Here is a 72,089-nt window from a genome sequence, read left to right on the forward strand (position 1 = left end):
GGTGATGGGTTGGATGAGATTTATCATGTAATCGAGTTAGTTTTGTTAGGGTTTGATCCCTAGTATCCACTATTTTCTAAGATTGATGTTGCTATGACTTTGCTATGCTTAATGCTTGTCACTAGGGCCCGAGTGCCATGATTTCAGACATGAACCTATTATGTTTTCATCAATATATGAGAGTTCTTGATCTTATCTTGCAAGTCCATAGTCACCTATTATGTGTTATGATTCGTTAACCCCGAAGTGACAATAATCGGGATAATTACCAATGATGACCGCAGTTTGAGGAGTTCATGTATTCACTATGTGTTAATGCTTTGGTCCGATACTCTATTAAAAGGAGGCCTTAATATCCCTTAGTTTCCATTAGGACCCCACTACCACGGGAGGGTAGGACAAAAGATGCCATGCAAGTTCTTTTCCATAAACACGTATGACTATATTCGGAATACATGCCTACATTACATTGATGAATTGGAGCTAGTTCTATGTCACCCTAGGTTATGATTGTTACATGATCGATCGCATCCGGCATAATTCTCCATCACCGATCCAATGCCTACGATCTTTTCATATATTGTTCTTCGCTTATTTACTTTTACGTTGCTACTGTTACAATCACTATAAAACCCAAAAACATTACTTTTGCTACCGTTACCACTACTATCATATTATTTTGTTACTAAATACCTTACTGCAGATATTAAGTTTCCAGGTGTGGTTGAATTGACAACTTAGCTGCTAATACTTGAGAATATTCTTTGGCTCCCCTTGTGTTGAATCAATAAATTTGGTTTGAATACTCTACCCTCGAAAACTGTTGTGATCCCCTATACTTGTTGGTTATCAAGAACATTTTCTGGCGCCATTGCCGGGGAGCACAGCTCTATTCTTTGAGTCATTTGGGATTTATATCTGCTTATCATTATGAAGAACTTGGAAGGTCAAAGAACCAAAAAAATTCCCTCAACTGTGAGGGGAGGTAAGGAACTGCCATCTAGCTCTGCACTTGATTCACCTTCTGTTTTGAGTAAGCTTGCGACACCTAAACCTGCTTCTGTTATTAATTCTGATATGTCTCATGTTATTGATGATGCCACTTCTGCTTTGCATTATACTTATGATGAAACTACTTCTATGCTTGATACTACTGTGCCACTAGGTGAATTTCTTGATGAACAACTTGCTAGGGCTAGAGAGAATGAAATTATTGAAACTGATAATATTGATGAAAGTGATGATGAAGATTCTCCCCCTAGATATGAATTGCATGTTGTTCCTGAGGGTTATGTTATGGATGAAGAAACTGCTAGAGACTTTCTTGCCTGCAATGATAGAAGTGATCTTAAGAAACTATTAGCTAAGCTTAAAGACAAATCTCTGAATGCTAGAATGAAATATGATCCTGCTTATGCTACTTCACCTATCTTTGTTACTGATAAGGATTATGATTTCTCTATCGATCCTGAGTTAATTACTTTGGTTGAATCTGATCCTTTCTATGGCTATGAATCTGAAACTGTTGTGGCACATCTTACTAAATTAAATGATATAGCTACCCTGTTCACTAATGATGAGAAAACTCGCTACTATTATATCCTTCCGTTCTCATTAAAGTGTGATGCTAAGATATGGTTCAATTCTCTTGATCCTGGTTGTGTGCGTAGTCCCCAGGATATGATTTATTACTTCTATGCTAAATATTTCCCCGCTCATACGAAACAAGCTGCTTTAAGGGAAATATAGAATTTTGTGCAAATTGAAGAAGAGAGTCTCCCACAAGCTTGGGGGAGGCTTCTCTAATTACTTAATGCTTTGCCTGATCATCCTCTCAAGAAAAATGAAATACTTGATATCTTTTATAATGGACTAACCGATGCTTCCAGAGAGTACCTGGATAGTTGTGCTGGTTGTGTTTTCAGGGAAAGAACTGTTGATCAAGCTGAAATTCTATTGAAAATATGTTGACTAATGAAAATAATTGGACACTTCCTAAACCAACTCCTAAGCCAACTCTGAAGAAAAGGGGCATTCTATTTCTCAGTCCCAAAGATATGCAAGAGGCAAAGAAATCTATGAAAGAAAAAGGTATTAAAGCTGAAGGTGTTAAGAATTTACCTCCTGTTGAAGAAATACATGGTCTTAATACATCACCTATTGAAGAAACACACGGTCTCGATAACCCGACACAGGTAGTAAAGGTAAATTCTCTCTATAGATATTATAAAGCTGAAATACCTCTTGCTAAGTTTGCTAGCCAATGTTTGGATGAATTTGATAACTTTATGGTTAAGCAAGAAGACTTCAATGCTTATGTTGGTAGAAAATTGAAACATAATGCTTATATGATTGAACACTTGAGTGATTATATGGCTAGTGTTAAAGGTGAACTTAAACTTATTAGTAAACATGCTTCTATGGTTACCACTCAAGTAGAACAAGTACTTAAAGCTCAGAATGATTTGCTCAATGAATTGAATAATAAAAACAATGACTTTGCTGTTAGAGTTGCAACTAGAGGAGGTAAAGTGACTCAGGAACCTTTGTATCCTGATGGCCATCATAAGAGAATTGAGCAGGATTCTCAAAGAAATAAAGTTGATGCACCTAGTCCTTCTAAAAAGAAGAAAAAGAAAAATGATAGAACTTTGCATGCTTCTAGTGAACCTGTTGTAGACACACCTGAGAATCCCAATGATATTTCTATTTTTGATGCTGAAACACAACCTGGTAATGAACATGAACCTAGTGATAATGTTAATGATGATGTTCATGTTGATGCTCAACCTAGTAATGATAATGATGTAGAAATTGAACCTGTTGTTGATTTTGATAACCCACAATCAAAGAATCAACGTTATGATAAGAGAGACTTGGTTGCTAGGAAGCACGGTAAAGAAAGAGAACCATGGGTTCAGAAAGCCATGCCTTTTCCTCCTAAACCATCCAAGAAAAAGGATGACGAGGATTTTGAGCGCTTTGCTGAAATGATTAGACCTATCTTTTTGCGTATGCGTTTGACTGATATGCTTAAAATGAATCCTTATGCTAAGTATATGAAGGATATTGTTACAAATAAGAGAAAGATATGGGAAGCTGAAATTTCCACCATGCTTGCTAATTATACTTTTAAGGGTGGAATACCAAAGAAACTTGGAGATCCAGGAGTACCAACTATACCATGCTCCATTAAAAGAAATTATGTTCAAACTGCTTTTTGTGATCTTGGAGCCGGTGTTAGTGTTATGCCCCTCTCTTTATATCATAGACTTGATTTGAATAAGTTGACACCTACTGAAATATCTTTGCAAATGGCTGGCAAATCAACTTCTATACCTGTCGGTATTTGTGAGGATGTGCTTGTTGTGGTTGCAAACGTTACTATTTTAACGGACTTTGTTATTCTTGATATTTCCGAGGACGATAGTATGTCTATTATTCTTGGAAGACCCTTTTTGAATACTGCAGGGGCTATTATTGATTTCACCAAGGGCAATGTAACTTTTCATGTTAATGGTAATGAGCATACGGTACACTTTCCGAGGAAACAACCTGAAGTCCACAACATCAATTCTATTGGAAAATTTTCAACAATTACTATTGGAGGTTTTGAATTTCATCTTCCTACTGTCAAGAAGAAATATGATATTCTTATTGTTGGGGATGTGCATATCCTGGTTGAGGTAACCTAGTGTTATTCGAAAATTCTCCAGTTTCATGTTATTCAAAACGAGTTTGTTAACAAGACCTGATCAACCTTGTTAGTGGATTCCTTTTGATGAGCATGAGATGGATGAATTTATAAAACACAACTTTCTATACCCTCTTTTTACTTTCTGTTATTTATATTAAATAAAGCAAAAATAGTATTTTCCTACCTGTTTTCTGAATTATCCATGCAATAAAAAATACCCCGAAAATAAAAGTTCTCCAAATGCCCTAGAAATTAAATACGATTTTTTCTAGAATATTTGAGAATATGTGACACTGAAAACATAGCAGGGGGAGCAGCCACGTGCCCATGAGGGTGGAGGGCGCGCCCCCTGCCTCATGGACCCCACGTGGGTCCCCTCCACTTATTCCAACTACCACACACTCCTTCTTCCTCCTAAAAAAAATCACCAACCAGCTCAAACCCGAGTTCAAGCTCATCTTGGTGCCATTTTCGATCTCCTAGTTCAAAGCTCCATTCACAAAACTGCTTTGGGGGATTGTTCTTTGGTATGTGATTCCTCCAATGGTCCAATTAGTTTTTATTCTAGTGCTTTATTCATTGCAGATTTTTGCTGCTTAGGTGACCCTGTTCTTGAACTTGCATGTCAAATTTATATGGTCAAAAATAGTTTTAATGCATGATATAGTATCTAGGCACTTGTAGGAGTAGTTGCTATCAATTTTGTTGAGTTTGGTTCACTTTTATTTGAAGTTACTAAAAACTTCAGCAATTTTTGAGAGGAAGAAATATGTTTAGGAAAATGAACCAAGGTGGTTCTTCAAGGAAGCAAGGAACCAGGCCCGCAATACGCGATGCGGACGAGGAACCACCAAGAGACGCTCAAGTGCGGCCTTGTGAATGGCCGTCAGAGGATTTCATGATCCGAGCAGGAATTAAAGAGGAATTTGATGCATATGTGTGTAATGCTGATCTGGAGAGCTTCGAGGCAGATAAGTGCCGTCAATACCTCTATTTAACTGATTCATTAGTGAGAAGGTTTAAATTTTCATCATCACGCAATTCTCAAACTGTCATGTTTGATCTTTATGATAAATCTTATACCATGGACTTAGAAGGTTTTAACACTGCTTGTAAACTTCCACAATGGGGTAATGTTAGTGAACCTCGCAAATCTGAATATAGAGACTTTCTTGCTAGTATAACTGTGGGGGAATCTAGGGAAATCACGCAAGCTACCATAGGGAGCATTCATTTTCCTGCTATACATTATTTTGCTCTCTTCATAGGTAGATGCATAAATGGTAAGGATGAGGCATGTCACATGTGTGTGCCAGATCTTAGTGTTCTCAAGAGTGTTGTATTAGGAGATAGACAATATAACTTGGGGGCCATTGTTGCATGTAGGTTGCATAATAATCGTATTCATGGAGATTTCTTTGGTAGAATTTATGCAACTCGTAAAGCTAACTTTCTTGAGATACCCATACGTGGATATGATATTGAGTTGCCTCCTGTTTATTTAGATTATGACGCTTTGGTTCGTCATCAGTTTGTTGAGAGGAACGATCAGTTCCTCTAGTACCAACTAATCTTTGACAGAAGACACACCTATCACGTCGCTCTCCCTACTCCTACTTTCTTTGACTTTCAGGCAAAGGGGAGATATTTTATAACCAGGGAGGAGGCGACCGAGTACGAAAGAAGGGCGGAGACAGCTTGCCTCCAAGCTACAACTCATCAGGCAATTGCCGCTGCATCTCAGTACGAACCCAGCTACAACTTTGAATATCCGCTAGGCCAACCGTGGACATAGACCAACTTAGGCTAAAAGCCTAAGCTTGGGGGAGTACGTATCTCTCACCGACATTGCATTCATGTTCACACACTCATGCTAGTTGTCGGTACTCATACTTTTTCACTGTATCATCCATGCTAGTTTATTTTCCTTGTTATGCATTCTTCTTGTGTGTTTGATTAACCTTAAGAAAAACAAAAAAAATAGTTGTAGCTTTTTAGCTAGTTTACTTTTCATGCCTGTAGTAGTAATTATTAAAAAGGGAACCCAAAAAGATTTCTTGTTCTTCTTTTGCTTGTTGGGAGCTTTCCCGTGTAAATAGTTTTATTTCTTTTCTTGTTCTTTGGGGGTCGAGAGGAGAAGACCATAATGAAAATGCTAAGTGGATCTCATATGCATTATTGTTGATCTAACAAAGAGCCCATATTACCTTGTCTTCTCTCTTGAATTGAATGCTTGCAGATTCCAGCTTAGTCCAATGCACGTGCACTATTATTATTATCCACACTATTCGGTCGTGCAAGTGAAAGACAATAATAATGATTATATGATGAACTTATTGAGATGAGAAAAACTGGTATGAACTCGACTCTCTTGTTTTTGTAAATATGATTAGTTCATCGTTCCTGATTCAGCCTATTATGAATAAACATGTTTGCAATGACAATTAGAGATTGTAGTTACTTATGCCATGCTTAATTAGCTAGGAGCTTGTAATGGTTTACCTTGCGTGCCAAGATGCTATTAAAATGGTTGTGATGTGGTATGATAGGGTGGTATCCTCTTTTGAACAATTCGAGTGGCTTGACTTGGCACATGTTCACGCATGTAGTTGAAACAAAATCAACATAGCCTATACGATATTTATGTTCATGGTGCATTATATCCTACTCATGCTTGCATTCGGTGTTGATTAATTTTAATGCATGTTCATGAATGTTGTCGCTCTCTAGCTGGTCGCTTCCCAGTCTTTTTCTAGCCTTCACTTGTACTAAGCGGGAATACTGTTTGTGCATCCAATTCCATAAACCCCAAAGTTATTCCATATGAGTCCACCATACCTACCTATACACGGTATCTACGTGCCGTTCCAAGTAAATTTATATGTGCCAAACTCTAAAACTTCAAATAAACATTTTGTTTTATATGCTGGAATAGCTTATGTATCAACTAGGGCTGTCTATGTCTTCCATTCTAGGCGGGTTATTCTCAAGAGGAGTGGACTCCGCTCCTCACTCACGAGAAAATGGCTGGTCACCGTGATGCCCAGTCCCATCCTTTATGCAAATCAAATCAAAATAATTGCAAACAAAACTCCCTGGGGACTCTTGTTAGTTGGAGGCACTCATTGTTTCGAGCAAGCCATGGATTGATGCTTGTTGGTGGAGGGGGGGGGTATAAACTTTACCATTCTGTTTGGGAACCGCCTATAATGTGTCTAGCATGGAAGATATCTATTTCAAAATATTATTGATGTTATGTTGACAATGAAAGTATACCGCTCAAAATATTATTCATATCTATTTCAAAACCGAGCTCTGGCACCTCTACAAATCCCTGCTTCCCTCTGCGAAGGGACTATCTATTTGCTTTTATGTTGAGTCATCATCCTCTTATTAAAAAGCACCAGTTGGAGAGCACCGCTTTCATTTGCATTCATTACTATTAGTTTACATTGAGTATGACTTGACTGGATCTCTTTTACCATGAGTTACAATGTCTAGTCAGTCCTTGATCTTTAAAGGTGCTCTGCATTTATGTTTTGCGGTCTCAGAAAGGGCTAGCGAGATACCATCTTGTTATATCATATCATGATTATTTTGAGAAAGTGTTGTCATCCGAGATTTACTATTATTGCTCGCTAGTTTATTATGCCATTGATATGAGTAAACATGAGACCTAAGTGTTATTGTGAATATGGTTAGTTCATAATCTTTGCTGAAAACCTGAATGCTGGCTTTACATATTTAAAAAAACAAGAGCAAATAGAGTTTGTAAAAGTTTTTCTTTATCACTTTCAGTTTATCAACTGAATTGCTTGAGGACAGGCAAAAGTTTAAGCTTGGGGGAGTTGATACGTCTCCGTCGTATCTACTTTTACAAACACTTTTGCCCTTGTTTTGGACTCTAACTTGCATGATTTGAATGGAACTAACCCGGACTGACGCTGTTTTCAACAGAATTGTCATGGTGTTATTTTTGTGCAGAAATAAAAGTTCTTGGAATGATCTGAAAATCAACGGAGAATTATTTTGGAATATATAAAAAATACTGGAAGAAAGATCCATGTCAGGGGGCCCACCACCTGTCCACGAGGGTGGGGGTGCGCCCCCTGCCTCGTGGCCCCCCTGACGCTCCACCGACCTCAACCTTGACTCCATATATTCACTTTTGGGGAGAAAAAAATCAGAGAGAAGGATTCATCGCGTTTTACGATACGGAGCCGCTGCCAAGCCCTAAACTCTCTCGGGAGGGCTGATCTGGAGTCCGTTCGGGGCTCCGGAGAGGGGAATCTGTCGCCATCGTCATCATCAACCTTCCTTCATTACCAACTTCATGATGCTCACCGCCGCGCGTGAGTAATTCCATCGTAGGCTTGCTAGACGGTGATGGGTTGGATGAGATTTATCATGTAATCGAGTTAGTTTTGTTAGGGTTTGATCCCTAGTATCCACTATGTTCTGAGATTGATGTTGCTATGACTTTGCTATGCTTAATGCTTGTCACTAGGGCCCGAGTGCCATGATTTCAGATCTGAACCTATTATGTTTTCATCAATATATGAGAGTACTTGATCCTATCTTGCAAGTCTATAGTCACCTATTATGTGTTATGATCCGTTAACCCTGAAGTGACAATAATCGGGATACTTACCGGTGATGACCGTAGTTTGAGGAGTTCATGTATTCACTATGTGTTAATGTTTTGGTCCGGTACTGTATTAAAAGGAGGCCTTAATATCCCTTAGTTTCCATTAGGACCCCGCTGCCACGGGAGGGTAGGACAAAAGATGCCATGCAAGTTCTTTTCCATAAGCACGTATGACTATATTCGGAATACATGCCTACATTACATTGATGAACTAGAGCTAGTTCTGTGTCACCCTAGGTTATGACTGTTACATGATTGATCGCATCCGGCATAATTCTCCATCACCGATCAAATGCCTACGATCTTTTCATATATTGTTCTTCACTTATTTACTTTTCCGTTGCTACTGTTACAATCACTATAAAACCCAAAAACATTACTTTTGCTACCATTACCTTTTGCTAGCATTACCACTACTATCATATTACTTTGCTACTAAATACCTTGCTGCAGATATTAAGTTTCCAAGTGTGGTTGAATTGACAACTTAGCTGCTAATACTTGAGAATATTCTTTGGCGCCCCTTGTGTCGAATCAATAAATTTGGGTTGAATACTCTACCCTCGAAAACTGTTGTGATCCCCTATACTTGTGGGTAATTCGTAGCGTAAGTATTTCCCTCAGTTTTGAAAACGAAGGTATCAATCCAGTAGGAGACCTCACGCAAGTCCCTCGTATCTGAACAAACAAACAAGAACCTCGCAACCAACGCGATAAAGGGGTTGTCAATCCCTTCACGGTCACTTACGAGAGTGAGATCTGATAGAGATAATAAGATAAATATTTTTGGTATTTTTTGTATATATTGGAAAATAAAGATTGCATAATAAACGGTAATAGAAATAGCAAGTTGATATGAAAATAATATGATGGAGAATAGACCCGGGGGGCATAGGTTTCACTAGTGGCTTCTCTCAAGATAGCAAATTCTATGGTAGGTGAACAAATTACTGTCGAGCAATTGATAGAAAAGCGCATAGTTATGAGAATATCTAGGCATGATCATGTATATAGGCATCACGTCCGTGACAAGTAGACCGAAACGATTCTGCATCTACTACTATTACTCCACACATTGACCGCTAACCAGCATGCATCTAGAGTATTAAGTTCATAAGAACAGAGTAACACATTAGGCAAGATGACATGATGTAGAGGGATAAACTCAAGTAATATGATATAAACCCCATCTTTTTATCCTCGATGGAAACAATACAATACGTGCCTTGCTTCCCCTGCTGTCACTGGGAAAGGACACCGCAAGATTGGACCCAAAGCTAAGCACTTCTCCCATTGCAAGAAAGATCAATCTAGTAGGCCAAACCAAACTGATAATTCGAAGAGACTTACGAAGATATTTAAATCATGCATAAAAGATTTCAGAGAAGAATCAAATATTTTTCATAGATAACTTGATCATAAACCCACAATTCATCGGATCTCGACAAACACACCGTAAAAAGAATTACATCGAATAGATCTCCAAGAGAATCAAGGATAACTTTGTATTGAGATACAAAGAGAGAGAAGAAGCCATCTAGCTAATAAATATGGACCCGAAGGTCTGTGGTAAACTACTCACACATCATCAGAGAGGCTATGGTGTTGATGTAGAAGCCCTCCGTGATTGATTCCCCCTTCGGCAGAGCCTCGGAAAAGGCCCCAAGATTGGATCTCACGGGTACAGAAGGTTGCAGCGGTGCAAATAGGGTTTCGTGGTGCTCCTGGATGTTTTCGGGGTATATGGGTATATATAGGAGGAAGAAGTACGTTGGTGGAGCTGCTTGGGGCCCACGAGGGTGGGGGGCGTGCCTACCCCCTGGGCGCGCCTCCCTGCCTCGTGGCCTCCTTACTTCTTTCTTGACGTAAACTTCAAGTCTCCTGGATCACGTTTGTTCCAAAATTAACTCTCCCGAAGGTTTCATTCCGTTTGATATTCCTTTTCTGCGAAACACTGAAATAGGCAAAAAAACAACAATTTGCATCGGGCCTTTGGTTAGTAGGTTAGTCCCAAAAATAATATAAAAGGTATATTAAAGCCCATTAAACATCCAAAACAGGTAATATAATAGCATGGAACAATAAAAAATTATAGATATGTTGGAGACGTATCAAGCATCCCCAAGCTTAATTCCTGCTCGTCCTCGAGTAGGTAAATGATAAAAATAGAATTTTTGATGTGGAATGCTACCTAGCATAATTCTCAATGTAATTTTCTTTATTATGGCATGAATGTTCAGATCTGAAAGATTCAAGACAAAAGTTTAATATTTACATAAAAATAATAATACTTCAAGCATACTACCAAAGCAATCATGTATTCTCAAAATAATATGGCCAATGAGAGTTATCCCTACAAAATCATATAGTCTGGCTATGCTCCATCTTCACCACATAAAATATTTAAATCATGCACAACCCCGATGACAAGCCAAGCAATTGTTTCATACTTTTGATGTTCTCAAACCTTTTCAATCTTCACGCAATACATGAGCGTGAGCCATGGACATAGCACTATAGGAGGAATAGAATGGTGGTTGTGGAGAAGACAAAAAGGAGAAGATAGTCTCACATCAACTAGGCGTATCAACGGGCTATGGAGATGCCCATCAATAGGTATCAATGTGAGTGAGTAGGGATTACCATGCAACGGATGCACTAGAGCTATAAGTGTATGAAAGCTCAACAAAAGAACTAAGTGGGTGTGCATCCAACTCGCTTGCTCATGAAGACCTAGGGCAATTTGAGGAAGCCCATCATTGGAATATACAAGCCAAGTTCTATAATGTAAAATTCCCATTAGTATATGAAAGTGACAACATAGGAGACTCTCTATCATGAAGATCATGGTGCTACTTTGAAGCACAAGTGTGGTAAAAGGATAGTAACATGCATTGTCCCTTCTCTCTTTTTCTCTCTCTTTTTTTGGGGGGGGGGGTTCTCTTTTTAATGGCCTTTCTCCCTTTTTTATTTTCGTCCGGAGTCTCATCCTGACTTGTGGGGGAATCATAGTCTCCATCATCCTTTCCTCACATGGGACAATGCTCTACACACTTTTATTTACTTACAACTCGAAAAATTACAACTCGATACTTAGAACAAAAATATGACTCTATGTGAATGCCTCCGGCGGTGTAACGGGATGTGCAATGACTCATGAGTGACATGCATGAAAGAATTATAAAGGCGGCTTTGCCAAAAATACGATGTCAACTACATGATCATGCAAAGCAAAATGACAATGATGAAGCGTGTCATAACAAACGGAACGGTGGTAAGTTGCATGGCAATATATCTCGGAATGGCTATGGAAATGCCATAATAGGTAGGTATGGTGGCTGTTTTGAGGAAGGTATATGGTGGGTTTGTGGTACCGGTGAAAGTTGCGCGGTACTAGAGAGGCTAGCAATGGTGGAAGGGTGAGAGTGCGTATACTCCATGGACTCAACATTAGTCATAAAGAACTCCAATACTTATTGCAAAAATCTATTAGTTATCGAAACAAAGTACTACGCGCATGCTCCTAGGGGGATAGATTGGTAGGAAAAGACCATCGCTCGTCCCCGACCGCCACTCATAAGGAAGACAATCAATAAATAAATCATGCTCCGACTTCTTCACATAACGGTTCACCATACGTGCATGCTACGGGAATCACAAACTTTAGAACAAGCATTTCTCAAGTTCACAACTACTCAACTAGCATGACTCTAATATCACCATCTTCATATCTCAAAACAATCATCAAGTATCAAACTTCTCATAGTATTCAATGCACATTTTATGATAGTTTCTATTATACCCATCTTGGAAGCCTATTATATTAGGACTAATTTTATAGCCAAAGCAAATTACCATGCTGTTCTAGAGGACTCTCAAAATGATATAAGTGAAGCATGAGAGATCAATAATTTCTATAAAATAAAACCACCACCGTGCTCTTAAAGATATAAGTGAAGCACTAGAGCAAAATTATCTAGCTCAAAAGATATAAGTGAAGCACATAGAGTATTTTAATAAATTCCGATTCATGTGTGTCTCTCCGAAAGGTGTGTACAGCAAGGATGATTGTGGTAAACTAAAAAGCAAAGACTCAAATCATACAAGACGCTCCAAGCAAAACACATATCATGTGGTGAATAAAAATATAGTCTCAAGTAAAGTTACCGATAGACGAAGACGAAAGAGGGGATGCCTTCCGGGGCATCCCCAAGCTTAGGCTTTTGGTTGTCCTTGAATTTTACCTTGGGGTGCCTTGGGCATCCCCAATATTAGGCTCTTGCCACTCCTAATTCCAAAATCCATCAAATCTTTACCCAAAACTGGAAAACTTCACACCACAAAACTCAACAGAAAATCTCATGAGCTCCGTTAGTATAAGAAAACAAACCACCACTTCAAGGTACTGTAATGAACTCATTCTTTATTTATATTGGTGTTAAACCTACTGTATTCCAACTTCTCTATGGTTCATACCCCCTGATAGGCTGATACTAGCCATAGATTCATTAAAATAAGCAAACAACACACGAAAAACAGAATCAGTCAAAAAATAGAGCAGTCTGTAGTAATCTGTAGGTTTCGAATACTTCTGTAACCCCAAAAATTCTGAAATAAATTGGTGGACGTGAGAAATTTGTGTATTAATCATCTGCAAAAAGAATCAACCTAATCGCACTCTCTAGTAAAAAAATGGCAGCAAATCTCTTGAGCGCTAAAGTTTTTGTTTTTTTTACAGCAAGATCACGTAAACTTCCCCCAAGTCTTCCCAAAGGTTCTACTTGGCACAAACACTAACTAAAAGCATAAAACCACATGTAAACAGAAGCTAGATGAATTATTTATTACTAAACAGAACCAAAAAGCAAGAAACAAAAATAAAATTGGGTTGCCTCCCAACAAGCGCTATCGTTTAACGCCCCTAGCTAGGCATAAAAACAAGAATAGATCTAGGTATTGTCATGATAATGATAAGGCAAATTGCGAAAACTCATCTCATACTCCATACGTTCAGCGGCAAGTTTTCTTTGTGGCAAGCAAAAGTAATCAAAAGAGCTAAATTTAATGGGACAAAAGTCCTCAAGATCAAGCTTGGGAGGTATTGATTCCTCCTTTGGCCCCTCATATTGCACAACCAATTCATCATTATAAGCATTCTTTTGGCAAAAAGTCATGAGCTTTTGTTCAAGATAAAAACCTAACCCATTATTCTCGATAGCAAAATTATTGTTAAGTTCAGAAATCCTGTCAACTAGAACGTCGGTAGGGACTTTTTTCTAAGGTTTTCATTAAAAGCAACATGATCTAGAGATCGTAAATTCATTATGTCTTCTTGATAAAAAAGGATTGCTTCTATGGGGGTACGGCCGGCATCCACCCTATAATGCGCAAAAATTTCATTGGATTCTCTTATTATAGATCTGAACTCATGAGCTAAAAAGAGGGTAGCTGCTCGCTTAATAGAAGAATGCTCAATATTGGAAAATTCTAGAAAAATCCTTTGGATGCAAGGGTGCATATGAATAAATTGTCTTTCAGGTTCAACTATGAGGAAAGATATAGCATTCCCAAAACTACTAGTTCTATGAAGAATAGACCCTCCCATAGTGGGTAAAGCACCGACACAAGTAAAGAAATCTTGAATAACTCCTTTTCCAATAATATTACCACTACCGATCCGAAACTTTTTAGTATGCAAAATAGTTGGTTCTTCATGAGGATAATCAAAAGCATCAACGTTTTCCATGTTATTACCACTATCATTATCAACGATAACCTCCCCAATTTCAGACATGATGGCAACAAATTGCACAAAGAACAGGCAAAAAGCAAGAAGAAGAGCGAACAAAAAGAGGGCGAATAAAATGGCAAGGGTGAAGTGAGGGAGAGGAAAACGAGAGGCCAATGGCAAATAATGTAATGCGAGGGATAAGAGTTTGTGATGGCTACTTGGTATGTCTTGACTTGTGCATAGATCTCCCCGGCAACGGCGCCATAAATGGCTAGTTGTCGGGAGATCAAATCTCGACTTGACTTGGTGCAAATCTCCCCGGCAACGGCGCCAGAAATCCTTCTTGCTACCTCTTGAGCTTGCGTTGGTTTTCCCTTGAAGAGGAAAGGATGATGCAGCACAGTAGCGTAAGTATTTCCCTCAGTTTTTGAGAACCAAGGTATCAATCCAGTAGAAGACTACACGCAAGTCCCTCGTACCTGCACAAACAAACAAGAACCTCGCAACCAACGCAATAAAGGGGTTGTCAATCCCTTCACGGTCACTTACGAGAGTGAGATCTGATAGAGATAATAAGATAAATATTTTTGGTATTTTTGTTGTATAGATTGGAAAATAAAGATTGGAAAATAAATGGTAATAGAAATAGCAAGTTGATATGAAAGTAATATGATGGAGAATAGACCCGGGGGCCATAGGTTTCACTAGTGGCTTCTCTCAAGATAGCAAATTCTACGGTGGGTGAACAAATTACTGTCGAGCAATTGATACAAAAGCGCATAGTTATGAGAATATCTAGGCATGATCATGTATATAGGCATCACATCCGCGACAAGTAGACTGAAACGATTCTGCATCTCCTACTATTACTCCACACATCGACCGCTATCCAGTATGCATCTAGAGTATTAAGTTCATAAGAACGGAGTAACCCATTAGGCAAGATGACATGATGTAGAGGGATAAACTCAAGCAATATGATATAAACCCCATCTTTTTATCCTCGATGGCAACAATACAATACGTGTCTTGTTGCCCATGCTGTCATTGGGAAAGGACACCACAAGATTGAACCCAAAGCTAAGCACTTCTCCCATTGCAAGAAAGATCAATCTAGTAGGCCAAACCAAACTGATAATTCGAAGAGACTTACAAAGATATTTAAATCATGCATAAAAGATTTCAGAGAAGAATCAAATATTGTTCATAGATAATCTTGATCATAAACCCACAATTCATCAGATCTCAACAAACACACCGCAAAAAGAATTACATCGAATAGATCTCCAAGAGAATCGAGGAGAACTTTGTATTGAGATCCAAAGAGAGAGAAGAAGCCATCTAGCTAATAACTATGGTCCCGAAGGTCTGTGGTAAACTACTCACACATCATCGGAGAGGCTGTGGTGTTGATGTAGAAGCCCTCCGTGATCGATTCCCCCTCCGGCAGAGCGCGGAAAAGGCCCCAAGATGGGATCTCATGGATACAGAAGGTTGTGGCGATGAAAATAGGGTTTCGTGGTTCTCCTGGATGTTTTCGTGGTATATGAGTATATATAGGAGAAAGAAGTACGTCGGTGGAGCTGCGAGGGGCCCACGAGGGTGGGGGGGCGCCTCCCTGCCTTGTGGCCTCCTCGCTTCTTTCTTGACGTAAACTCCAATTCTCCAGGATCGCGTTTGTTCCAAAATAACTCTCCCGAGTGTTTCATTCCGTTTGGATTCCGTTTGATATTCCTTTTCTGCGAAACACTGAAATAGGCAAAAAAGCAACAATTTGCACTGGGTCTTTGGTTAGTAGGTTAGTCCCAAAAATAATATAAAAAGTTATATTAAAGTCCATTAAACATCCAAAACAAGTAATATAATAGCATGGAACAATCAAAAATTATAGATACGTTGGAGACGTATCAGCGCCACTCCCCGTCCTTCTCCTTGGCTGCGAGGTTGGCGGCGACCGCCTGCTGCCACTGGATGTCTTCGAGCTCCTCGGCGTGGCACCGGTGCTCCGCCTCCTCGCGCACGCTCCGCTAGGCAATGGCGGCAGCAACCGCATCGAAGTCGGAGACGAAGTCTTCTGGCCCGACGACTCCGCGGCGGCCGAGCGGAGCGGGCTCCTCGGGCTCCTCCTTGTCGGGGACGGACTCGAAGTCGTCCGGCTCCTCCGACCACTCCCTCTTCACGGGGAGAAGGCCCGCGTCGGAAGAGGAGGAGCTCCCGGTGTACGAAGATCTCGCCGTGGAGGAGAAGGACGCGGCAAAGGAAGCTCGCTGACGGTCGTACTCCTCCGTTTCGCAGACGCGGAAGCTCGCCGGCGGCGACAGGCCGCGATTGGTCTACTTCTGGGCCCCGCGCTTCCTCGCGCCGTCTGACCGGACGCGCTGCTCGCGCTTGGGGTCGCTTTCGCCGCCGGATTTGCTGCCGGAGCCGCGTCCGGAGCTCCACATGTGGCTCCACATGGAGGCTGGAGGCGGGGGAGGTGGTCGCCGGCGGCGAGAAATGTGGAGAAGGGGGTGGGGAATTACGTGGCTCGACGACGGCGGGGGATAGGGTTTCGACCCGCAAACGCGCCGCGGAACCGTAGATACAGTGGTCGGGGCGTGCGGTTTGCGGGCCACGCCAAAATTTTTTACGTGCCGGGCGAGTATGCGGGCTCTGTTCTGGCCGGAAAATTGGGCCGAGTCTGCATACTCGCTGGAATTATGTGGTTTCACGTGTTTTACGGGGTATGCTAGAGTTGCTCTTAGCTACTACACTAAATTGCAATGCCCATCAGGGGTTCGAAAACATCCTGACGAAAAAATGCTCTTATGGAGAATGCTTGATATGCATGCTAAGATAATATTTAGTTTTGTGAGAATGTTCCATTCTTTCTTAGTGGCCCATTTCACCAAATGTTTTTCAAGAGATAGTTTTGAGAGATTTTCTGGTGCTGGTAAACTCAGTAAATCATCAAGATCTGAGTGGACCGGAGTGATCCGTCACTGCTTGGTACGTGCGCTTACGCACGCTGGCGTGATTCGTCACTAACAACTTCAGTTGCCTAGGGGAAAGTGAATTCGATTAGCAACTTGGATGGCTCCAGTCCAAATGAAAAGAAAAGGCGCAGCAAATGATGGCGCTCGAATCCGAATCGTATTATCTTCTTGTCCGGCTCACAGCTCCTTGCCTTGCTTCTTATCGGGAGGAATATATATCATCAGCATGGGCCGGCCGGCTGCAGGCACTTCTCCCTCTCCTCTTTCCATTTCCGTTTTGAGAATAATTACAGTGGTGATTCTAGTCTAGTTAATTTGCAGACAGATGTGCACCGCCACTCATTTGTAGCTGGTGTTTTCAATAACATCTAACTTGGATCCTTTCATTTTCCTCGATGCATATGGGCATCTCTCTTTGGCTTTTCAGGTTCCAGCTGATCAGCTCCTCCAACAAACCATTATTTCCACTCCAAAAGAAAATTTGACAATAGCACCAAATAAGCTGTGCACATTCTGACTGCCAAAAGATCGTATCACCATGCATGTAACAAGGGCTCAAATATAGAACAATGCCTAAAAGCCTACAATAAATTCAGAAAAATGGAAGCATCAATACCAAGTCTATCACTTTAACCTGGGTTGACTGGTTCCACCATAATTAAATAACCTACCCATATTTTTTAATAAAGCATGGATTTTATTGGCTTAAATGGAGCATCAAGAGGATACAAAATAAGCACACATCTGGCCTCTGCATAATTAAAATGCACACAACCAACACTAATGCACGCACACAAAAAACATGCCAACAAATAGCAAAATCATATAATATCAAAGCTATGCGGGCGCGAGGAAAAAGGAGAAAAACTAAAGCTGTCAGATCATCAATCGGCAAACTACAACAATGGCCATATCCGCACCAACCATCTCATGCGGCCACAAGGATGACACGGTTCTTCAACAACAACGCCTTCAGGGAGGGAATGACGCTCAAGCGCTGCCGTCACGGGATTCAACCAACCAAGTTAGAATCTACGTTTTCACCCCGAACAATTAGTCTGAGCATGCCATTGCCAGGTATAACCAACTCGGGTCAGACCTAGGCTATCACCCCAGATCTCGAGATCGGGTGCCAGATTAGCAGCCACATGTGATGTACAATCGCTATCGCTGCACAACCATCCCTTAGAAATAACCTACGCACATATAGGCCGCAATTTGTCTACATCTGCAGCACAACAATAATGGTTACGTAAGCTCAAGGGATTTCATTGATTTTTTTTGTGAGGGAATCTACTAAAGGTTTAGCAGATAGTCATGTGCTGATTATTTAACAAAGTCATGTTCCAACCCTTAAAAGAAAAGGAAAAAAGAATATATATAAATTGTAACTGATCATTTTGTAACATATGTAACATATTTTTTTGATATCTCTAGCACACAAAAGCAACTCCAGAAATATTTCCAAATATATTTAGCCAGAGGTCAGGCAAAGAAGTTGTGCTCCCTCGTTTCGTGATCGGCACAAAACCCTCACAAATCTACTCCATACCATCATATTTTGAACAAATTGTCTCTAGTTGAAATCCTATTCTTCACAGAATAAACTCACGTTCAATGGCAGTTTCAGCTTCCACAACTGCATATAAGAAACATTAACTCTACGAAATCCAGAACATGTAGATATGATTAACAGTAAATACACCATCTTTAGTTAAAATCCACATCACTCTGTCAGGCTCGTCTAACACGACACAAAACTTGGTTGTACTAAGCTTAAGGGCTTTCATTAAATATAATAGCTTTTTTTTTGCGAGGAATCTACTAAAGGTTTGTCAGTCATGTGCTGATTATTTTACGGAAGTCATGTGCCAATTGCCCCAAAATAAATAGAAAAGAATCCCACAAAAGAAGAACATACAATAATAATAGCAATAAAGAATCACATACCCATTTCCACTTGTGGTATGGAGTATATGCACAGCATAAATGGCGTTCTCTTGAAAAAGCCAACAGAAATGTTCCATCGACAACAATATATGCCCATTTCCACTAAACAAAACCTTTATTTTCTGAGACAGAATACTTGAATATATAAATCGTAGTGGACCAGTATCAACATGCATAGCTTCCATCATCCAGCTGGTTCTATATAAAGGGCGGGAAGGAGCGAGAGGCAGAGGCAGTGCAAGCAAGCAAGCAGCGCTCAACTAAGCTAACGAACCCACCTACCCAGGTAGCTCGGCAGCCATGAACATGAACTGCGGAAGGGGTCCCGCTCCGGCGACGATGGTGCGCTGCAGGCAGTGCAGCGCCAGCGTCGCCGCGCCGCCCGGCGCCCGTGCCGTCCAGTGCATGCAGTGCTGCTGCGTTACCCGCGTCGGCGGGGGTGGCCGACAGCACGGGGCGATGGTGCCGGCGATGCGCCCCATCCCGGGCTTCGGCGGCGGCCGCGGCAAGAAGCGCGCCGTGCTGGTGGGGATCAAGTACACCAACACTCGCGCCTGCGAGCTCAGGGGCCCCATCAACGACGTCAAGTGCATGAGGTACCTCCTCACCGAGCACTTCGGCTTCGCCAACGACTGCGTCCTCATCCTCACCGGTAATAACACCGGCCAAGAATTTTTTAGTCCAACATCTTGTCTGGTTTCGCTTACGCGTGCTGGTTGATGAACCGGCCAATGTAGATGAGGAGAGGGACCCGTGCAGGCAGCCGACCAAGAACAACATCCGCATGGCGATGCACTGGCTGGTGCAGGGTTGCAGCTCTGGCGACTCACTGGTGTTCCAGTTCTCCGGCGCTGGCGTGCAGGTCCCTGACTGCAGCGGCGAAGAGCGTGACGGCATGGACGAGGCCATCTGCCCCCTGGACTCGTTCCAGCAGGGCCCCATCCTGGACGACGAGATCAACCAGGCCATCGTACGCCCGCTCGTGCACGGCGTCAAGCTCCACGCCATCGTCGACGCCTGCCACAGTGCCACCGTCCTCGATCTCCCATACCAGTGCACCTTCTCCAAGCAGTCAGTAACTAACAACTTCTATCCCTCCCATATATATTCCCATGCATCTATTCCTGACTACACCGCGTAGCACTACTTACAAACCTAATAAACTATCTGCTGGTTTTTTTTCATGTCTTCATCAGGAGTGGTTTCACTTCCAGTGAGATGAATGAGATGTCAATGAAATTCACTGAATTTCAATAATTTTGGTGGACATCGAAATATTTACCCCTTGATAAAAATATTCCAGTCATCAAATAAATTTCAAAATATTTTTCATGCTTACAAAATATTTGGTTGATTTTTTTTATAAAGAGAGCTCTCTCTCTTATTTCATACTCCCTCCGTCCAAAAATACTTGTCATCAAAATGGACAAAGAGGGATGTATCTTGAACTAAAATACATCTAGATACATCGCTTTTTATTCATTTTGATAACAAGTATTTCCAAACGAAGTGAGTATAAAAGAACCACAATGTCTTCGGAACTACAAAGTCACTACTAACTACTCGACAGAAAACATTTGACAGCGCTATTACAAATGAACATGTAAATGAACATTTGTTTTCTTTGGCCGAAATGCGAACCGAAATCACCAAAATTCACGGAATTTCAGTGATTATGGTAGTGGCTGAAATATTTTTTAAACTAAAATTCAAAATAATTCAGGTACGGATGCTTGAGGTGGAGGGATGAGCGCCCTCTGAACGGCGCCTTCAAAGGCACCAGTGGTGGCCAGGCCGTGCTCATCAGTGGCAGCAGCAACGGAAAGACCCAGATGAACATGGTGAGCTAGCGTTGATAATCATCCATGTCAAAGCTAGGTGCCTCTTTCGTGCTTACATGTCACTGATGCGTGCGTGCGTGCAGATGCCTGGACCCGATGCGACGGTTGGCGCCATGACGCACAGCTTCATCAGAGCAGTGGAGTGCGAGCCGCGCACCACCTACGGCCACCTGCTCACCTCCATGAGGACCATCATGCGCGAGGGCGGCGGCAACTGCAACCTGCAGGGCCCCGCCGGCGGCTGCATCCGCAAGGTGGCCAACTTCAGCGGGGTGGAGGTGAGTCCAGCACATTTTCTCTCCACCCAGCCAATGAAATGTGGAGCTCGACACATTATATATGTTCACATATACTGCATTTGGTTAACTCTGCAGGAGCCCCAGCTGTCTTCTGCTTGCAAGTTTGACATCCACCGCGAGCCATTCTGCATGTAGAACCCGCGCGGGGGTTCATCGTCGCTGCTGGAGGCTACTGCAGTCGACGATTACCACCTACACGGCTAATCATCGATCATATCGAGATAGCCGATCAGTGGGATAAATACTATGATGCCTGCTTCTAGTATGTGTGATAGCCGATCACCTCACCTGCCGCCATGCCATCCAGAATGAGCATAGCTCATATAAGGCTCTGGAGGACCACGTTCCCTACTGTACTGTACGTCTGTATGTACGTACCTCACTGTAATAAGGCTGTGGTGGTGTTGTGCATCGTCTCATACCCTTCAATAAATCAAATTATATGCTGCTTCATCTTCAAAAGAGATGCGTAAAAGCAATGCAAATTGTGACAACTATGTTATCAAGTGGTGTCAAGAAACCAAAGTGCGTGCATGCGTGCGTGTTTTATGAAACTGAAACCCAGGGATCTAAGGGCCCAACAGTCATCTATATTGTTCAGAACCCAAACAGTTTCCATTCACATGAGCCAACCAATAACATGAAAACAATACGTGCATGTTAACCATATGACTGCATGGGTGCAATATGACTGAACTGTCGGTATCAGGTAGCTTACCAAACTGGACCTTCCAGTGACTGCCTGTACCAAGTGCCACAGCATAAACATGTCTCACATGTCTACCATATGACTAGTTGAACCTATGTTAACCTTCACCGAGACTAGACCGTACAGTGTGAGCACATCATACGATGCCCATATCAAAGGACGCAGCTATGTAAATAGATTTTAACTCCACGAAGGTTGCATAGTTTAGCCCCACGATGAAGATCCCTATCGTCAAGAGAATCCATCGACACACAAATCAACTCAACACTCTGACCACCCTTCCAGCGTAGCCAACTGGACCAAGTCCAAAGAAGTTCAGCATTGAGAGAAATTGTTGGCATACTCTTCTTGGGCAGGGTCCTATAAGCCCTATACTTTTGTAATTCATACAACTCTGGGCACGCCAAACGATTGTCCACTAGCTAGATAGTCATCCCATAGGCTTATCTTTCCCTTTTGATGGCAGGAGTCGGAGTTATGACTATAACCTAATTAACCAAACACACCCACAAGGGTCATGTGGTTTCACGGGACTGGTGAGCACAACATGTGGCATTCATACAACACCCTTCTCCACACGTAATACGTATGCAAGCACCTGAAGCCATGGTGAGCAGAGGCTGCTGTGCTCCACTCACAGCAGGCCCGTATCTTGGCATGTGCAACCGGAGCGGTTGCACAGGGCCTACAAATTCCGGGGGGCCCCAAATCGGAGATTAGTTTTACTAATGGTCAAGGAATTAGGCACTAATGGGCTTTTAAGAGCTAAATAAATGAAAAGGACACGCCCTAAAATTCAGGACAACATCGGAAAAAACCCCTTCTCTCTCGGTATTTGTGTTTCTCATTCATTGCATAATTTTTAGTACTAGAGCGATCCGATCCCAGGTGTTGCTGTTCATGGTCTGCAGCGTCTCGCCCCTCTATTTTTTTGCGTTGACTTCTAATTAGTTTCTACTCTAATATTTTTGTTCTTTCTGATATTTCAGTATTGTTTTCTTTTTGGCAAGATGTATTTTTTAGATAAAAATGTGAATTTGCTGAAAAAATGTAGCTTCGCAATAATTTGTACAGAATATTTTTATTTATATATTTTAAATATAGGGCCTAATTTTGATTTCGCATCCGGCCTTAGATTTTAAAGGTACGGCCCTGACTCACAGCCTGCATCTTTCTCGTCTGCGCCGTGGCCACGGCCGTCTACACCGGCTTCCCGGTGTCCATGAGCCCGTGCAGCTCCTCTCTAGCGAGAGCACTCCTCACAGTCTCCGGCCTGCATCCCTACATCGTCTCCACTGCTCCAAATGCACTTACCAGTGGCGGCATGAAAATCGGCGGGCCTCTGGAAACCAGCCTTCACACCTGCGGCAAGCCAAAGCTCCCGCCACACGCGCTGCCGCCCTTCTACTGCGGCCCGCCGGCGCCCGCGGCGGAGCCGATCAACTTCACACTGCCGGACCCGGCGGAGCCGCTCCGGGTCCGACGGCCAGCACATGCGGTAGGTGCGGAGTACATGGCCAAGTACGAGCGCGTGATCGCGCTCATGAAGGCGCTGCCGCACAGCGACCCGCGCAGCTTCTACCAGATTGCCAACGTCCATTGCGCCTACTGCACCGGCTCCTACCGCCAGACGGGGAACCCGGAGCTGGACATGCAGATCCATTTCTCGTGGTTCTTCTTCCCGTTCCATCGCGCGTACCTCTACTTCTTCGAGCGCATTGCCGCCAAGCTGCTCGGCGAGCCTGACTTCGCGCTGCCCTTCTGGAGCTGGGACGTGCCGGAGGGGATGCGGATGCCGTCCGAGTTTGCCAATTCGTCGTCGCCGCTCTACGACCCCGTGCGGAACCCGAGGCACGCGCCGCCCACGGTCGTGGACCTGGACTTCGTCGACGTCGAGAGCAACTTGACCGATGAGCAGCAGATCCGCCGGAACCTTAGGACCATGTACAAGCAGGTGCGCTACCTGTATCTATCTTTGTATTTTTGAACTTACTTATAAAAGTAACGTGTCGAAAATGGGCCACTAGCTGCAGCCCATTTATGGGCGTAAGACATTCAGTGAAAGTACATAAAGACTGAGGGACCTTTTTATCATCATACACGGTTGGTATAGTGGCTAGCGCAAGCACCGGTAATGCAAAACAAAAAATCAGGTTGCTTGATTGATTCCTTTCTTTTGCATTTAAATATTAATTTTTCAGACGTACTGACAGGCGGGCCCACCAGTCAGAGCTGGGTACTCAAGTAATAATTCTGTCTCATAGCTACAATTGGGCCCCATGCCATGTCAGTGCCACATCATCCATATACGGTGCCACGTCAACACATTTTACATCTATGGATGAGATTAGCACCGTATTTGTACATTCGCGCCAAGTTTTAGAACCAGTTCGGTGTATTTTTCAAGTTTAGGCACTAAAGTGAACATTCATGGTAAGTTGAAGCACCACTAGCGCAAAAAATATGGCCATTTGTCAACTAAATATATATTTCAGATGATCGGCAATGCAGCTTTGCCGTCCCTCTTCCACGGGCCCCTTTCGTGCTGGCCAGTCTGACCAGCCAGGCGATGGGTCAGTGGAGCTCTCCGCACACGACGCAGTGCACGCCTGGACTAGTGATATAGGCCTCCCTAACTTGGAGAACATGGGCACGTACTACTCCGCCGGCCGGGACCCGCTCTTCTACCCACACCACAACAACATCGACCGTCTGTGGCAGGCATGGTGCGACATCGGCACTGCCCATGGCTACCGTGGGCACGTCGACTTCACAGACCCCGACTGGCTTGACTCCTCCTTCCTCTTCTACGACGAGGAGTCCCGCATGGTGCGGATCACCGTTCGGGACGTGCTTGACACCGAGAAGCTTCAGTATAGATTTGACGGTGTCGGCACGCCGTGGGCCGACGGACATCCACCAACAACTCCAAATGTGAAGGGAAACACAGGCTCACTCAAGTCCGTCAACATTCCCGGTGTCCCTCGGCGACACGGTCGTGAGCGCGGAGGTCAGACGGCCGGAAGTGCTACGAAGCTGGCTCGAGAAGGAGGCACAGGAGGAGGTGTTGGTGCTAGATGGAATTGAGACCGACGGCACGGGGATGGTTATGTTCGACGTGTACATCAACGCCATGGAGCACGAAAAGGTTAAATCGGGCGGGCGGGAGATGGCCGCGAGCTACATGTGCTTGAGCCATCCCCGTATGGATGGCACCGGGGCCGGGAAGGGGATGAGGATAGAGACTAGCATGAGGGTTGCGTTGAACGAGTGCCGACGGAGACAAGAGCGTAACGGTAACATTGGTGCCCAGGCGTGGGAAGGCCAAAATCGGAAGCCTGAGAATAGTGTACATGGAGGAGTGAGACTACACAACACGGACAAACGACATATATACCATATTGCCGTATTGTAATGTAAATACATCCATATTGTAAATCTCTGATGAGTTCTTTTTTTGCGAGTAGAGATGTTTTTCTGTCACTACACAAATATGTTGCGTTACTACGGATATAGTGTACCAGTTTTGAAGTTTTGAATCTCAATGCTAGGAAAGAATCTGAACCGTTGATATAGTCCATCGAATGGTCCAAAATGCTGGGATTCGCATCTACAGTACCAACTACAATGCATCTGCAGTATAGTGAAGATTCTGCTGTTTTCCAGAACCATCTACAAACAAGGAAAGTTCACCTGCTTGCTACTGTTGTGCATTTGTGTGTGTAGCAGGCCGAACCGAGCATACAAATAGACAGGCAGTCTGCGGCAGCGTGCACGCTAATCACGTTGGCAAGGAACGAGGTGATGTTTTGGCCTTTTGGGACAATTCTTAGAGTTGGTTGTACTATAAGATACTGACTGACTTGGGGATGGCGTGAGAAGTATTCAATGGTGGTTAGCGCATATGCATATCTGATGGGATGATTAGAGAGTTTTTGGATGGAGAAAAAGAAGCGAGATGGTCTCAACCATGGAACGCAACGATGAACATTTCCTTTCTGAAAAATATTGAAGGGGGCTGGAAATAAGAAAAAAAAACTTTTGTTATACCTCGCAAAAAAACTTTGGTTGTATATGAGAAAATATACTGGAATAAAACAAATATGGAAATTGATCTGTCCAGACTTATTATATGCAGACCCGTTTATGTTTCATTTTTCATTTTTAATAAAATTTATAGTTTGAGAATTGTTCTTCTCACATTGTAATAACTCATATATATCTCAATGGACGACTGATAGAATTACTTTATTGCTTGCTGTAGGGGGCAAAAAGTAGATAAGTTTTCAACATTGTGATAATCAATAATGAAATTTTGAAATGTCCTGAAATTAATATTTGTATGGAATTAAGTGTAAGCATGCAAAGCATGTGCTACAAAGACGTATATAGAACCATCGACCAAATGGTGGTTTATTATGTGATGTGAAAGCCACATAGCGTCCCAACAAAACAGAGGTTAACTGGACATCGTGTTGATCACGGGCTTCATTGCCCAAGGCGTTGTAACGCTACTCTTAGGACGGTTTTATTTAAATTTAAAAAAAAGTTGGAAATGGAAAAAATGGATCCCAAGAATGATCAAAAAATTTACAAAAGGTACAAGAATTTAAATAATGTTCAAGGATTTGAAAAAATGTTTGCCGATTCAAAACATATTCATGAATTAGAAAAATATTCACTAGTTTGAAGAACGTTCACGAATGAAAAAAAATGTTAGAGAATTTGAAATATGACCGCAAATTCGAAAAAATATCCTTCAATTCCAAGAATGTTCTTTAATTTAAAATATGTTTATGAATACAAAAAATGTTTGTGAATATGAAAATGTCCATGAATTCCAAAAATATTTACAAATTTAAAAATGATCCAAATTTGAAAAAATATTCACCAATTTGAAAAAAGTACATGAATCAAAAAATGTTCAAACTTTCAGAAAATGACCAAAATAAAAAAATGATCACAAACTGAAAAACTTGTTGGAAATTTAAACATGTTCATCTTCCTCTCGTGAAGCATTCAACATTTCTTACTCGCATCTCGATTGACAAATTTGCTCCCCTAAAAATAAGCTGATGGTTTTGTGCAAGTTCATCGAACACATTAGTGGCTTCACCGCGAGCAATGCAGGTGGACCTCCTTGTACGCAACTCCTTCTCAGGTGTTATTGATGTCGCCAGGACGCAGTATGGTCGCTAATACGAGCGCTCACACTCTCATGGAACACCGTCGAATGTTCTGGATAGTTGACCATCTCTGCGCATGCATGGTATGAGCGCTGGAACTATTGCTTGCGCTCGTTGCGAACAAACCGTCATAGGAAGAAGTGTATTTTTAGTCTCCAAAATGATGAGGGGAAGATCAAAGATCAAGCAAAGCTCAAAACTTATATTACTACAAAACTCTTTTCGGGGCACTGGATGAAGAGAATATCACCCTTGACGAGAACCGAACAGAAGATATTCCATGAGTCAAAATAGAAGAGAATGATATCTTCATGGCGCCTTTCGATAAATATGAGTTGGGAGTTGTGGTGTTCCAAATGGAATATAACAAAGCTCCAAGCCCTGATGGTTTCCCCGCAAAATTCTGTTAGAATTTCCGGGATGTCATCAAAATTGATCTGTTGTTCAATTATCTTCATGCTTAATTTTGGCGGGATCATTTTTTTGCCGAAAATTAAGGAGTCTGGGAGGATCCAACAATATATACTCATGTCTCCTTAATGTTAGCTTCAAAATTTTCACCAAAGCAACTACTAATAGGCTCAACATGGTTGTCAGCCATGTTGTCCAACCATCCCAAACATTTTCACGCAAGGAAGACATATAATCGACATAGTAGTAATCCTACATGAGACAGTTCATGAGATACAACAAACAAACATGAGTAGAGTAGTTTCCAAGATTGACTTTGAAAAGGCTTATGATGCCAGTGGATCCAATTTTTTTACTGGAGGTATTATGGCTATCAAAGTCAATAACGACATAAGCCATTACTTTCAGACGAAAAGGTCTACGTCAGGGCGACCCCATGTCTCCAATAGTATTTATCATTCTTGCTGGCATGTTAACTATTCTGATTGAACGTGCCAAGTAGGACTGTTAAATATAGCAAGCGGACTGGAAAATATACCAAATTTTGACATAGATCATGTAATGGTGTATCTTGAGTGTGGAAAACAAAATTCAATGCTAGCAGATAAAGCAACGGTCGCTTCGCCGTCAAACTAGACCCGTTCTGTTTGGAAACCCGTTTCTTTCTTGGAGATGATTTGATTTCTAAGCAATGTATGACATAAATTTTGCGCAACCTTCTCAATTTTCCACCACGCACTACATGGATCTTATGATGACACCATGTCAAGTTTCAATATTTTTTGGAGTCTGTTTGTATTTTTTTGAATTAAAAAAACAACATACTCACATTTGGAGTCGAGTCTTGGCACCCTCATGTTTGGAATTCATTTCATTTTTCTGTATAAGGCCTAAACCTAGACTCAAGGACACAAATATGATTTTCTAACCTAGTCTTGCCAACCTTTTCACGCAATTGCAGTTCAAATTTGAGTTATATCCTTTAAATATATGTAAATGCACTTAATGGCGTAAAATATAGCAAGTGAACTCCGGAAGATGCCAAATTTTTACATGGATAATCTAATAGTGTATCTTGAGTGTAGAAACAATGTCAAGGCCAACGGATGAAGCATCGATCGTATTCATTTACGTCATGTAAAATAAAATAAAAAATAAGAAATAACTGAGCATTAAAATAAAGAGGAAACAAATAATGTACAAAAGAAAAGATAGACAAGAAAAGTGTGGAAAACAGAAAAAACAAAATCCTTGTCGAGTGCAAAAAAAGACACTCGGCAAAGACAATGGGAAAGAACATTTGAAAGAAAAATAAATAAATATTTGTTGAGTCTCAAAAGAAAAGAACTCGGCAAAGATTCCTTTGCCCAGTGCAAAAAAAAAGAACTCTGCAAAAACTCGGCAAACATTTAGAGCTGGGTGAAATATCAAATTCTAGTAGTGAGTGCATCAATTTTATGAAATTACAATCTGACCTTACTATTTTTCTATAAACAATGTTTCTGAATATTGATTCAATTTTGTCATTTTCTTCTCATAATACTATGGATTCATTTTTTTGTGAAACTTCCTAACGAGTATACTTATCATTGACCATGTACATTAAATTAAATTTTGTTTTTCCCCACTATACATATTTTCGATTTACATGCGTGGATACCCTTGCAGCTGGTGGCTAGAAAACTGTGCTATTCATGGTGGTCAATTACCCGAAGCAACTTTGACCGTGGACCGACGCGAGCCGTGACCCATTTTCGAATTCCGTTCCCTCCCTCCCCTTCTTTTTCTTCAACCAAACCCTGTTGCCGTTCCCCATTCCTCACCCCGTCGCAGCACTCTAAATTTCAAATGGCGACTAGCTAGTCGGATCCAAGAGTTCGTCATCGCCTTGGGAGTGGCCGGATCAAAGTTTTCTTCACTCAGGTAAGAGAATCGGACCTCGATTTTGCCCTACGTACGAGAATCCAAGTGTTCGTTACTTCTGAATTTGACCAAACCATTTTTCCTCTATACTAGGGTTCCTCACGTACAGAACATCCATGGAAGATACCAAGTCGCCGGATAGTGAAGGCAAGGCCGATCGCTTTCGCGTGATGGAGCTCCGTTCCGGGCGTCGAGTCCGGCGCTCGCCGCCGCCACGTCGAGTCCGCTCCCGGCGTGCTCCATGCGGAGGAGCTGATGACCGCCTCAGCGCCCTCCCGGACGACATGCTCCTCCTGGTCCTCGCGTGCCTGCGCCGCGCCCGCAGCGCCGCGCGCACCAGCATCCTCTCCCGCTGCTGGCGAGACCTCTGGACCTGCCTCCCCGATCTCACATTCCGCGACGTCGCGCCCGCCAAGATCGAAGCCGTGCTCGCCCGCTTGGCTTCTTCACCTTCGGTGCCCGCCATGCTCGACATCGAAATCCCTCCAACCTACTGTGCCGATGATGGTCGCTTGAGCCAACTGCTCGACTCCGTGGTGAGGTTCTCGCAGCGGGAGCTCATCTTCGGTTACCTATTTGGCATGTACTTGGAAGCAGACCTGCCCTGCTTCCCGCGTGCCACGTCAATCGAGTTCAACTGTAACAACAATATCTGCTTCACACAGCTGCCGGCCGACGAGTTCTCGGCGCTGGAGAAGCTGTCCCTTGGGGGCGCCAGCATCATTGATGTTGATACCCTGGTCACCCGCTGCCCGCGCCTGCGCATGCTCAGCGTCAGCGTGTCTACATCTGACATCAAGGTCCACTCGTTGTCGTTGCAGACGCTTCGTGTCAGTGGCTACCTGGTATGCATCAGTAACATTGACATGTTGACACCCATGCTTAAGCAGTTGAAATTGGACATCCAAACCGACACGGACCTCAGCGTGTCCATCTCGGCACCAATGCTGAAGAAAGTTGAGTGGTTTCGCTCTTTTCGAGAGATGAATCTTCTCTTTGGTTTTTGGTATCTGGAGAGCACGGACATGAGGACAGCAGACAGCTTTGGACCGGGAGGTGGCGACTACTGGCGAAATGAAGACTCTTCTGCTCATCACCTCTGTTTGCTTATAGTTGCGAGTGTATGTCTCTTTTCTATTTTACCCAGTCCACAGAATTTATACTCCTTGATGGTTTTTATTCGTTATATGCATCATATCCTGCGAAATTCTTTTGTTTTGCAAAGGAGGTGGACTTGGCACAAGAGGTTGAGTTTGCACAGGAGATGGAGAAGCTTCTGGTTATCGACTTCTCTGTGTTGGATCTAACTCTTCTAACGCGTGGGCATGTTTTTGGAGCACTTATGTGGCGTCTCCTTGGATGGCATCAGATTTGCGCTGCTACGAAAAGGCTTCTAGTCCACTTATCATCCTGGTACCCGGTAATTCTCCTCTCTTGCTTCTACATCTTGCAAACGTGGTACGGTACATGTTATTTTTCATATGGAGGCATATATGTATTGAGCAGTTTTAACATGGTCCCTCTTACCCCCTCTTTTCACATGAGAGGTAAGAGTATAAAATAGATCTTAGCCGTTGATCTCATCAATGAATGGCTTGATTGACTCTTACCTTCTTACCTCACATGTAAAAAAAGGAGGTAAGAGGGACCATGTTAAAATTTGCCATATGTATTGAGCAGTTTTAGGGTACACACATTACATGATTTTATACGGTACATGTTCTTTCTTTTCTCGCAGGAGGTCACATTACATGATTTTATTTTCTTTTCTTGCGGCAAACACACAACACAAGGTAGCCTTGAGATAGTGTCTCAACTCTGGAGCATAAAGAAAAAAATGCATGTTAATACTCTTCATTTGCTTTAGGAGAGAGAAGCATGCCCAGCAAATTGTCCTTGCGACGAGCCAAAGAATTGGAGATGCCAAAGTATCTCCTTGATGTGTCTTGAAGAAGTGCACATCGACGGCTTCACCGGAGACGATCATGAATGTGATTTCTTGAAACTGATATTCAGATCCTCGCCAATGCTTAGCAAAGTGTCTCTGAAACTGGAACTTGAATTTGGAGGTTGCACCAAGAAAATCTACAACACTTTCCTAGCGTATCCTGATGTGGAGGGCTATGTTTATCTCGTCTCTGGTGAACTGGTTCCGCCACCATCTGATTATCTAGCATGCTTATGATGCAACAAGATTGTTTCGTGTGAGGGGGATACAAGACTATATTTTGTCATCCTCATCTCGTATTTTGTTTTGGAGTGACAGAGATGCAACTATGTAATCTTTATCCTTACCTGGGCCTTGTCGGAGCCAAAATTGATGCAATGACTTGGAAGATGTTACCTATAAAATCTGAGACATATATATAGTTCTTGGTCAGCGTATTTCATTATTAGCTTTATAACAGAGTATCCCTATCCCTTCTTATAACAGCAAAATGTCCTTTTATGCTGCTATGCCTCAGTGTTTTATTTTCTGCATCTTCTGTACTTTTCTGCGTTGACATGGCCAAATAGGGAAAACTCGAGTACGGAAAATAACAACTGACTGGCCATGAGTCTAGTTCAGTTTTAGTTGGTTGCTCCAAATTCAGATACTGTTATGCGCTCTCGCAAGAAACACAGTATAGTTCAGCGTCGTGATCACGCCAGAATGTGGCATCACATATAGGTCGTCGCTATCGTGTGGGATTGTGGGGGTTTCATAGCACCCTTGTGTACTAGTGACATGCAGGCGTTATGGACATCAACGGTCTGACGACATTTTAATCGTCAGATATTTCTTCCATATGATGAAACATGTAAATAAACATTATGTGCCTCGTTTGAACTAGTGAGACCATTGAGTACTTGAGATCCTCAAAATGATAGGAAGCCTAATGAAGTGCAAATGCATATATTTGTCTCACATATGTTTTCTTAATAATTTGCCATACAACCGCGGATAGCAAATCCGGGCCCGGGCCCTCAAACGCCCGTGGACGCGTCTACGGACAGTGACCGGTTACGTCTCAAATAATCGATTCCACATCCACATACCTCATATCCGGCACCTTATATACGTATTACGTATTTGACGTGATGAACTACTCTACGTGATCAAACAACGAATGCAAAGAAATCGGCATCAAATGGAGAACGAAATGCACATAAACCCACTTTATATCATATAAAAAATCATCACAGTTCATCGCTGGACAAGTTCTTAACTTAAATGACTGAAAACGATATTATAAACAGAGGAGGAGCGGGATCACCACTTTCTCGCCGGGCCTTTCCTTCCGGTCGCCGGTGCGGCTATAGGCGTCCGCAGCAGGTGGTGGATCGTCGGAGTCGTCAGAAGTGGATCTGTTGTTGTTGCCGTCATCGTACGAGGAGTTAGAGATGAGAACGAGCCCCTTCATCTGCCGGACGGCCCTGTCGTGCTGCCGCCTGAGCTTGGGCAGCCAAGCCACCTCCACTGTGTCGCGCTTCGACTGATGAATGGCAAGCCGGAGCGCCTTCATGTTCTTCCTCCATAGGCAGCGGCCGTCCACCTCCGCCGTTGTCTGCGAACGATGGTTAATTGTGTCCTCGTCGGGTTCCGCCGGCAACCCGTGGCAGTAGCGCACGGATTGCTCCACCACGCCTATCTCCCTGCCCACTGTCGCTTGCAGTGGGCGGCGCTCGCCTCCGATTCCGGCGTGTGTGTCTGGGCTGGCGGGGCGGGCACCTGCACCCACCGCTGCCCTTGCGGAGCAGTGGCCGGCGGGGGAAGGGTACGTCGCAGACTGCGCAATCCTTGTGGAGGTGCGCGCGGGCCATGAGGGGCCAGCTCTGGCGTCCACGCTACACCAGCACAGGTGTGGCAGCGGGGTAGATCCGGAGCTGCCCCTTGTGTCCATCTTGGAAAGATCCAGCGCAATGCGAAAGGCCAGCTCCTTGTCGACGTTGAGGTCGGAGTCCAAGCGGCTGCCAGAGCTCAACATGTCGCTGGTGTCGTCGGATTTGGGTTCGATTTGGAGAGGGGAGAGGATGTTACCAAGCGGGAGAGGAGAGTGGAGTAAGCTAATGTTCGGAGAGGGCATGGATTGGAGTTTTTGTGGCAACTCCGTAGGGTCGGTGACAGGCATATCAGCCCTACATTTGAATTGGATATGAGGGGTGTTGGATTGTCTGGGCGTTTGAGGCAACCGGGTGTCAGGTTTTTTTAACCAGTCAGTGATCGGTCCGCCCGCTCGGGCGCTTAAGACTGTTTTGAAGCGCCCGGCTGTAGATGTCCTTAGCCAAGCACACTGTAAGAGTTCATTAAGACAGTTTATACTTGATTCTTTGCCTGTTCGCGCTACATGAAAATGGCTGGTTTAACGGATGCGGTTGTTCTCATCCCGAGCACATGTGAGCTCAGGCTAACAGTAAAAAAATATTAAAAGATGTAACTTTTTTTTGTTTTATTGTTCATCTGAGCTCGGGACCAGAGCATTACTCTTGTGATTTGACGCCTCTGTTTTCCCTTCCTTCAGGCGTTGCCCTGTCTTCAATGGCTTTTCCATGCCATTAATTCTTAGTCATTGGACATATTTAGCTTATGTGGATTCTTCAGTTTATTTCATTTTAACTTCTTCTAGATCATCGTCCAAGTCAATCATTGATATCCAACGATCATAATGCCTATAAAAAATGAAAAATGAAAGAGTAAAGTAATGAGAAAATGACTTGTCATGTGAAGCTAAAGGGTATCATACTATCATACCTTGGATATTACGAAATAACAAAAAGGTAAAAGTGATCGAGATGCGAGTAAAAAATAGTTACCCAGGCCGCACAGTGTAGCCAGCAGGAAGAATACTATCTCACGTAGATGAGTCATGAATTCAGGGATGAATGAACTACGAGGAAGACCCGGCGAGAAAAAAGGGGACGGTCTATACTTGACAGAAGTATATCACTTTTTCTGTAGATCTTGTTCGGTTAATCCCTTCCCCAGGCCTTGATCGGTCAAATCTCTCTTAGAGAGCATTGAAGAGGTTTGCAGGGGATAAGGGGGAATTTGATTTGTAGGGGATTTAATCCTCCCCAATCCACTTCAATTCCCTTCAAACCTCTTGCAACCGAACAAACCGCCGGGGGGAATGAAGGGATTTTGGCTTGTAGGGAATTTAATCCCCCTCGATCCCCTCGAAATCCACCTCAACCGAACAAACCCGTAGGGCATCTCCAACAGGAGATGCTAAGAGGGGGCGCTAGGAATTTAATCCCGGCAGATCGGCGGTTACGTTGTCGAATCCTAGCGCCTCATCCAGGATCGACGCAAAGGAATGCACCGAGCGCTTGCTCATTTTTTAACATACGAGAGAACCGGGCCTTTCTTTCTAACTAGAAGAACGCCCGTGCGTTGCAACGGGGCCACACTAGTAGAAAAAGGGGCTTTCGTTCAGCCCTAGCCAGCGCATTAGTCCCGGTTCGTGGAACCGGGACCAATTGATGCATTCGTCCCGGTTCGTGAGCCTAGGGGGCTGGCCGGGGCCTCGTGGGCATTGGTCCCGGTTCGTATGGACCCATTTGTCCCGGTTCCAGGCACGAACCGGGACCAATGGGCCTCGCTCCTGGCCAACAATCATTAGTCCCGGTTCTTGGCTCGAATCGGGACAGAAGGCTGGGCTTTAGTCCCGGTTCCAGCCATGAACCGGGACAAATGAGTTGCCTATATATACCCCGTCGCCGCAACAGAGCACTCCACAGTGCTCCGTTTTTTCTGGCCGACGAGGAGAGGGCATTTTGGTGCTCTAGCTCACCTCCTATGCACACGAGGTGTTCGATGAAATGCCCAAGCCACGCTAGTTAAGCTTTCTCCTCTCGAAGCTCGACCTCCAAGCTCCATTTTCCCCGAGATTTTTCTAGGTTTAGCGGTCCGTCACGTCCCGTCCCCGTCTCACTGCCGTCGATCGCCCGCGCCGATCTCGTCGCCTGCACCACCGTGGTGAGCCTCTTATCTTCTTCTGAAAGAAAAAAAATTCTTACTTTAGATAGATACTTGTCTAATTTTCTTATTTTCATTATTGCTTGTTATTATATAGTGCGATGGTTTTGGCATCCGCCCCCGTCGGCCCTCGTCCTGACTATGATTCGGATGTGGTATATATATATAAATATAAAATCTTTTATAACTATTTGGTTCATTTATCGTTTATGACAATTATGCCCATCAAATTGACATAGATTTTATTTATGTAGGAGGTAGTTGAACCGGAAATTCCAACCGACCCTATTGTCAAGAGGTTAAATTTAGTTGAAGAAGAAAACAATTACTTGAAGGAAAAAATAAAAAAAATTGAGGAGGAGAAGATGATATTGGAGTTGCATGTTGCGGATGTCGTCGATGATCACAAGATATAGATGGATGCAATGCGGTTGGAGATTAGAAATATTAGAAAATATGCCATTCATACTGAGGCTTGGTATCATTATGCTTTTGGATCAATTTTTACCTTAGTTGTGATTATGATCGCATTTGTTGTTGCATTGAAAGGTTTTACATAGTTTCAATGTGTGGTTTAACTAGATGCTCTGGAGAGCTATATGTTGTTCAATGAGAACTATGCATGTACTTTGTTTCTAATGTGATAATGAACTTCTATTAATTTGGTCACTTATATATTCACGAGAGCTATATGTACTAAATTGATGATGTGGCTTTGAATGGTGCATTTTATACACGAAGTGCATCCAGTTTTTGCCGTAAGCCTCTCTACTTTCTTGCACATGCTATGTGGGTGAAATGATGATACCATGCCAACTTTCAACCTTTTCAGAGTTCATTTGTAGTGCTTTTCAATTTCAGGATCTTATAGCTCAAAATAATTAGTAAATGCATGAAAAATAACAAATAACTCAAAAAGGGTTGAAAATTGATGATGTGTCTTTGAATGGTGCATTTTGAACACAGAAAAAGTATGAAGTCAAATAAGTTCAAAAAAATGAAACCCCTTTGTAACAGACGAGTTTCCGTATGAAACCCTGATACTTCAACAGAGATTGTCCGTTTTGTACACAAAGTGCATCCAGTTTTTGCCGTAAGCCTCTCTACTTTCTTGCACATGCTATGTGGGTGAAATGATGATACCATGCCAACTTTCAACCTTTTCAGAGTTCATTTGTAGTGCTTTTCAATTTTAGGGTCTTATAGCTCGAAATAATCAGTAAATGCATGAAAAATAACAAATGAAGTCAGAAAGGGTTGAAAATCAATGATGTGGCTTTGAATGGCGCATTTTGAACACAGAAAAAGTATGGAGTTCAAATAAGTTCACAAAAATGAAATCCCTTTGTAACAGACGAGTTTCCGTATGAAACCCTGATACTTCGAAAGAGATTATCCGTTTTGTACACGAAGTGCATCCAGTTTTTGCCGTAAGCATCTCTACTTTCTTGCACATGCTATGTGGGTTAAATGATGATACCATGCCAACTTTCAACCTTTTCAGAGTTCATTTGTAGTGCTTTTCAATTTCAGGGTCTTATAGCTCAAAATAATCAGTAAATGCATGAAAAATAACAAATGAAGTCAGAAAGGATTGAAAATTGATGATGTGGCTTTGAATGGTGCATTTTGAACACAGAAAAAGTATGGAGTTCAAATAAGTTCAAAAAATGAAATCCCTTTGTAACAGACGAGTTTCCGTATGAAACCCTGATACTTCGAAAGAGATTGTCCGTTTTGTACACAAAGTGCATCCAGTTTTTGCTGTAAGCCTCTCTAATATCTTGCACATGCTATGTGGGTGAAATGATGATACCATGCCAACTTTCAACCTTTTCAGAGTTCATTTGTAGTGCTTTTCAATTTCAGGGTCTTATACCTCGAAATAATCAGTAAATGCATGAAAAATAACAAATGAAGTCAGAAAGGGTTGAAAATTAATGATGTGGCTTTGAATGGCGCATTTGAAGACAGAAAACGTATGGAGTTCAAATAAGTTCAAAAAAATGAAATCCCTTTGTAACAGACGAGTTTCCGTATGAAACCGTGATACTTCGAAAGAGATTGTCCGTTTTGTACACAAAGTGCATCCAGTTTTTGCCGTAAGCCTCTCTACTTTCTTGCACATGCTATGTGGGTGAAATGATGATACCATGCCAACTTTCAACCTTTTCAGAGTTCATTTGTAGTGCTTTTCAATTTCAGGGTCTTATAGCTCAAAATAATCAGTAAATGCATGAAAAATAACAAATGAAGTCAGAAAGGATTGAAAATTGATGATGTGGCTTTGAATGGCGCATTTTGAACACAGAAAAAGTATGGAGTTCAAATAAGTTCAAAAAATGAAATCCCTTTGTAACAGACAAGTTTCCATATAAAACCCTGATACTTCGAAAGAGATTGTCCGTTTGTACACGAAGTGCATCCAGTTTTTGCCGTAAGCCTCTCTACTTTCGTGCACATGCTATGTGGGTGAAATAATGATACCATGCCAACTTTCAACCATTTCAGAGTTCATTTGTAGTGCTTTTCAATTTCAGGGTCTTATAGCTCAAAATAATCAGTAAATGCATGAAAAATAACAAATGAAGTTAGAAATGGTTGAAAATTAATGATGTGGCTTTGAATGGTGCATTTTGAACACGAAAAATTATGGAGTTCAAATAAGTTAAAAAAAATGGAATCCCTTTGTAACAGACGATACTTCTAAAGAGATTGTCCGTTTTGTACATGAAGTGCATCCAGTTTTTGCCGTAAGCCTCTCTAATTTCTTGCACATGCTATGTGGGTGAAATGATGATACCATGCCAACTTTCAACCTTTTCAGAGTTCATTTGTAGTGCTTTTCAATTTCAGGGTCTTATAGCTTAAAATAATTAGTAAACGCATAATATATACGAATTTCAGGGTCTTTCAGCAAAAATAATTATCATAAAATAAAATAAATAAGTAATATGAAACAAAATAATATAAACTTTAATAAAATATATAAGTAGAAACAAAATAAAATAAATTTAATAACATAAATAAAATTTTTGAAACTAAAATTATCAAAGTATTTTCTGTTCAAAACATTATAAGCAACCTCTAAAATTTATGAAACTAAAATTATATAAAATTGATGCAACTAAAATTATCAAAGTATTTTCTGTTCAAAATCATTAAAAGCAAAAAGAATTTTCATAAAGAACTTTTTTGTTAGAAACTTTAATAGCAAAAAGAATTATCATAAAATAAATTAAATAAGTAATTAGAAACAAAATAAAATAAAATAAATAAGTATTTTGTTGTAAGTAGAAACAAAACAAAAAAATAAAGCAAAAAAGAAAACAAAAAAACTAGGAAAAAATAAAAAAATTGCCACCTACTGGGCCACCACGGCGTGAATATGACTAGAAACCCATCCATGGGCCAGGATTTAGGCCCGCGGAAGGCCCAGTAGGCCCATCAGGCATAGCAGTTATAATTAGGCTCGTAAGCCTGCAATGGAGAGGAGCTCGAGAGGGGTGCGGCAATGGGGCTTATAAACCACTGCGCGCCCCTCTCAACTAGCGAGGTGGGACTAAACTCCCACCACCACCTCGCTGTGCAAGGCCTTTGGTCCCGGTTGGTGGCACCAACCGGGAATAAAGGGGTGCATTGGTACCGGTTCGACCGGAACCAATGCCCCCCTTTAGTCCCGGTTGGTGCCACCAACCGGGATCAATGGCCGCCGCTTCCCGCCCTTTGGGCTGCTGAAAAGAGGCTTTTGGTCCCGGTTGGTGGCACCAATCGGGACTAAAGGGGGGCATTGGTCCCGGTTTATGCCACGAACCAGGACCAATGCTCTTGGTATATAAGCAGCACTTGTCAAATTTTTCATTCCGTTCTTCGATCTGCCTCTCTGTCGCCGAACGCCTCGACACCGACGAACACCTCGACGCCGACAAGTTGCCGGACCTCGACGCCGACGCTGTCGCCGTGCCCTGCCTGCCCCACGCCACCGCGCCCCTGCCCTGCCCCGACGCCAACGTCGTGCGCCCCTGCCCTGCCCCGACGCCGACGTCGTGCGCCCCTGCCCTGCCCCGACGCCGACGTCGAGCGCCCCTGCCCTGCCCCGACGCCGACGCTGTGCTCCCATGCCTCGCCCCGACGCCGTCGCACCCCTACCCTGCCCCGACGATGCCGCCGTGCGCCCCTGCCTCGACCTCGACGCCAACGTCGCCGCGCCCCTGCCCTCCCCCGACGCTGCGCCACGCCCCTGCCCTGCCGTCAACGCTGCCGCACCACTGCCCGCCGGACAGGCCGGTACTCCCTCCTCCCTCCCACCCCTCTCCTCTGTCCTTCCTTCATGTATGTGATGATGGTGAAGTTGGTTCAGTGCATAGTTTCAGAGAATTGCATGTTTTCAGCCATGTCCACAAGGTGTTTGATGAAATGCTAGGGCTATCTAGGGAACTTTGTTTTATGTGAAACTTGGCAAGATGATGTCTCCTTGGATGTGAGTGAAGATGGTCAAGTTGGTTTGATAAAAGGAAAAACTTGTTAGTGCAAGTTTTATTAAAATTTAGTGCTAGACAGAAACTACATGAATTTTTTGGTGGACTTGCTAGATGAAATTGGGGCTGCCCTTCTGGACTTAAGGGTTTAGTAGGAAGGACTACAAGATGTAAAAAATTCAGAATTTTTTTAGCAAGGAAAAATAGGGTTGTAGTTCAATGCCAAGATTGGACCAAAATTGAAAAATGGAAGTTGTGCTCAAAATTTTCAAATGACCAAAGTGGGTTTTTGAATAAAAATGATCTATAGGCATCAGAGGACTTCTCAAAAATTTTGTGGCATTTGAAAGGAATTATTTGAAATAGTTCTAGTGCAAAAAGGTCATTCTGGAGTTTGAAAATACTAATAAAAGAATTTTTTGAGGCCAAATCATTAAAAAAATAATTACTACTGATGTTTTTGTTCATAGCATTTGTTTTGTCCGTGTATGTATGTATGTATGAATGGATGGATGGATGGATATGGATGTATATACAAAATATTCATATATGATGTTTTTTTGCTCATAGCAATTTTTCCCATGTATGTATAATTTATGTATGTATGTTCATATATGCAAAAGTTACATTTAAGAAAAAAATAATAAAATTCTATTTTTTCTTCTTCTCTTCTGTGCTGATAACTTCAACACGAGGGGGGGGGTGGGTCGATATACCCCCTCCCCGATAACATTACTTTCCCATGTATGTATGTCGTCATTGTCGATATAACCCCCTCCCAGATAACTTCGACATGAGGGGCGGTCGATATATATACCCCCTCCCGGCCATGATAACTTATACCACGGGAGCACCCCCCGGCCCTCTCGCTCGACCAAAACTCTCGAGGACACTCAAACCCTAGAAAAAAACGATGTCGGTCTCCTACCCCCTCCCACTGCCCCTACCCGATCGACAAACTCTCTTGAGGCCACCCAAATTTACTAAGTTAAAAGAGCGTTGTCGTCGAGGCCACCCCAAACCCTAGAGAAGCGTCAAGGCCAGGCCACTAATATGATTACTTATTGTGCTTAGCTAGCTAGTTCAACGTTTGCCACTAATATATCCATCTGTCATGTTTGAATAATAATTGCCATGTTGTAAATATTTGCAGAAACTATGGATCCGCACCCCCGAGACGAAGCACAAGAAGCGGTGTTGGGGGAGATAATCGCACACAGAAGTGATGCCGTCTTGTCATTTCTCAATGACGCATGCATCGATGGTCTGGAAAGACAGGATGAAGAAGCAGGCTACGACGATGATCAAACAATGGAGGAGGAAGGACACCGTGATGACGGCTCCGATGACCGAATGGAGGGGGAAGGACACCGTGATGGCGGCTCCGGTGACCGAATGGAGGGGGAAGGACACCATGATGACGGCTCCGATGACCGAACGGAGTCCGGCACATGCTTAATCAAGTTGCGCTCGGATGAAAGGTACACGATCATCGAAATTGATCGCGCTGGCCAACCGATTGAACCCCTCCGGACCAAGCAAAAATTTAATGCTCAGTGCGGGGTTCTAGTTAGGGACATGATCCCGATCAGCATCGAGCAATGGTTGAAGCCTAAGGACAAAGACTCTCAGGTGTCTTATGTCAGCGATAGGCAGAAAGCTGATCTTTGGACCGCGTTGCAGGAAAATTTCACCTTCCCGCCAGAGGAGGATCCGGAGAATCCAGTTAAAAAGCCAATGATCAAGGCTTATGCTCTTAAGAAGATGGCTGAGCTATTCAGGAGGTGGAAGAATGAGCTGAAATCATCGTTTTTCGACCAAGACAAGACTCCAGAATTCATTGGCCGATTTGAGAAGATCAAAGATCAGTGGCCCGCATTTATCACCAAAAAGAAATCTCAGAGAGCAGTGAAGATGTCAGCGACAAACAAGAAAAATGCTGGAAAGAAGAAGCATCACCATCGCACGGGGTCAGGTGGCTACCTGAAAGCCCGGCCGTTGTGGGACAAGGCTGGCAATGACCTCATTGATAAAGAGATCGAACCAGAGACGCGACGTTGGCCAGACCGTTGCAGGACTTGGTTCTTTGGGGTTGGGGAAAAATCGGACCGTGTAACAGGGAAGTGCGTTTGGACCAACGAGCAGCTGAACACACTCATCGAGAAGCTTCAGGAGTATATCGAAAAGGCGCAATAAGGGACGTTTGTTCCGGACAGAGAGAACGACGAGCTCACAGAGGCCCTCGGGAATCCTAAGCACCCCGGACGGACACGAGGCACGCCAGGCTCCCTTTCGTGGAATGCTGGATTTCCCGACGCAGGCGGTTACAAACGCCGGGAGAGGAAGAAGAAAAAGGAGTTGACCCAACTACAGGCGTTGCATGCAAGGGTACAAGCGCTAGAGGAACGAGACAAGGCCCGCAACGTGCGACCTGTCGAAACTGCTACACCCGGAGCTACCCCGCCATCTCAGCGGAGAAGCAGCTTGGCTTCCACGGAGCTGCTTCAGGAGCCTGTCTTCACGTCTCCTTCTAGCTACCCCGTGGATGCTATCACGGAGTCTCAGAATTGCCACCTTATGACAAAGTGGATGGAATTGAAATTCAAGGCGGCTGTTGGCTCTGTTGCACCTCCTGAACCTGGCGCAACTTTTCATTGCCGGTCGATTCCAGAAGGATATGCTAGGGTGATGGTGGATGAAATCACAGAAGGATTTGAGGACCTCCAGCTTGACCACCCTACGGGTGACGTGGAGACTCGGTTGGGTTCTTGTCTGAAGACTCCATGCCTATGGCGGAAGGAGCTCATCAACCTTCCGAACTGGACGCCTCCTCCTCCTCCTCCGGCGAGTCAGGGCACTCCGCCTCCTCCACCGCCTCCTCCTCCGGCGAGTGATCATGGCACTCAGCCTTCTTCTCCGGCGTGTGGCGGCGCTCCGCCTCCTTCTCTGCCTGCGCCGGCGCGCCCGAGCAGCCACCAGCCTCCTCCTTCTCCGGCGCGTGGCGGCACTCCGCCTCCTTCTCCGCCTGCGCCGGCGCGCTCGAGCAGCCACCAGCCTCCTCCTTCTCCGCCTCGCCAGCAAGGGCGAAAGAGACCCGCCGCCGCCCCGGCTGCTCCGGCGTGTCATAGTCCTTCTCCTCCATCTCGTAAGCAAGCACGCAAGAAGACAGCCGCAGCCGCTCCATCTGCTCTGGCGTCTAGCAGTACAGCCAGAGGCGGGAGGCAATACAGATTCGGTCCACCTCTCAAGCCTCTAGGGAAGTTACCATACGAGAGGACCATGGAAGAAAATGCGAAGATCGTGGAAAAAGAAGTGAAGGACTTCTTTGAAGGGGTGAAAGCAAAGAGACATCCACCTCCGGAGGAGAAGGTAGACCGGGTGACAGCAAAGCGCACTATCGATGCCCCGAGGAAACCACCAAAGTCTCCGCTGAAAAACAACTATGAGTGCATTACTGCAAAGGTATATATCGAAGCGGAGTGGTCGGGAAATACTATCAGTGATCGAAGGTTAGCAGAACGACGAGTTGAGAAAAAAATTGCCCAGCTCGGCAAACAAGCGGACCAATCGTGCCCCCCGCTCAAGGTTTCTAGCGATATCATCGCTAATGATCCGGGGATGGTGCCCGGTTATAGCAATCTTGAAGATTACCTGCCCGACGATGTAGATTATGATTTCTTGGAGGTGGAAGAACACCAATACCCTTACGGGAAGCCTCTTGCCAAAGATGAAAAATCTCTAACAACGATGATGCGAAGATTCCATGATTGGTACATGAAAACCTGTAGAGAGTCTGGGGGGACGGATACTTTGTATCTGAGAGTTAAAGAGGAGCACGACCTCGTTGGAATTGATTTGTTGACTGTTCCATTTGAGAAGTTCTTCCAGTGGTTCAATCAAAAGGCCCTCGATAAATTAACGGTCACTTGCTACTGTCTCTAAGTACTACTTCTGTCATTAAGTCTCTATATATAGCTCAGCTCTTTCATTGCATGTATATATGATTATCCTCACTATATTATGCAGATTGAAGATCATTGAGTGCAGAAAAGTATGATATTGGGTTCATTAACACAAATCTCATAGATCAATTTGAGGTTCAAAATAACGCCGATGATGCTGAGGCCAACTTGCTCAAATCATTGATAACAAATCAAAACAAAGATAAAATACTCGTTCCTTACAACTTCGAGTGAGTGTTACTGTCTTGTGCATATTCGGTTTCCCTTATTACTCGAGTGAGGTTATAGTAATGTAATTGATGAGTTATGCATCCGTGCGCAGCTTCCACTATATTCTCCTGGAGATTAAGCTTGAGCAGGGACTAGTAACCGTCTTAGACTCGAGACGAAAATCTCCCGAGACCTATGCGGACATGACTAAAATGCTCGAGAAGTAAGTTCAAGCGATCATTATCGCACTATATCGACAACTTTTTGTTCATTTCCTGATATCAAGTAATTGTTTTCTTTGTCTCGCAGGGTTTGGAAAGTATTCACCGCACAAGCTCCGGGACTGCCGGGGGTGCTGCGATGGACATACCCGAAAGTAAGTAGTACTAGCTAGCTAGTTCCGTGCATCTCGATCCCATTGATTCTAGCTACTTCCATCAATGCCATTTATAATGCTTCATTATCAGTTTGATTGACCTCTATTTCTCGTAAAGTGCTTGTGGCAGGAACAAGGGAATGATTACTGTGGATACTACGTGTGCGAGTTCATCTACAATGCGACTTGCAAAGATAAGTGGGGCTACTCTAAAAGACAATTTGATGTGTGTAAGTAATAATATTCACAATTTCATTTTATTACACCATCATTTTTGTTGAGTTTCATTCATATATATGTATTAACCCCCTTCTTCAAATTAGACGTGGGAGATGCGGAATGAACTCCTACCGGAAGATTGCATGAAAGCAATTCAAGAGAAATTAACGGGATTCTTTCTTGACCACGTCATCAATAAAGCTGGAGAATACCATGTGGAACTTGATTTCAGATGCTAGGGGATTGTAACAGATCTTACATATTGTATATGTATGTAGCCAGTAGCGTCGGATAGATAATACGAAAACTTGTTGTTTGACCAATCTCTCGAAGAATGAGAGGTCGATCACTTCTCTCGGTATGCATGACGAACTTCTATACTTAATGGTTTCCTTCATTTTCTTACTAGCTAGTGTGTCGATGGCCTCTCTATACGTATAGTACGTAGCGTCGACCAAGCACGGAGATAAGAGAGGACACTTCTCTTTATTAATTAATTAGCTACCTAACACAATATATGAAACACCCACTACAAGAATTCTATTGATACATGACAGTCCTAGTCCGTCATGGACATGTGGAAAATTGTCATCGAAGGATACTCATGACAGACTTGAAATCCGTCATGTATATCGCGTCATAATTTGACCACCATGTACTCCTTGACGGATCTCCAGATCGTCACGGATCCATGACAGATTTTGACCGTCATGGATGGCACTTAACTAACGTGCTCATAACGGCGTTAACTTGTCTACCACATCATCATCTGACATGGATATTACAAGGCAGCCCATGAACTAAGTGGGCCTTTTCAAATTTTGGCCCACTAAATTTCAGCTCGGTCCAAGACCCACAACCCATGTAATAATCAACCAAAATGGTATTTCAGCCCATTAAATTTCAATCGGTTGATGGCCCATTGATTTCGGCCGACAAATTAGACCATCTCACATTTCTCTTGTTCTATGCAAATTTTCAACCAACACAATTTTGCAAATGATATATATTATGTCATTAAATATATGGGAATTACATAAACACACTAGAAAAAACCATTTTACACGGAAGTAAAAACACAACAGAACTTAAAATTACAGACATTTCTAAATAATACACATATGGAGGAGCAAAACGAAGACATTCAATCTACAACGGGTCCTAGAAATTCTCAGGCGGAGAACACCATTTTGCAGATCCATCCATCACCGCAGACTCATGACCGGAGACATGCCACATCGCCTCGAACATGCTCTTGGGCATCCCATCTCCACCGACGAGAACAAGATGAACCGCCGTTCCCTGCGCATGGACAACCAAAAACTGCCTCGAAAAATCAGAAGTAAAACACAGGGAACTGGAGCTGGGGTGGGGCAAGCGCCTCACGGCTCCAAGGTCAGCGAAAAAATCGGCGATGAGGATGCCATAGCAGACGGACGCGGGCCCGCGACAATGCGGTGGCAGGTCGGCGCAGCCCCCTCGGCCAGGCACCTTGAGAGTGCTAGCTTAATGCGGCTTAGCGTGCTAGCATCGGACGAAGAGGGTTTGACTCCACCTGCACAAGAAATCGGCTCGGTGGTTAACTGAGTGCTGAACCCAGATGCCTCTGTTGTGGCTCAACGATTAACCATCTCACCAGTGCCATATCCTGCCGGCCACCGCGGGAAGTGGAGGCCGTCGCTTCCCTTGCCGTTCGGTGGCAACACCCACCGGACGCAGCTCTCAGGGACGGGTCGTGCTGCCCCCCGGCGTCCAAACGCGCACCCCCCGGACGGTGTGGGGGCGGCCTGGACGTCGCGCCGACGGTGCGTGTCTGGTGCCATGATGCGGCCTCTGAGACGAGAGGAGCTGGGAGCCTGGGAGGGGAGGGGAGGCGGTGACTGGAGAAGGAGATGAGGAAGGAAGGTGCTGGAACCCGACGGCTGTGGGGGAGGGAGAAGGAAGAGGGATAGGGTATGTGTGCGAACCATTGGATCTCGGAAAATCGAACGGTGGAGAGGCTTGATCCATGTGCGGGTAGGCTCGACCAATCAGAAGGCGTCGTTTGCGTCGCACATGATCTCCCCTCGGCTGAGACTAGACCTGGCCAAACGGGCCGGCCCGGCACGGCATGGCCCAGCCCGTGCTAATCGTGCCTGGCCCGGCACGGCCCGCCGTGGCACGTTTAATAGCCGGGCCGTTCCATGCCGGCCCACGGGCGTGGCTCTCTGGCCCAGGCACGGCCTGATTATTAAACGGGCCGGCCCGTGGCACGTTTAAAACGCTAGCCCATCTGATTTTTAGCCTGTTGGGCTGTATTTTAGGCCTATTGGGATGTAATTTAGGTCATATATATATATAAAAAATCTGAAAAAAAATGAACGGGCCGTGCCGTGCCGGCCCACGTGCCCAGCCTCCAGGCCCAGGCATGGCCCATGGCGTGCCGCGTGCCGGGCCTAGCCCGTTTAGCTCGGGCCGTGCCGTGCCTGGGCCATGCCGTTCCTGCGTGCTACCGGGCCGGCCCAGTTAGCACGGCCTGTTTGGCCAGCTATAGCTGAGAGCATCTGGGCTTTAGTTGACTTTAGCCCAACATCAGCGAGGCCGCCCAGAATTAAATTTTTTCTCTATTTCCAAATAACTAATTAAGCCCACTTTCTTAAGTAAATTTCAAAACTTATTATACATACCACAATAAAAATTACTAAATAATATATATTTTCTATAGTTCAAACGAGTTTTTGCATTTTCTATTGAAAATGATTCCAATTAGAACTACATGTATCTCTAAAAAGTTTTAAAAATTTCAAAAAAAATATATATTTAAGTTTATACGTTTAATTTTAACTTGTATGATAAAAAAAGCATGAAAAAATAAAATATTTTTTATGAACAATTCAACCTTCTATTAGCAAGCAATGGGAGGGAAATGATAAGATATACAAATGTGGTCAAGCAAACATGTAAGTTGTCATTAAATCTGTAATATCAAAAATTGATGCTTATTCATTACTCATTGTTAGCCAAATGATTAACTTGTTGCATAATGGTGTAATATCCAGATATTTTCCAAATTTCAACTTCAAATGATTCCTAACTTCGGTATTTAAAAAATAGGAATAACTTATTACATATAAAATATGTAAAATGATTTGTAGTGCAAAATAGTGCAATATTCAGATAGTTTCAAAATTTCAAGTTCAAGTGGTGAATAAATGTTTATGTGGACTTCAATCTTTTTTGAAATGTCTAACTTTTATAAAAGCGATATAATATACTCCCTCCGTCCAAAAACAAGTGTCTTAAGTCTTGTACAACTTTATACTAAAGTTAGTACAAAGTCGAGACACTTATTTTGGGACGGGGGAGTAGTATGTTAGATGTAAAGAAAATTTATAGCCTTTTAGATATGTAATTTTGGAAAGGTTTACGCATGGTATGAAACTTTGGTGTTTCAAAAATAGGGGGTACAAATTATTACATAACAAGATGGGAAATGAGTGTGTGTTAGTACATAATAGTGTTGTAAATTTAAATTGTCTTCGTTGCTACCATCTGTTCAGCTAAAATGGTTAAACATTTGCTGCTTGTTGTGGTGTATAGCATATATGTGGTTGTGTATAATTGCGAATACAAAAGGAACTTTTTTGGAATATCGTTGTAATACACCTAAGTGTTTCGAGTAATACATCACTTTTTGAACCTATTTTGCAACGTATGCTTGTTTTCCAATACATCAATAATGTTCATTTTGTAAGCAGCGTATGTCACAACTTTTACAAAACCTTTTCAATTTTTTTACAACCTTTGAGTCTCATATAAGGGCACCATGCCAAGTTTCATGTTTTTCAAACTTCGTTTGCATTTTTCGGAATTAAGCAATATCTGCATGCAAATTTCGAGGTCGTGTCCTGGCACCCTCTTTTTTGGATTTTTTGATAAGGCCTAAACATAGACTTGCTAACACACAAATGATTTTTAAACCATTTTGGTGAACTTTTTCATGCATCTACAATTCAAAATTGAATTATATTCATTACTTTCACCATCTTACTTTCACCCACCTATTCACAAATGCGAATTTACATACCACTTGTTATGAAAAAAGGTTTTGAAGCTGATTATATTTTTTTATAACTCATAACGTTAGAAAAAACTTATTTTACATACCCACCTATTTACAAAGTCTACAATCGTCACTTTGCATTCAAACTCGGCCCATTTCCTATGGAAATCATAATTCTTCCTTGGAGATCTTCCGGTCTCCAAATAGTGTGTGTTGCAAGTTTTGTGAAACGCTCTCAAATGTTACCATGGTGCCTAAGGATGATGTAATGACACCATGTCAGGTTTCATTATTCCATAATTTTTTGCATTTTCTAGAATAAAAAAGTCAATAAGCTCTGTGTTTGAGGTCGATCCATGGCACCCTAATGTTTATGAATCCTCTTCTTTTCTTGGATAAGACCTGAACATAAACTCGTTCGCATTCTTGATATTATTTTTTCCATTCAAAACAAGAAATGTAAGGAAAAATTACAATTGCCATAAAACTTAATGGAAGTATTAATGCATTTGAAAAAAATGGTCAACTTGCTTTTAGAAAACCGTTTCACATGTATTAAAAATGTGCAAACATGTTTTTAATTCACCATGCATTTTACCTGCGAAAAATTCAATGTGTATTTAAAAAAAATAGACAACGTCCCTTTTAAAAAGTCAATGTATATTTAAAAAAAAAATCTTCAGTGTGTTTTCAGAAAATGATGAACTTCTAATAAAAAATATTATGTACTATTAATCTTAAATTTCTAATAAAAACATTTTTAATACATTTAGAAAAATTATTATTATTACACAATAATTTTAATACAGGTTGAACAATATAGAAAAAATATGTGTTTTTGGTCCAGAATGAAGATACAGAATTTACAAATAATTTCCAATGCACGTTGAACTGTTTAAGTCCATGTAAATTTTAGAAAAGTTCATTTTTACCTCTTCATGGTACAAAGAATGAAAACAGAATAGACATTTGAAATACATAACAGTTGTATGTTAATAATTACTATAACTTTAACCCACAAAAAATAATAACTGTTGTATTGTTTTATTTTGGAAAAACTAAAAAAGAAAATGTAAATCTAACTTGGACAAAATAAAAAGAAAACGAGTAGAAAACTGCATGGGTTGGCGTACAGCACCGGCCCGATTATATAATTACTATTTCTAGCATGTAGTTGTTGTCGGGTGGTTTGCCTAAAAAAAGTTGTTGTCGGTTGGCTAGCTCGTTCCATCGATTAAAGCTAGAAAACAAGTAAAAAACTGCTAGGTGCTAGAGATTTCTCAAAAAAAAAAAAAATCTTGGTTGGTACAGCCAAGCACCACAACGTTATTCTGTATAAATTCTTGCTCATGTTTAACCAAATGGCATCTTGTGGCTTGATGGCTAGCTTGTTTGGTGTAGTAGCAGGAGGTCTTAGGTTCGAACCCCATGAGCGCTCTTCATATTTTTGTTGTTATTTCTCGGGTGTCATACTGACATTGGGACCTGCTCTTTTCAGTAAAGCTGACGTGGCATCAGTCTCGGTTCATTTTCTCGCTATGCCTCACTTAAATGTGGGTCCCATACTGCACGAGCTCGCATGACACCACGTGTACCGCTGGATGTAGCAAGGACTAACATGTGGGACAAAAGAAGAAAAAATATGCGGCACATTAGCAAGAGCCATCCGTGACGGACTGGATGATGTATAAAGAAAAAAACTAGGTTCGAACCCCATGAGCGCTCTTCATATTTTTGTTGTTATTTCTCTGGTGTCATACTGACATTGGGACCTGCTCTTTTCAGTAAAGCTAACGTGGCATCAGTCTCGGTTCATTTTCTCGCTATGCCTCACTTAAATGTGGGTCCCATACTGCCCGAGCTCGCATGACACCACGTGTACCGCTGGATGTAGCAAGGACTAACATGTGGGACAAAAGAAGAAAAAATATGCGGCACATTAGCAAGAGCCATCCGTGACGGACTGGATGATGTATAAAGAAAAAAACTAGGTTCGAACCCCATGAGCGCTCTTCATATTTTTGTTGTTATTTCTCTGGTGTCATACTGACATTGGGACCTGCTCTTTTCAGTAAAGCTGACGTGGCATCAGTCTCGGTTCATTTTCTCGCTATGCCTCACTTAAATGTGGGTCCCATACTGCACGAGCTCGCATGACACCACGTGTACCGCTGGATGTAGCAAGGACTAACATGTGGGACAAAAGAAGAAAAAATATGCGGCACATCAGCAAGAGCCATCCGTGACGGACTGGATGATGTATAAAGAAAAAAACTAGGTCCAACTGCTTGTTTCATGATGATTTCTGTGATGGTTTCTTTGTGTCTCTCATAAGGGGGCTACCGTTTTGGGGGCCTATTTTCATCTTGCTGATCGATGACGTTTTTCGTGACGAACTAGAGAAACCATCATCAATGGCACCCTATCGGTGACGGATTTTGAGAACGTCATCCGAAATCTGTTATGGATTAACAGGTTTCCTGTAGTGACCTTAATTAACCATACAAAAGCCCCAATCCACCCCCCTTTCAGAAAAAAACCCTAGCCCCTGAACAACTGACGCGTGGATGCCTATTGGTCCTGGTTGGTGCCACCAACCGGGACTAAAGGCCCTCCTGCCTGGGCTCGCCACAGCGGCCACGTGGAGGCTCATCTGTCCCGGTTCGTATAAGAACCGGGACTAAAGGCCAAGGGCATTAGTAATGACCCTTTAGTCCCGGTTACGCAACCGGGACAGATGGGTCTTATGAACCGGGACAAATGACCCTTTTTCTACTAGTGCAACATTAACTTTAAGAGTTCAATATCAATTATGTTAATATTACATTTAATATTCTCATATATATCAAGTGACATTGATGACCTTTTTTATCATCAAATTCTCACACACACTCTCTCTCCCTCTCTCTATCTCTCTAACACATACACATATCCATCTTATTGGGTACGGGACCATAATCCATCTATTTCACACGCACACGCGCTAGTGCATAACAATATGGATTATGTGTATTATATTTGCCACCACAACTGAGGGAATTAATTTCATGTAATCGGCCAGCCACAGCTCGATGACAAACAATACATCTAAATTCTCAGCGTTACTTTTATGTAACATTGGCGAGAGGTAAACGACGGTGATTATTTCCTTCATTTGGAGATTGATTACCATCCGTGAGTTAAGCTGGGTACTAAAGAAGAATCTGATTGTGATATGTGAATTGATTGTTGCCTTGTACGTTTGGTTTAGGTATTTGAAGATTGATTACCATCTGTTAGTTGGGTTACCAAAGAAGAAATCAATCACCATATGTAGAAAAAGGAACTACATTGCACATGCTTACACCTCATCTACTCGTGAGAATATATAGAATTGGAGCAAACAAAACAAGTGCAGACGAGAGATAAAACATCAATGAGGATCCCTAATGTCTTGACTAATATGTTGTCCTCCAACTTGAGAAGCACCTACAAGGAAGGGCTAACATACAGAATCATGAGCCACTCCAATTTATGACTCACACAACTTCATCTCAACATGTTAATGATGCGTGAACCTCAACGTACCATGTGGTACTGTTGGAGGACATGATGACCTGGTGCACCTGTGACTCACCAACGTTCCATCATGCGCAACGTCTCCTGGAACGCCTTTGGCATCGCATGACAGAAGGTAGGAACACGTTAAGAGCAACTGAGGCAAAACAACAAACAAGTGGCACCCCTCTTGTAAATATGTAACATTAATATCTTTTGTTAATTAAATGCAGTAGAAGCCTCTCCTGTCGTTTCCTCCTAAAAAACAAAAGAATGGCGCAACTGAATGGTGGTATCACACAATCCAACTCTTCACGTCAGCGAACTCCTTAATCTGCCTGGCCCTATTCTTATTCAAAAGGTTGTGCAACGAGGACCGGTTATTCCTACAATTTTGCTGTCGAGACACGACTTATGTGATGCAGTAAAGCACATGAAAGAGATGACGCCGCTGACGAGATCTTGGCGATTATATGTAACATAATCAAATGGTGCTAGCTCAACTTTAGTGCCAATCAGCATAGCCTATTTAGCTGATATATTACTGTTAAATACCGTAGCATTGCAGAGCTTATTGCATCCTTGTACACACGATCAATATCTAGTTATCTACGGACAAGAAAACATATGTATCTAGACCAGCGGGAACAAAGACAAAAGCCATGTTAAACTTGTCACCCGACGCACATGCACTTGCATACCAGCTCCTAGGCATGCACAAAGAAAAAACCGAAGCACACTGATGAAGTAACTTAGAAACTATGTTCCTGTCTCAAATACAAATGAAACTGACGGCCAAAGATGAACTAGTTAAGCATTCCCAAAAATCACATGTTCAGAACTCCTCAGAACATAACTCCAACTATCAATCTCATAAATTTGAAGTTAATATCTCTCAATCGTAAAAATAACATGCATCGGGTTGTCAATTGATTTTCGGATGCATCCACTATCAATCTCACAAAATGCAAGTTAATATCTTGCCAAAAGCAGGCGTTTCATAATGTTAGCAAATAAAGTTTTCAGAACACTGTATATACAACCACAAAATCATAAGAGAATGAGCGTATACAATCTACAAGGTAATGTAGCAATTTAGAGGCTGGGTACTTACTTTAGTAATAAAACAAGTTCAAGGTAGTAACAAGGATTCTTCTAATGCATTAATAAACAAATGTTCTGCACTGAAGACAAGATAAACAATTCCCAAAGTGCATCAGAGCATCCCAGAAGATTACTAGCAAGATAAATGCACGACGATACACTCGACTCATTTAATTAATATAATCAAATTATCAGTAAATTAGTCACCAAACTGCTCGGATGAACCGGAACAGAGCCAACATATATCATCCTAGACAAATGCAGTATCAACCATTTACCTTGGTACTTTAGGGACCGACAGGAGGATGCATGTAGAAGCGCTTCTTTCCTGCGAATCCACAGTCAGATAGAGAAATTGGAACCCATTCCCATCACCAACTGATAAAGAAAGCACGTAAGAAAATTGATATCGGGCCAACTTGGATTTTCGGTGATTGTCCCCAGGTATGGAGAATTTAGGAGGGTAGGTGCAGGGAGTGGCCTTGTGGATGATGGATGGAGGCGCGGAGGGATGTGGCCGCCGGAAGGTCGAAAGAGGAGAAGGTCGGGCACGTTAGGTGGAGCCGGTGGTGCGCGACAACCGGAGGCGGCCCAATCGTGGGCGGTGAACTGACGATAGCCTCGGCCCATCTCTCGACGCGGCGAAGATAGAGAGGACGGCGCTGCCGGTGCTCGAGGCCGTCGCTCGGCACCATCTACATCGAGGGGAAAGAGAGGCGAGAAAGCGATAGGGTGATGCGGGGCTAGGGATTGCGGAGGAGGGTGGGGGTGTGCGATTTGAATGGATGGTTCTGCCCACGTTTTTCTTGTACGTGGCGGTGGAGACGGCGGCATCCAGCCATGCAGGCGAGGCATGGGTCGAGACTGGCACACGGCGAGGCACAGTAGCAGAGGCGGGGGCGATTTTTTGCTACTGAGATGCATGGTGTGGGATTGATCGTTCATGTTCTCTTTTCCTTTTTAATGGGAGATGGATGCGATTTTTTCACAAGAGGAGGGATGCGACCACGTACAGATTCCATAATAAATTAATTAGGTCCATAACGGGATTTGTTTACAATGCGTTAAGATTTACGTGTTAGTTTTCTTAATAAAGAAATGCACTGATGTAGGGATCGATTGATTCAGGTAAGGAAAGATAGATTCGTGATCTTTTGTATGTTAGGAAATTACAGGTTTGCAAGGAAAGAGTGAAGAGAAAAAGAACCAACGCGACCACGCACAGATTCCATAATAAATTAATTAGGTCCATAACGGAATTTGTTTACAATGCGTTAAGATTTACGTGTTAGTTTTCTTAATAAAGAAATGCATTGATGTAGGGAGTGATTGATTCAGGTAAGGAAAGATAGATTCGTGATCTTTTGTATATTAGGAAATTACTGGTTTACAAGAAAAGAGTGGAGAGAAAAAGAACCAGTACGAGGGGGTGGTGGACGGTGGGACGAAGAAAAACCGAACGAAATTGGGAGGTGGGAGGGGGGCGAATAAAAAACCGACGAAAAAAAACCAACGAAATTGAAAGGTGGGAGGGAGGATGAAAAAAAACCAAAGAAGATAGGACAAAAATAAATCCGGAACGGAGACTACCAACTGAGACATTAAGAGTAGATATTTATTATCCAAGAGCATGCTAGTAGAGCCAGCGTGGGAGGAGCAAGAGCACTAATTTCCTCAGATATTATTTTCCCACACGATAAGCGCCTGCATAAGACCTCAGCATTGAAAATGCCCTTAGGAGTAGGAGTATATCACATGCGATCCCAACAAAAAGTTTAACCTTTTGTAGTATTAAAAAAAGTTAAACTTGTTTGTTAAAAAAAGGTTAACCTGACGTTCCTATACATCACGGGCTTCAATCAAAATCACTAATAGAGGAGTACTCCTTATAAAGATCACTCTCATCTTCTCAAGTTATGGATTATGATAAGTGGCGCGCTGCACGTGCAGCATTTGTCGCAACCTGAGAGTTTATTTTTATATCTGTTTATTCAGAATATTTGATTTCTTAAACCATGCGTCCAAATCTCGAACCGTTTTCACCGTTGGATTTCTCGCGTCGAGGTCTTCAAAACTAGATCCTATATTGATATGTTCTGACGAACTTTTTTTCATGAAAAAACCAGACAAAAAAAACAGGACCAGGAGCACGGGTTTTTTCCTTTCCGAAGGAGGCACGGCTGTGCCTCTCGTGAAATCACAACCGTGTCTCTCGCGAAAGCAAAACCGTGCCTCTCGCGAATAAAAAAATGTTTCCGAGAAGGCATAGTCGTGCCTCTCACGAAGCAAAACCATGCCTCTCGTAGAAGCAAAACCGTGCCTCTCGCGGAAGAAAAAATAAAGCAGAAAACATGTTTTTTTTGTTTTCGAGAGGCACGGTCGTGCCTCTTGCGAAAGCAAATTAAAACCGTGCCTCTCACGAGAAAAAAAGACAGAAAACATGTTTTTTTCGTTTCCAAGAGGTATGATCGTTCCTCTCACAGAAGTAAAACCGTGCCTCTGGAGAAAGAAAAAAAATAGAAAATGCGTTTTTTGTTTCCAAGAGGCATGGTTGTGCCTCTCACAAAAGAAAAAATGTGTCTCTCACGAAAAAAAAACACATTTTTCACGAAAAAGATTTTGAAAGAAATTTTTTGGTCCAAAAGCTAACGAAGACCGGTGAAAAACCGAAACGTCGAAAAACCCGTTTAAAAAGCCAAAAACACGCCTGAAAAATTGAAAAATACGAAATCCGGAGGAATCACCCAAAGCGCGTGACACGTGGCGGGTGGTTGAAAGCACGTCAAGTGACGTTGACCGTTATGAGTCTCCCGAAGAAGCGCTCGTCAACTAATTGTTCTTGGCTTCAATGCTACACGAATTCATGTTAACCAAGACATGTTTGGAGTTGGGCCATCAACAATATTGACCTTAGCGCCCTGCGCAACTGCTGGCCTCGCCTGCGCGTGCTCATCGTCACCTCCGAAAACAGCATCACGTTGCCACCGGACAATGGGTACCCTGCACTTGAATGTTTGTTCCTCACCGGAGAAATCTTGGGCCTCGACTCCTTTGCTACAACGCTGCCCGCTGCTTCGACCATGCAACCTCAATCATAATGAACTTGCAAAGCAACATATGCTTCACACTGCTACACTGTGTGGCCCGGGACGGAGCTCCATGCGGCGGCGGCGAGCGCCTGAGACGACACCCCGATCGCAGTTCCATCCGAACGAGTAAATAATACATTGTCATGCCCATCATTTGCTTTATGGGAGACGCGCGCCAAGCATGTCAAGGAAATTGTCCTTGTGACAAGTCGAACTGGAGCGGCCAAAGTCGCTTCGGTACACTTCTAACACAATGGGTGGATGATCACTTCTTTTCAACCTTAAACACCGACACTGAGTCGCAGTTTCAGGGAAAGCAAGGCATATATCCATCACAACATCATTTTTCTTTGTAATAGCCTGGAGAAAAGTAGCTGAAAACTACCCGCAACAAAAGTAGCTGGAAACAAGCCTTCCTCCTCGTTGTATTCTAAACATAAGCAAGAAGATGACTTGCCGATACTGTTGAACATGTATACATGTACGTAGGTCTGGGTTTTGTATGCCGCATCTATAGTGTTTCTCTCCCTCTATATGTACTTGTATCTTGAGACACAAGACATCGGTCGCACCCCTTGTATCTATATATATGTGCCTAGTGCACGATCAATTATTATCGATGCACCAAATCATTCTCTACATAGTCCCTATCGCAAATCGATCCTCTCCTGTTTCAGCCCAACCCTAGCCGCCGCTGCCTCGGGCCGCCGCCGCCGCCCCACGCCGCCGCTGCCCTCCCGCCGCGCCGCTCACCCCTACCACGCCGCCCTCCTGCCGCACCACTCCTCCTGCCGCGCCGCCTCACCACAGCCGCGCCGCACCCTCCCCCAACCCTCGCCGCCATGTCTTCCAGCGCTTCCTCCATCTCCAACCCCTTCGACGGGCCGGACCCTGCTGAAATCAGTGACATCAACATCCACGAACGCGTCCCCGTCGTCCTCGATGCCACCGAATCCATGTAGTTCGTGTGGAAGACGTACTTTTCGCTGCTCTTCCGCGAGAACAACCTCGTGGATCACGTTGACGGCACCGTCAACTCCCGCGCCATTGTGGACGACTCCAAGTGGACCACGATCGATGCCACGCTCATCCGGTGGTTCTTAACCACCATCTCCAAGGACCTGTTTCACATGGTCGTGAGCCATGGCGACGACACCCGCGCCATGTGGGCCAAGCCCAACGGACTTTTCACTGACAACAAGCTTCAGCGACGTGCTTTTTTGCAGCAATTTTTTGACTGTCACCAAGATGAACAGTCCATCGATGACTATTGCCGCTGCCTGAAGACGTTGGCGGATGAGCTCCGTGACATTGGTGCCAAGGTTGATGACGACCTCCTCCTCAGCACGCTCACCGCCGGCCTCAATGAGGACTTCGGCAACGCCGCCTTCAACCTCACCTTGATGCCGAAGCCCTCCTTCCCCAAGTTTGTGGCGTACTTGCGGTTGGAGGAGGGCCGGCTAAAGGGGGTCAAGAAGCGCGTGCATCATCGTGCCCTCGCCGCCGGCACCTCCTGTGGCGCCCCACCACCGGCCGCCCTGCCCGCGCCGCGCCACCAGCCGTCGCCCCCCGCGCCCCCGGGTTTTTTTTCCCCTACCGCCCGCGCCTCCCGCCCCTCCCGCTGCCCCTAGTAGCAGCAGCCGGGTGGTGGGCGCCGCGGGGGCGGCCAGAAGCAGCAGCAACAGGAACATGGGGGGCCCCTCGTCAGCAGCAGCAGGCCACCCCACCGCAGACTTACGGCACCAACCCGTGGACGGGCGTCCACGCGTACTCAATGCCGGTCCCTCGGGCTCCTGCTCCGGGCATCCTTGGGCCTCGTCCGGCGAGCCACCAGGCGCTCTTCGCCGCGCAGAACGCCGCCCCCTACAACGGCTACGGCGCCGCGCCCGCGCCCGCGCACGCCTTCGGCGCTGCTCCCGCGCCGGCCTGCGGAGGGTTTTACCCTCCCCAGGTGCCGCCGCCATGGGACCCGACCCTCCTTGCCGCTCTGCACTCGGCTCCGTCGCCGAGTCAATACAGTGGCGGAGGTGACTGGTACATGGACTCGGGAGCCACCGCTCACATGACTGCTCATCCCGGTAACCTCACATCCTCCACTCCCGTTCACACTCCCACTCGCATCACCGTTGGTAACGGTTCCTCTCTACCCTTTACACATGCCGGTCATATGTTGTTTCCTTCCACTTCTACTCCCATTAACATGTCTAATGTTCTTGTCTCTCCTGACTTAGTTACCAACCTTGTCTCTGTTCGTCGCCTTGCTCGTGAGAATCCTATTACTGTTGAATTTGACGATATTGGATTTTCTGTGAAGGACGCTCGTACACGGATGGTACTCCACCGATGTGACAGCCCGCCCGAGCTTTACCCGGTGCATCCTTCCGACGCCACCACCACCCGTCCAGCCGCCCTCGCCGCTAGTGTCGATTTTGGCACGCCCGCCACGGTCATCTCAACTCCACAGTTTTGCGTCAGATTCTTCAGAGTTTTTCTTTCCCATGTAATAAGGTTGACGACCATTCTTGTGAGGCCTGCCGTCTCGGCAAGCACGTTCGTCTCCCCTTTAGCGAGTCTACCAACATTTCCACTTTTTTGTTTCAGTTATTGCATTGTGATGTTTGGACGTCCCCGATTACGAGAAACACGGGTTACTTATACTATTTGGTGATATTGGATGATTTTTTCCATTATGTGTGGACATTCCCTCTCCGTCGCAAGTCCTACGCTGTCGCCACACTAACAGTTTTTCATGCATATGTCACCACACAGTTTGGTCGTCCTATTATTGCCTTGCAAACCGACAACGGAAAAGAGTTCGACAACGTCATGCTACCTCTTGAGCATGCGTCTGTTTTCCCTTGAAGAGGAAAGGGTGATGCAGCAAAGTAGCGTAAGTATTTCCCTCAGTTTTTGAGAACCAAGGTATCAATCCAGTAGGAGGCCACACGCAAGTCCCTCGTACCTACACAAACAAATAAGGACCTTCCAACCAACACGATAAAGGGGTTGTCAATACCTTCACGGCCACTTGCAAAAGTGAGATCTGATAGAGATGATAATATTTTTGGTATTTTTATGATAAAGATTGAAAGTAAAAATAGATTGAAAGTAGCTGGAAACAAGCCTTCCTCCTCGTTGTATTCTAAACATAAGCAAGAAGATGACTTGCCGATACTGTTGAACATGTATACATGTACGTAGGTCTGGGTTTTGTATGCCGCATCTATAGTGTTTCTCTCCCTCTATATGTACTTGTATCTTGAGACACAAGACATCGGTCGCACCCCTTGTATCTATATATATGTGCCTAGTGCACGATCAATTATTATCGATGCACCAAATCATTCTCTACATAGTCCCTATCGCAAATCGATCCTCTCCTGTTTCAGCCCAACCCTAGCCGCCGCTGCCTCGGGCCGCCGCCGCCGCCCCACGCCGCCGCTGCCCTCCCGCCGCGCCGCTCACCCCTACCACGCCGCCCTCCTGCCGCACCACTCCTCCTGCCGCGCCGCCTCACCACAGCCGCGCCGCACCCTCCCCCAACCCTCGCCGCCATGTCTTCCAGCGCTTCCTCCATCTCCAACCCCTTCGACGGGCCGGACCCTGCTGAAATCAGTGACATCAACATCCACGAACGCGTCCCCGTCGTCCTCGATGCCACCGAATCCATGTAGTTCGTGTGGAAGACGTACTTTTCGCTGCTCTTCCGCGAGAACAACCTCGTGGATCACGTTGACGGCACCGTCAACTCCCGCGCCATTGTGGACGACTCCAAGTGGACCACGATCGATGCCACGCTCATCCGGTGGTTCTTAACCACCATCTCCAAGGACCTGTTTCACATGGTCGTGAGCCATGGCGACGACACCCGCGCCATGTGGGCCAAGCCCAACGGACTTTTCACTGACAACAAGCTTCAGCGACGTGCTTTTTTGCAGCAATTTTTTGACTGTCACCAAGATGAACAGTCCATCGATGACTATTGCCGCTGCCTGAAGACGTTGGCGGATGAGCTCCGTGACATTGGTGCCAAGGTTGATGACGACCTCCTCCTCAGCACGCTCACCGCCGGCCTCAATGAGGACTTCGGCAACGCCGCCTTCAACCTCACCTTGATGCCGAAGCCCTCCTTCCCCAAGTTTGTGGCGTACTTGCGGTTGGAGGAGGGCCGGCTAAAGGGGGTCAAGAAGCGCGTGCATCATCGTGCCCTCGCCGCCGGCACCTCCTGTGGCGCCCCACCACCGGCCGCCCTGCCCGCGCCGCGCCACCAGCCGTCGCCCCCCGCGCCCCCGGGTTTTTTTTCCCCTACCGCCCGCGCCTCCCGCCCCTCCCGCTGCCCCTAGTAGCAGCAGCCGGGTGGTGGGCGCCGCGGGGGCGGCCAGAAGCAGCAGCAACAGGAACATGGGGGGCCCCTCGTCAGCAGCAGCAGGCCACCCCACCGCAGACTTACGGCACCAACCCGTGGACGGGCGTCCACGCGTACTCAATGCCGGTCCCTCGGGCTCCTGCTCCGGGCATCCTTGGGCCTCGTCCGGCGAGCCACCAGGCGCTCTTCGCCGCGCAGAACGCCGCCCCCTACAACGGCTACGGCGCCGCGCCCGCGCCCGCGCACGCCTTCGGCGCTGCTCCCGCGCCGGCCTGCGGAGGGTTTTACCCTCCCCAGGTGCCGCCGCCATGGGACCCGACCCTCCTTGCCGCTCTGCACTCGGCTCCGTCGCCGAGTCAATACAGTGGTGGAGGTGACTGGTACATGGACTCGGGAGCCACCGCTCACATGACTGCTCATCCCGGTAACCTCACATCCTCCACTCCCGTTCACACTCCCACTCGCATCACCGTTGGTAACGGTTCCTCTCTACCCTTTACACATGCCGGTCATATGTTGTTTCCTTCCACTTCTACTCCCATTAACATGTCTAATGTTCTTGTCTCTCCTGACTTAGTTACCAACCTTGTCTCTGTTCGTCGCCTTGCTCGTGAGAATCCTATTACTGTTGAATTTGACGATATTGGATTTTCTGTGAAGGACGCTCGTACACGGATGGTACTCCACCGATGTGACAGCCCGCCCGAGCTTTACCCGGTGCATCCTTCCGACGCCACCACCACCCGTCCAGCCGCCCTCGCCGCTAGTGTCGATTTTGGCACGCCCGCCACGGTCATCTCAACTCCACAGTTTTGCGTCAGATTCTTCAGAGTTTTTCTTTCCCATGTAATAAGGTTGACGACCACTCTTGTGAGGCCTGCCGTCTCGGCAAGCACGTTCGTCTCCCCTTTAGCGAGTCTACCAACATTTCCACTTTTTTGTTTCAGTTATTGCATTGTGATGTTTGGACGTCCCCGATTACGAGAAACACGGGTTACTTATACTATTTGGTGATATTGGATGATTTTTTCCATTATGTGTGGACATTCCCTCTCCGTCGCAAGTCCTACGCTGTCGCCACACTAACAGTTTTTCATGCATATGTCACCACACAGTTTGGTCGTCCTATTATTGCCTTGCAAACCGACAACGGAAAAGAGTTCGACAACGTCATGCTACCTCTTGAGCATGCGTCTGTTTTCCCTTGAAGAGGAAAGGGTGATGCAGCAAAGTAGCGTAAGTATTTCCCTCAGTTTTTGAGAACCAAGGTATCAATCCAGTAGGAGGCCACACGCAAGTCCCTCGTACCTACACAAACAAATAAGGACCTTCCAACCAACACGATAAAGGGGTTGTCAATACCTTCACGGCCACTTGCAAAAGTGAGATCTGATAGAGATGATAATATTTTTGGTATTTTTATGATAAAGATTGAAAGTAAAAATAGATTGGAAACTTATATGATGGAAAATAGACCCGAGGGCATAGGTTTCACTAGTGGCTTCTCTCAAGATAGCATAAGTATTACGGTGGGTGAACAAATTACTGTCAAACAATTGATAGAATTGAGTATAGTTATGAGAATATCTAGGCATGATCATGTATATAGGCATCACGTCCGCAACAAGTAGACCGACTCCTGCCTGCATCTACTACTATTACTCCACACATCGACCGCTATCCAACATGCATCTAGAGTATTAAGTTCATAAGAACAGAGTAACGCATTAGGCAAGATGACATGATGTAGAGGAATAAACTCAAGCAATATGATATAAATCCCATCTTTTTATCCTCGATGGCAACAATACAATACGTGTCGTTTCCCCAACTATCATTGGGATCGAGCAATGCAAGATTGAACCCAAAGCTAAGCACTTCAACCATTGCAAGAAAGATCAATCTAATAGGCCAAACCAAACTGATAATTCGAAGAGACTTGCAAAGATAACCATGTTGGGGAACGTAGTAATTTCAAAAAAAAAATTCCTACGCACACCGCAAGATCATGGTGATGCATAGCCAACGAGAGGGGAGAGTGTTGTCCATGTAACCCTCGTAGACCGTTAAGCGAAGCGTTATGAGAACACGGTTGATGTAGTCGAACGTCTTCCGTGATCCCGACTGATCCAAGTACCGAACGCACGACACTTCTGATTGTCACACGTTCAACTCGATGACATCCCACGAACTCCGATCCAGCAGAGCTTCATGGGAGAGTTTCGTCAGCACGACGGCGTGATGACGGTGATGATGTTGCTACCGACTCAGGGCTTCTCCTAAGTACACGCTTATGATATGATCGAGGTGGATTATGGTGGAGGGAGCACACGCACACGGCTAAGGGATTAATGATCAACTTGTGTGTTCTAGGTGCCCCTGCCCCCGTATATAAAGGGAGAAGGGGAGGCCGGCCGCCTCTTCTAGGCGCGCCAAAGGGGGGAAGGAATCCCTCCTCCTACTAGGAGTAGGATTTCTCCTTTCCTAGTCTACTAGGAGGGGAGGGAAAGGAGAAAGGGGTGGAGAAGGAAAGAGGGGGCGCAGCCCCTCCCCTAGTCCCAATTCGGACTTGGACCATGGGGGGGGTGCGGCTAGCCCTCCGTGGCTTCTCCTCTTTTTCCTTAAAGCCCACGAAGGCCCATATGTACTCCCGTATTCCCGTAACTCCTCCGGTACTCCGAAAAATACCCGAATCACTCGGAACCTTTCCGATGTCCGAATATAGTCGTCCAATATATCGATCTTTAAGTCTCGACCATTTCGAGACTCCTCGTCATGTCCCCGATCTTATCCGGGACTCCGAACTACCTTTGGTACATCAAATCACATAAACTCATAATACCGATCGTCACTGAACGTTAAGCGTGTGGACCCTACGGGTTCGAGAACTATGTAGACATGACCGAGACACGTCTCCAGTCAATAAACAATAGCGGAACCTGGATGCTCATATTGGTTCCTACATATTCTACGAAGATCTTTATCGGTCAAGCCGCATACCAACATACGTTGTTCCCTTTGTCATCGGTATGTTACTTGCCCGAGATTCGATCGTCGGTATCCCAATACCTAGTTCAATCTCGTTACTGGCAAGTCTCTTTACTTGTTCCGTAATGCACTATCCTGCAACTAACTCATTAGCTGCATTGCTTGCAAGGCTTATAGTGATGTGCATCACCGAGAGGGCCCAGAGATACCTCTCCAACAATCGGAGTGACTAATCCTAATCTCGATCTATGCCATCTCAACAAGTACCATCGGAGACACCTGTAGAGCACCTTTATAATCACCTAGTTATGTTGTGACGTTTGGTAGCACATAAAGTGTTCCTCCGGTATTCGGGAGTTGCATAATCTCATAGACACAGGAACATGTATAAGTCATGAAAAAAGCAATAGCAACAAATTAAACGATCATCGTGCTAAGCTAACGGAATGGGTCAAGTCAATCACATCATTCTCTAATGATGTGATCTCGTTAATCAAATGACAACTCATGTCTATGGCTAGGAAACTTAACCATCTTTGATTCAACGAGCTAGTCAAGTAGAGGCATACTAGTGACACTCTGTTTGTCTATGTATTCACACATGTACTAAGTTTCCGGTTAATACAATTCTAGTATGAATAATAAACATTTATCATGATATGAGGAAATAAATGATAACTTTATTATTACCTCTAGGGCATATTTCCTTCAGTCTCCCACTTGCACTAGAGTCAATAATCTAGTTCACATCTTTATGTGATTAGTTCACATCTCCATGTGACCAATACCCAAAGGGTTTACTAGAGTCAATAATCTAGTTCACATCGCTATGTGATTAATACCCAAAGAGTGATCAAGTTTTTCTTGTGAGAGAAGTTTAGTCTACGGGTCTGCAACATTTAGATCCGTATGTATTTCATAAATTTCCATGTCTACAATGCTCTGCTCGGATCTACTCTAGCTAATTGCTCCCACTTTCAATATGTATCCAGATCGAGACTTAGAGTCATCTAGATCGATGTAAAAAGCTTGCATCGACGTAACTCTTTACGACGAACTCTTTTATCACCTCCATAACTGGGAAATATTTCCTTAGTCCTCTAAGGATAATTTTGACCGATGTCCAGTGATCTACTCCTAGATCACTATTGTTCTCCCTTGCCAAAAAAATTCTAATGTATTGTGACACCCCAAAATTTTGGCCTTGTTTTATTACATTAAAATTTTGCCAGGAATTAAAACTTTTATTTTCTGGGCTCCCTTTTGATTTTTGAACATTTTTCTCCCTTGTTATTATGGAGTTTTTCCCCAAAGTGAAAACCTTTCAAATATGTTATTGGACTTGTTTAACCTCTCTAGAAAAAACTGTTCTTTTATCAGTATAACTAATTACCTAATTAAATTGCTTGATCTTTATTTTCTTGAAAAATGGTTTTTCAAGGTTATATGGCCATATTTGAACTACAACCATTTGATAAATTCACTTAAAATTTCAACCAAAATTTGGAGATGTCATGTGATGTTTTTAAATCACTTTTATGCAAAAATATCTTTTATTCATGTAATATTTTGAGCTCTGCATCAATTTTTCTTCTCTGGTCCAGAGTGCAATTTTGCACTGCAACCCATTTAAATATTTCTTTCTGGCCTCCACCAAAAGTATGGGATGTTCGTAGTAGCATATGATTCAACATTATGCAAAAACCTAGTGCTGTTCTTTGAAGATTTTGAGTGAATCAACCTCATTTTCATTCTGGTCCAGCCTTGTGATTTCTACTACAACCCTATTTAATTTTGCTCCAATGATCTTGTGCTTTCTCCTACTTGTAGACAGCCCTACCAAACCCCTAAATCCAGGAGCATGCACCCATTGGATTATTTTTGGTTCATGAAATAATGCCATTTATATCCTGTCCAGAATTGAAGTTTTGCAAAACTTGCACTAACAAGTTTCTGCTTTTGGCAAACTAACTTCATCACCTCCTTATGCATCTAAGGAGACCCTGATCTGGAGAATTTGGCCACTCCAAGAAAAGCCTAGGTGCCTGTGGCATTTTATCAAACACCCTGTGTGCATAGCCAGATTTGGCATGGATTCAAGTTTACACTGTGAACTTGCACCTCTGATCAAATTAACCTGTCCACTAAACCTCTAGATGACTTTAACCTAGGTCTGCTAAACCCCAACCTCACCCGAGACCTGTAGCATGCTCTGGCATTACGACGAGCACGTCCCGTGCACGCCCAAGGCGCGAGCAGAGCGTGCGTTTGGCACGCACGTGCGCCGAGCCGACACGCTGGCCCCCATGGTTTTGGCCCGCTCTGCAGCACCACGCCACGCGCTCCCCTTCTCACCGCAACGCGCCAGCCGCCCCTCGCCACGCCCCGGTAGGCCAAGAGCTAGCCGCCACGGCCGCCCGACAGCCCCTGCTCATGTCGGCGCCGCCGAGCCTCCCCCGCTCGCCACCTGCCTCCTGGAGCAGTGCGTACTCATCCGCAAGCGTGTCCCCTAGCGCTCGTCGCCGCCACGACGCCCTGCCACTACAGGAAGGCGGTCCGCCATCGTTCTTATCCGGCCACCGCGGAACCGCCTTGCCACGCCTATAAAAGGAGCCCGGAGCTCATCTCCGCATGCAGGTAGTCCCAAGCCATCTCCCGAGGACCCCCATTGGCAGCCAATCGATCCGGGGAGGTCTCCTTCCCCAACTCCGGCCGGTTCGGCCGCTGCCACGTCCCAGCTCCATTCACCGCAACAGGGCCTCCCCCTCTCCGGTTCTCTTCACCAGGAACCTTTCTTCCTCCCGTGAACCCATCCGCCCTACTTCGATTTTTGATCGGGAACCACCATAGCGCCCCAAACTCACTTCGCCCCCGAAGCCATCTTCCGCCGCGAAGCTTCGTCGCCGGAAACTCCGTCCACCGTCGGCGACCATAGCGGGTACCCCCGAGTTCGTCTCGACCTCCTGAGCACATCCATGCACTCAGATCAGCGAGGGACGCCGCCATTCGCCGGCGAGCCTCGCCGGAGCTCCGCCCCTGTTCGGTCAGGGGGAGACGACGCGCGCGTGGACCAGTCAAACCTGACCAGTGGGCCAGGCGGGCCCACTGTCAGTGACTCACGCGCCGCCACGCTGGATAAGTGGAGGCGTAAAGCGCTCAAGTACTTTCTCTGCGAAAGGCGTAATCTCTTTGAAACGTTTTCTTTTCCTGATTTTATTAAAAACAGATTTTGACCACAGCTTTGACTGTCTATAACTTTTTAAATATAACTCCAAATGAATTGATTCTTTTTCCTACATCTCTCAAATTCTGTCTAGTTTATTTTAAGATTTATTTGAAAATTTTCCAAACAACTTTTTTGTACTGTTTTTGAAATATGTGTTATTTGCATATTTTTGGAAATAGGATTTTTGGGAGAGAAGGAAGCTTTCAAAAATTTTGGAGAGCACCCCCACCTCTCCACACCATTAAAGGCAAGCATTCTGAACCCGGAATAATATTTTTGGTGTGTTAGTTGACACGTTTATAACACCACCTTATATCGGAGAACTTGTTATTTCATGTGATATGATCATTTGCATGAATGCATATTAGTGATTTCCTTGCTGTTGGAAATGAATATACTTGTGATGGTAATCATCCTCATGTGCCTTGCATGCATGCCGGAAAGAAATCCGGGAAAGCCTCTGCCTTGGGTAGGCGTGAGCTTATCGCCGGTCTCCGTCGGGACGGTTATGTCCGGTATGGCATGGTAAGGTATATTGAGTGGTGATTTTGTTGGTTGAAATATATTTGTTATACATGTCATGCAGGGAATTTATAAACCTCCTGAGTCGACCGTAGATCGAGTCTTGTTCCAGTAACCCCCATACTTGCTATGTACTACCACTTGTCCCTGCCGCAGGTAGGGTATGGTTCAGTAAGTCGTCAACCCCTTTCAAGCACACACCGTACAGAGAGGCCATGGTGGAAGATACCGGTTGTAGCTGGTAGGCAGGCCACCTGGTCCGGGGGCATGGGTGTTTCCGGTTGGGACCGAGAGGGGAGGCCACCCCTTAGAGCGCGCGATATAAATTTGATCCCATGCTACGCGAGGTTGTAGCCTCCCCACTTAGAGTTTTGCTTAACAAGTGTCGTGGGTGATTCCAGACACCGATGAGTTAAGCTGGTGTGTGCAAGTTAGGCGTGTTTTCAACTAAAAGGCCGTAGACGGAATTAGTCCCGATGGACTAAAGGAATCCGTTACTCGTGGGTAAAGAGTACACCCTCTGCAGAGATTAAACCTATTCGAATAGCCGTGTCCATGGTTAAGGATTACAGTCTGGGATGGGTCAAGTGTTGGTCTTAGTGTCGGTCTTCGGAGGTGAAATATTGTTAAACCAAACTTGGATACCGACTGGTTACTTGTGAGGACCATGATTATTATTTTGTGATGGACTAACCTGTTGCATTATTTGTATTATTGAGTATCCCTGGGACGGTTCTACCTCCTGGATATTCATTGTGATTATTTATCTTATAAGCCCTTTATGTGGTGTCGCTCAGACGCCCGACTGTGGCATTTCTTTTAAAGCCCTTTATGTGGTGTCGCTCAGACGCCCGACTGTGGCATTTCTTTTAAAGCCCTTTATGTGGTGTCGCTCAGACGCCCGACTGTGGCATTTCTTTTAAAGCCCTTTATGTGGTGTCGCTCAGACGCCCGACTGTGGCATTTCTTTTAAAGCCCTTTATGTGGTGTCGCTCAGACGCCCGACTGTGGCATTTCTTTTAAAGCCCTTTATGTGGTGTCGCTCAGACGCCCGACTGTGGCATTTCTTTTAAAGCCCTTTATGTGGTGTCGCTCAGACGCCCGACTGCGGCATTTTATTCCCACTCTATTACTGCTTATTCATGTTGCATGAAAATAACCTGCTTGCATGCATAAAAGATGTTTTATTTATGACTGACGATGTGATCATGGAAATTTTTCAGTGCATGATTATCAATTATATTATACCTGTGTTCTTAATGTTTGCGAGTACATTCAAAGTACTCACTGGCTTGTCCCTGGCTATTGTCTTGGCCAGATTGCTTGCTTGGAGAGGAGCGTGGCGATGACAGCCCCGGAAACTAAGCAACGGTGATAGCAGCCTCGCGAAGATAGGAGTTGACCTGGTCAGCTGTTCCTGTGGGAAATGGAGTCCCATAGACACTGTCGACTCACAAACCGCTTCCGCCATCAACCACTAGAAACCCATTGTTGTACTCACAGGCCAGAATGGTCTTGTACTACATATTTTGTATTTTGCTTGGAATTTCTGTATCAAGTTGGAGCCTCATCAGCTAACAGTAATCCTGGGGCTGATGAGCACGACGGTCTTTTCTGGAAATTTATACCCGGAAAACCCGGTCGTGACAGACTTGGTATCAGAGCCAGGCTGACCATTGGCTAATCCTATCTTAGCCGGGTCTATAAACTTAGGCAAACCAACCCACCAAACCATAACCAAACCCCAGCCAAGCTTCTCGTGCAAGATAGCCACACAGTGACCCAACACCTTTTGGCAGTCGGTGCCCAACCTATCAACCTAACCTGTCGCTCATGCGCCAGTGATCGAATCTTAAATAGTCCTTTCTCGCAAGCGTGCAAAGGAAGACTCCGTCCCCTTTTTCCTATAAAAAGGGGCACGCTAGCCCCAACACAGCACAGCACAGCCTCTACCCCAAACCAAGCTACAATGCCTGGCCCTGTCGTGCACAATGAGACCACAGCAACCAACCTTGGAGGCTTTGTGACCATACTCGCAAACCTCACCCGTCGTGCCTATGCGTTAGAAGAGCCCCCAGAATATGTTGTGTACCAAGGACCCATGAGCGGTGAGAACCGTCAATTCTGGGCCACTGTACACATCTACGGTAGGGGTCTAGAGCCCGAGCGCCCCTACAGGTTCACCGGAAGAACAACTTCCTTTGAGCCACAAGCCATCCAACTAGCTGCTCGAGAGGCTATAGTTCATCTCCGGCACTTGTCGCCCAGAGTTAACTGTCGCTCGTTCCACTACTACCCCAGACGTGAAGGGTATGGTAGACCACCCCAAGTTGCCAACGGAGATCACGAGACAGATCCTGCATTGTTGCACCTAGTGCGCTATGTAAGTGCACTAGAGGAACTGTGCGATCAAATCACTATTGATCTAATCGCAGCTCGTGGAGAGCTGGTTCGTCGAGCCCCGGCGAGAGAAAGAGAACGAGCCCAACGCCGACAACCCAGTCGTGCTGTTTGGACACCCGATCGAGTCCCTGAGGCCTGCCCCAGCCATCGGCCAAGGTGCTGCGATAACCCCAGAGGTGCTTCGTCGCATATTGGGAGCACACTCCAACGGGATTGTGGCCAACAATCCCCGAGATGGTCCTCATCGCTACCCCGAGCCTGCAGCCCCTCAACCCACTCCAGCTAATTCCGACGACGAGACCCGTGGAGGAGCCTCAAGGCACGCCCGCTTGGATGTAAACGAGGTAGACTAAGTCACCCGAGTCGTATCGAGTCCCAGTGTACCCTCGCTTTGTAATCGTGTGGCCTTGTAATTAAATGCCGCCTGTTGTCGTGCCTCTGTTTTAATAGTAGCCTTGCCTGGATACGCCAGTATGCAGTATAAGATTTCTATCCCGGACACAGTTACCAAAAATCACCCCGTCAACCCCACAGTAACACATCACTATAGTGAAATGTGTGAATCTGTGGCTTGACCCCGACCCTTGGAACAGAGCTGAAAATTTTCTTTACCATTCACCTCGGTAAAAATGACCCAGCTCCGGTGCTATAAAAAGGCCACCGCGTGACCTTGCCAAGCACCTCTCACCTTGTGCACCACCCTCACAACCATTTCCTAGCCATGCCGAGCCCTAGCATTTATCTGAGAACCCCAGATGCAACCCCGGGTAGTTTTGTCAAGATATTGCGGGATTTTACCTGCAGTACCATGGGCGCTACCCAGCCACCCCAGTACGAGCTGTTCAAATCAAGAATTACCCCTTCCACCTCGAGATATTGGGCAGCAGTACACATCCCTCCCGTAAACTCAAACCAAGATCCAACGGAGGTCTCCTTCGTGGGGAAATCTATGCCAACCCCACATATGGCCATAGAAGCTGTTGCATACGAAGCGCTTGCTCGCCTTCGATTCGCGGTACCCTATGCCAGCGAACGAGGGTATTATTACTTCCGAGCCGTGCAGCACCCGGAGGAGTGACATCTTTTCCCGGTGGACGAATTGAGAGAGACCCAGTCCTGGCCAACCTTGTCCAGTACGTCATCGCTCAAGAGCGTTTAACCCAACGTGTGATGGGTTATCTCCAGAGCCTCGCAGATTTAAATCCTCAGATCGCCATCGGCAGAGCACTAAGGCCCGACCAGGAGAGACACGTGCATCGACTGGTCAATCCACTTCCCCCGATAGAAGAGGAGTGTATCCCAGTACCAGAGACGTTTTCTAGGGACCCCGTCCAGTTACCGTTTCCATTTTAGACGTCGCTGCGGTGTTCATTATTGCAACATTTATTTATGTGTGTGACTTATGCGTGATACCCTGAGTTTGTACGACGAGTCAATTATTTGGCTTCTACTAATGTGTGTAGTTTTTGTTGTGGTTTATGCTCCTTTAAATTAACTGTTTTTCCCTCGCAAAATTCTGGAGTGAGATTTCTTTTCCCTGAGTTGCTACATCTGCACCTTCTCACGGCGTGGATTAATTAATTTCACACAGCACCACGGCAGCAGACTCACAACCATAATCATTCGGAACACATACACTGTTTGCAAAACTTTGCAACGGTGTTACATCCAGCTAATCACCCCCTAACAACAGTTAGCACCCGGCACACCCCATCTACTCCTCGTGATCACCACCACCGCGGAGAGCCAACACCCGAGCAGCAGCGTCGCGACGCTCGTCGAGGATCATCGCGCACAGGAGCACGGAGAGCCCCAGCAGTGTCGCCAGCCCTCCGCATATCAGGATCGCAAACCAGTCCGGCATCGCCTCCGCCATTAGAGCCTAACCCGAGCTTTTGTAAGCAGTAATGGAGGAAGAAGGAGGAGGAGAAGTGAGGCCAGGTGTGAGGAAGAAGAGAGGGGCACCCCGGCCGTTTTATAGCTCGAGCTCGGTGTACGGTGGGCGAAGTCCACCAACGCCGCTCGTCGCCGATCGCCGGTGTTTCGAGACGAATCCGCGAGCAGTGCCGACAGCGCGCTGGCCCGCGAGGTGAGTGCACGCTGCACCGGCAGCTAGCACGCCGCGCACTACCGCGGTACGGCCTAGATGCCCTACGCGCTAGGCGTCGCCGGTGGAGAAAGCGCGCGGGAGAGAGGAAGAAGAGAGAACCAGAGGGAGAAGAAGAGACTGACAGTGGA

General features: G+C 44.7%; 2 protein-coding genes and 1 pseudogene across 2 annotated transcripts; all 3 read left to right on the top strand.

The window, feature by feature from the left end:
* The first annotated feature begins 19,222 nt into the window (after positions 1 to 19,222).
* LOC125511639 (metacaspase-1-like) lies at positions 19,223 to 21,603 on the top strand. Its single transcript, XM_048677066.1, has 5 exons — positions 19,223 to 19,653; positions 19,739 to 20,072; positions 20,725 to 20,842; positions 20,926 to 21,120; positions 21,217 to 21,603. Exons 1-5 carry the CDS (start codon positions 19,302 to 19,304, stop codon positions 21,274 to 21,276), a joined length of 1,059 nt encoding a protein of 352 aa, XP_048533023.1. The 5' UTR covers positions 19,223 to 19,301; the 3' UTR covers positions 21,277 to 21,603.
* Positions 21,604 to 23,009: 1,406 nt separating this feature from the next.
* LOC125507642 lies at positions 23,010 to 25,215 on the top strand (annotated as a pseudogene).
* A 4,037-nt stretch (positions 25,216 to 29,252) lies between these two features.
* Positions 29,253 to 31,740, top strand: LOC125506526 (putative F-box/FBD/LRR-repeat protein At1g22000). Its single transcript, XM_048671324.1, has 4 exons — positions 29,253 to 29,370; positions 29,464 to 30,491; positions 30,596 to 30,790; positions 31,238 to 31,740. Exons 2-4 carry the CDS (start codon positions 29,487 to 29,489, stop codon positions 31,553 to 31,555), a joined length of 1,518 nt encoding a protein of 505 aa, XP_048527281.1. The 5' UTR covers positions 29,253 to 29,370; positions 29,464 to 29,486; the 3' UTR covers positions 31,556 to 31,740.
* Positions 31,741 to 72,089: the final 40,349 nt, after the last annotated feature.

The sequence above is a fragment of the Triticum urartu genome, chromosome 5, assembly GCF_003073215.2.
Source record: "Triticum urartu cultivar G1812 chromosome 5, Tu2.1, whole genome shotgun sequence".
Taxonomy (NCBI): domain Eukaryota; kingdom Viridiplantae; phylum Streptophyta; class Magnoliopsida; order Poales; family Poaceae; genus Triticum; species Triticum urartu.

What these genes read in the sequence shown, in the direction of transcription:
- LOC125511639 (XM_048677066.1), top strand. Translation starts at nt 19,302, where the DNA reads ATGAACATGAACTGCGGAAGGGGTCCCGCTCCGGCGACGATGGTGCGC. An exon ending in CAGTGCACCTTCTCCAAGCA is followed by an intron (nt 20,073 to 20,724) that starts GTCAGTAACTAA and finishes AAAATAATTCAG; the next exon opens with GTACGGATGCTTGAGGTGGA. An exon ending in GAAAGACCCAGATGAACATG is followed by an intron (nt 20,843 to 20,925) that starts GTGAGCTAGCGT and finishes GCGTGCGTGCAG; the next exon opens with ATGCCTGGACCCGATGCGAC.
- LOC125506526 (XM_048671324.1), top strand. Translation starts at nt 29,487, where the DNA reads ATGGAAGATACCAAGTCGCCGGATAGTGAAGGCAAGGCCGATCGCTTT. An exon ending in GTTTGCTTATAGTTGCGAGT is followed by an intron (nt 30,492 to 30,595) that starts GTATGTCTCTTT and finishes TGTTTTGCAAAG; the next exon opens with GAGGTGGACTTGGCACAAGA. An exon ending in ACTTATCATCCTGGTACCCG is followed by an intron (nt 30,791 to 31,237) that starts GTAATTCTCCTC and finishes CATTTGCTTTAG; the next exon opens with GAGAGAGAAGCATGCCCAGC.